The sequence below is a fragment of the Chiloscyllium plagiosum genome, unplaced genomic scaffold (genome assembly GCF_037043375.1).
Source record: "Chiloscyllium plagiosum isolate Xiang-an unplaced genomic scaffold, Cpla_swu_hap1 HiC_scaffold_2, whole genome shotgun sequence".
Taxonomy (NCBI): Eukaryota; Metazoa; Chordata; class Chondrichthyes; order Orectolobiformes; family Hemiscylliidae; genus Chiloscyllium; species Chiloscyllium plagiosum.
Window position 1 is genome coordinate 89631303 of NW_028270140.1, and position 72089 is coordinate 89703391.

Below are 72089 nucleotides of genomic sequence, written 5' to 3' on the forward strand. Positions count from 1 at the left end.
TACAGAGGAGAAAGTGCTGGATATCTTGAAACGGGTAAAGGTGGATAAATCCCCAGGACCTGATCAGGTGTACCTGAGAACTCTGTGGGAAGCTAGACAAATGATTGCTGGGCCTCTTGCTGAGATATTTGTATCATCGATAGTCGCAGGTGAGGTGCTGGAAGACTGGAGGTTGGCAAACGTGGTGCCACTGTTTAAGAACGATGGTAAGGACAAGCCAGAGAAGTATAGACCGGTGAGACTGACCTCAGTGGTGGGCAAGTTGTGGGAGGGAATCCTGAGGGACAGGATGTACATGTATTTGGAAAGGCAAGGACTGATTTGGGATAGTCAACATGGCTTTGTGTGTGGGAAATCATGTCTCACAAACTTGATTTGAGTTTTTTGAAGAAGTAACAGAGAGGATTGATGAAGGCAGAGCAGTAGATGTGATCTATATGGACTTCAGTAAGGCATTTGACAAGGTTCCCCATGGGAGACTGATTAGCAAGGTTAGATCTCATGGAATACAGGGAGAACTAGCCATTTGGATACAGAACTGGCTCAAAGGTAGAAGACAGAGGGTGGTGGTGGAGGGTTGTTTTTCAGACTGGAAGCCTGTGACCAGTGGAGTGCTACAAGGATCGGTGCTGGGTCCTCTACTTTTTGACATTTAAATAAATGATTTGGATGTGAGCATAAGAGGTACAGTTAATAAGTTTGCAGATGACACCAAAATTGGAGGTGTAGTGGACAGCGAAGAGGGTTACCTCAGATTACAACAGGATCTTGACCAGGTGGGCCCATGGCTGAGAAGTGACAGATGGAGTTTAATTCAGATAAATGTGAGGTGCTGCATTTTGGGAAAGCAAATCTTAGCAGGACTTATACACTTAATGGTAATGTCCTAGGGAGTGTTGCTGAACAAAGAGACTTTGGAGTGCAGGTTCATAGCTCCTTGAAAGTGGAGTCGCAGGTAAATAGGATAGTGAAGAAGGCGTTTGATATGCTTTCCTTTATTGGTCAGAGTATTGAGTACAGGTGTTGGGAGGTCATGTTGCGGCTGTACAGGACATTGGTTAGGCCACTGTTGGAATTTTGCACACAATCCTGGTCTCCTTCCTATCTGAAAGATGTTGTGAAACTTGAAAGGGTTCAGAAAAGATTTACAAGGATGCTGCCAGGGTTGGAGGATTTGGGCTATAGGGAGAGGCTGAACATGCTGGGGCTGTTTTCCCAAGAGCGTCGGAGGCTGAGGAGTGACCTTATAGAGGTTTACAAAATTATGTGGGGCATGGATAGGGTAAATAGACAAAGTCTTTTCCCTGGGGTCAGGGAGTCCAGAACTAGAGGGCATAGGTTTAGGGTGAGAGGGGAAAGATATAAAAGAGACCTACGGGGCAACCTTTTCACGCAGAGGGTGGTACGTGCATGGAATGAGCTGCCAGAGGAAGTGGTGGAGGCCTGTATAATTGTAACATTGAAGAGCCATTTGGATGGGTATATGAATAGGAAAGGTTTGGAGGGATATGGGCTGGGTGCTGGCAGGTGAGACTAGATTGGGTTGGGATATCTGGTCTGCATGTACATGTTGGACCGAAGGGTCTGTACCCATGCTGTACATCTCTATGACTCTATGACAGCTTTCCTCCAGGACCAAGGTGATACTGCAAGGTGATGTGCAATTTTGGTTTCCGTATCTGAGGAAGGGTGCTCTACCAATGGATGGAGTGCTGCACAAGTAAACCAGACAGCTTCCTGGGATGACAGGACTGATACAGCAAGAGAGAAGTGAGCAAGGGGGTGGAGTAGTAGTTAAGGAGCGAGGGGTATAATGGTGCAGGTAGTTAAGGGTCAACATAACAAGGGAATGGCAGCAGGTACATGAGGGGTGTATAGTGGCACATGGGTGAGGAGTAGTGGTGTCGATCATGTACGTGGGTGTCAGAATTGTCATGAGGGATGTCTGAGGGATCAGCTAAGGTGGTGATTTCAGATTTAGAGTGAACAGGTTTTAATCCACTTACCTTTCCTGGATTACTGTCCAGGTAAATGAATCTGGTCAAACTCAAAGCTGGGTACTGTTTTATAAGCTCCAGATACTGGGTGATTGCCCATCAGAAGTTTAAACTTTCTGGCAATTCTCATCAGTTGGCGCATTGGGACTTTTGAGTGTATCTTTCAAGGTATGTTTCTGCATTGACCACTTTCCATTTGGAAGACCTGGCCTTTTATTCTCCACCTGTCCCTTTGGCCTTGACACACCATTTTTCATGTAATTGTTCCTGTTTTCCACTTGATCACAGAAGCTGCCTTCTGTTCTTTTCCCCATATCTCTCCTCTCATTTACTTAAATCCTATTATTTTTCTATAGGATTTTCATCAACAGCCAGATGAAAACTCACAGACGTAAAACTTTAACTCTCTCTCTTTCTCTCTCTCCACACACAGACACTAAAGTCTGTTGAGTAGTGAATAATACTGAAATGGTTCATTGAACTTAATCAATGAATACTGCAAGAAAAAGTCATCATGGCAAAGGCATCATAATTCAAAAGTGTTCTGGTGTTTTATGAGAGGATTAGTATTACGAGTATAAGCGGCACGGTGGCACAGTGGTTAGCACTGCTGCCTCATAGCGCCAGAGACCCGGGTTCAATTCCCGCCTCAGGCGACCCACTGTGTGGAGTTTGTACGTTCTCCCCGTGTCTGCGTGGGTTTCCTCCGGGTGCTCCGATTTCCTCCCACAGTCCAAAGATGTGCAGGTCAGGTGAATTGGCCATGCCAAATTGCCCGTAGTGTTAGGTAAGGGGTAAATGTAGGGGTATGGGTGGGTTGCACTTCGGTGGGGCGGTGTGGACTTTTTGGGCCGAAGGGCCTGTTTCCACACTGTAAGTAATCTAATCATTCTCAGTTAATAAGAAAAACCATTGTACTCCCCAGATAGGATGTCATGTGCTTTCCCAATATACATTGTCATTTGGAAATTCATGCCAAATGACTTACGATGGTTTTGCTACTTCAGTATTAGGCACAAACTGGAAATTGGGAGGGGTGATAGCTGTTTGAAGGTAAATCCACAAATGATATAGAGGAATCTTTTAAAGGCCAGTTGATCAGAGTTCAGGACCACTTATGGTATTTATGTAGCACAAATGGTTACTTGCCATTTGTCAGCCCAAGTCTGGATATTGTCCAGATCTTGTTACATTTGAATATGGATTGCTTCGGAATTTGAGGAGTTGTGAATGATGCTGATTATTGTGCAATCATTGGTGAACATCCCCACTTCTGACCTTATAATAGAGAAAGGTCTTTGATGAAGCAGCTGAAGATGGTTGGGCCAAGGACACTATCCTGAGGAACTCCTGCAGAGATGCCCTGGATCTGAGATGACTGACCTCCAACAACCATAACCATGTTCGTGTATGAAAGGTACGATACCAACCAATGGAGGTTTTGTCCCCAATATCAATTGATTCCAGGTTTTCTAGGACTCCTTGATACCGTACTCAGTTGAATATGGCAGCTGCAAAAAGCTTTACTGAGCAGTATTGTCTGCAGCTCTGGTTGCCAGACTATGTTGTGGTGTGTCGCCATAGTCTTACCAGACCATAGGGGCTGCTATCTCATTAGATAGAAGCAACCGGTGGTGATTTAGTCCGAGGGCCACCAGGCCTCAGGCAAGAGAGGAGTCCTTCATGGTAACATCAAACCAGTGATGGGAATTGAACCCACACTGTTAGCATTACAGCATTCTGTAAACCAACAATCCAGCCTTCTGAGCTAAACTGATTCCCTGCCACATTATAGGAAGTATGCAGAGGCTTTGGAGAAGGTGCAAAATAAATTTACCAGAATGTTGCTAGGATTGGGAAGTAGGGAGAAGTTGAACAAATTTAGATTGTTCACACTAGAGCATCAGAGACTAAGGGGCAACCTGATATAAGTATATAGAATTATGAGAGGCATGGACAGGGTGAATAGTTAGAGTCCTTTTCTTAGGGTGGAAATGTTAAATGACTCAAGGGCATATGTTTAAGTTGAGAGGGGAATAAGCTCAAAGAAGGTGTGCGAGCAAGCTTTTGCACAGAGGATGGAACACACCAAAAACAACAAATTTAGAATGTCTCAGAGTAAAAAGTGAAGTAAATGTCCTCTTCAGGAAACCTGCTTTTCAGAACTACCCAAATACACATGCAAATTCAATAACAGATTGGTTACTGTGTTAAATCAAAGGTCTGAAAATGATTCATTTTACTGATACACACAGTTACATTGTCACAATACTTTTCAATTTGATAAACAAATTCTAAACCAAAGGCAGACTTACTGCAAAAATTATGGGAATTCATGGAATGCTTACAGGATGGCTTTTTGGAACAGCTTGTGATGGAGCAAACAAGGGAGCAGGCTATTCTGGACTTAGTCTTATGTAATAAGCCAGACTTTATAAAAGATCTTAAAGTAAGGGAACACTTAGGAGGCAGTGATCATAATATGGTAGAGTTCAGTCTGCAATTTGAAAGAGAGAAGGCAAAATCAGAAGTAATGATGCGACAGTTAAATAAAGATAATTCCAGGGGCTTGAGAGAGGAACTGATGAAAATTGACTGGAAGCAGAGCCTAGTGGGGAAGACAGTAGAGCAACAATGGCAGGAGTCTCTGCGTGTAATTGAGGACACAATACAGAGGTTCATCCCAAAGAAAAAAAAGATTACCCGGTGGGCGGGGAGGGATTAGACAAATATGGCTAATGAAGGAAGTCAGGAAATGTATCTAAGCAAAAGAAAGAGCCTATAAAGTGGCCAACAGCACTGGGAAATCAGAAGATTGGGAAGACTACAAAAGCAAACAGAGAATAACAGAGAGAAATAAGGAAGGACAGGATCAAATATGAAGGTAGGCTAGCCAGTAATATTAGAAGTGATAGTAAAAGTTTCTTTCAATACTTAAGAAACAAACGAGAGGCAAAAGTAGACATTGGGCTGCACCAAATTGATGCTGAAAGGCTAGTGATGGGAGATAAGGAAATAGCTAAAGAATGTAATAAGTACTTTGTGTCAGTCTTTGCAGTAGAAGACATGAACAATATCCCAATAATGAAGTAAAGTCAGGGGCAGAGTTGATAATGGTAGCCATTATGAAAGAGCAAGTGCTAGAAAAGCTAAAAGATCTAAAAATTGATAAATCTCCCAGCCCCGATTCTGAGGGAGGTGGCTGAGGAAATAGTGGAGGCATTGGTTGAGATCTTTCAAAAGTCACTGGAGTCAGGGAAAGTCCCAGATGGTTGGAAAATCACTGTGTAGCCCCCTTGTTCAAGAAAGAATCAAGACAAAAGATGGAAAGTTATAGACTTGGTTGTAGGTAAAATTCTAGATTCCAATTTTAAGGATGAGATTTCTAAATTCTTGGAAGTGCAAGGTTGGAGTAGAATAAGTCAGCATGGATTTAGTAAGGGGAGGTCGTGCCTGACAAACTTGTTAGAATTCTTTGAAGAGGTAACAAGTAGGTTAGACCAGGGAAACCCAGTAGATGTCATCTATCTAGACTTCTAAAAGGCCTTTGATAATGTGTCTCACGGGAGGCTGCTGAGTAAGGTGAGGGCCCTTTGTGTTCAAGGTGAGCTACTGGCATGGATTGTGAACTAGCTGTCTGACAGAAGGCAGAGAATTGGGATAAATGGTTCTTCTTCAGAATGGCAGCTTGTGACAAGTGGGGTCCCGCAGGGTTCAGTGTTGGGGCAGCAGCTGTTCACTTTATATATTAATGATCTTGATGAAGGGACCGAGGGCATTCTAGTGAAGTTTGCCGATGATACGGAGTTAGGTGGACAGGCAGGTAGTTCTGAGGAGGTGGGGAGGCTGCAGAAAGATTTAGACTGTTTAGGAGAGTGGTCCAGGAAATGGCTGATGAAATTCAATGTGAGCAAATGCGAGTTCTTGCACTTTGGAAAAAAGAATACAGGCATGGACTATTTTCTAAATGGTGAGAAAATTCATAAAGCCAACATACAAAGAGATCTGGGAGTGCTAGTCCAGAATTCTCTAAAGGTTAACTTGCAGGTTGAGTCTGTGATTAAGAAAGTGAATGTAATGTTGTCATTTATCTCAAGAGGGTTGGAATATAAAATCAGTGATGCACTTCTGAGAGTTTATAAAGCTCTAGTTAGGCCCCATTTTGGGCCTCACACCTCAAGAAGGACATAATGACACTGGAGTGTGTCCAGTGGAGATTCATACGGATGATCCCTGGAATGGTAGGCCTAACCTATGATGATTGGCTGAGGACCCTGTGATTGTATTCATTAGAGATTAGAAGGTTGAGGGGAGATCTAATTGAAACTTACAAGATAATACATGGCTTAGAAAGGGTGGATGCTGGGAAGTTATTTCCATTGGGCGGGAAAACTAGGACCCGTGGGCACAGCCGTAGAATTAGAGGGGGTCAATTTAAAAAGGAAATGAGGAGATGTTTGTTCAGCCAGAGAGTGGTGGGCCACGGAGCGCATTGGAGGCCAGGATGTTAAATGCCTTCAAGGCAGAGATTGATGAATTCTTGATCTTGCAAGGAATTAAGGGCTGCGGGGAGAGTGCGAGTATGTGGAGTTAAAATGCCCATCAGCCATGATTGAATGGCGGAGTGGACTTGATGGCTCGAATGGCCTTACTTCCACTCCTATGTCTTATGGACTTACGGTCTTACTATTTAACACTGTGACCGTTTTGATCAAGCAAATCAGCATCCTCATAGTTCTGAGTGTGTAATGTTTATGCACTCATTCTTACCAAAGATGATAAGAGCTTTTTTTAATGAGTGTGATAATTATCCTTGCAGAAATACAATATCGCATTGTTCATAATCAGGAAAGGAGGAGAAGATATGGCAAAATGGATTTATGTTATTAGAGAGAGCTTTTGTCACAAGGTAAGGAAATTTAACAGGACTATTGTGACAACAATTTGTAAAATTAGTGGTAATAGCTTATGCATTTTTTTGTTCATTACTTTTGTTACTGAAGAGAATTCTATATAATGAAAATGAATAAAATAAATTTCTCTGGTTCAATTGAAGCAACAGGTCCAGAATTCCAGGATAATTGAGTTCAAAGGTCGAAATGTTGTCCTTCACTGGAGCCTGGATTGTACTCCACAGGGCGTTTGATGAGCTCAGTCTCTGTTTTTATTTCTTCTGTAATGTTGAGGCCAGACATTCATTTATCAGAAAATGCACTTGCGAAATGTAATTAGAATACAGTAATATAATCAAAATGTAATAATCAGAAACTGAAATATTGCAAAAACAACAATTAAACTCAGCTACAGGGATGATTGAGTTAAATGTTCTTCATGCATATCTGAAGAGTCTGAATGCTTGGCAGTTATAAGTTAGCTGAGGTATAGCACTTTTTGGTTGATCACTACCCCATTGCTTCTAACTTCTAGACGAGATGAATTAGTTTACTCACCAAAATTCAAGCATTCCAACACCTATGAGTAGGAGCATCCTTAGTTAAGAAAACAAAACCTACTGAAACCCTTTCTTAAAGGATAATATAAGATGAAACAATATTCTGAATGCACGAAATAGCTAAGACAGAAATGTGACAGGTTGTTTTCAGAGACACCAGTGGACATATTGCTTTCACAAGTGCTTCGAGGAAGGGAGTCCTGTTTTGGACAAAGCAGAAAAATCTTTTGAGGGGAAATGTACAGTCCAAAGGAGAAAGGTTGGTGGAATATTCAAAATCAACATAAAGACCTATGTGTGGCAACTTAGTGGCAAAATAAACTAATTTGTCTTAATCCATCCAGCCATATCACAGAGCCCCTACAATGTGAAAAGAGCCAATTGAGCCCATCAGGTCTGCACCAATCCTCCAAACAGCATCCCGTCTGGACCCAAGCACCCACCCTCTTCCTGTAACCTGCGTTTACCATGGCTAATTCATCTAGACTATTAATCCCTGTATACTAAGGGAACTTTAGCATGGCCAATCCACGTAACTTGCACATCCTTAGACTGAGATAGGAAACCAGAGTACCTAGCGAAACTCACGCAGACACAGAGAGAATGTGAAAACTCCATACAGTCACTTTTGAAGGCTGGAAGTGAACTCAGGTCCCTGGTGCTGTGAAGTATTAGTGCTAACCACTGAGCCACCGTGTCACCCTAAATAGCTTGTGCAGGACTGATAGAGCATCATTTTTCCTCTGAAACTGGTAATAATTTCTGAATTCTGGTCAACACGAGTTAATCATCGAAATCCAGAAGTTGCTATTTGTGATCCTACACTTAACCATGAACATCTCACTTTCTCAACCTCTCCCGTTGTCTAAGATGTAATGATCCATGAGTTAAACTCATCACCAGTTATCTCTCTCTGTCATGACAGAGCTGCCCAATGGTCCTCTCAGACTATGGTGACTTTACCTTACTTACCCATAGGGTGTGCTGTTGATGTTCCTGCAAATTGCAAACAAATAGAAATCCATGAACCAATAAAAACGTACAAGTTAGCCGAATCATTTGGTTGCAAAATCCCTTTTGAAAATTCCAACATACTGATTGGCATGTGTCTGAATTATTAGCATTGTGCTAAGTTCATCATCAAGTTCTGGATCTGACACATCAGGACCACAGGAGTAACCCCAGGAGAGATGGACCTGAACCTTTACTGCTTTTGTAGCTTGGGAACCGAGGCATCGACATCACTGCCTTGAGTGAGATATAATATTCAGAAAAGAATCTGCTCAAAGAACAAAGTGGAATAAACACATTCTTCTGAAAAGATAAATCTGAGGAAGAGTACTAAATCCATGGAGGCTGTTTCACTATAAAAACACTATAACGGTGGTTAGCACTGTTGCCTCACAGCAGCAGGAACCCAGGGTTTGATTCCCACCTCAGGCAACTGTCTATGTGGAGTTTGCACGTTCTCCCCGTGTCTGTGTGTGTTTCCTCTGGGTGCTCCAGTTTCCTCCAACAATCCAAAGATGTGCAGGTTAGGTGGATTGGTTGTGCTAAGTTGCCCATAGTGTTAGGTGTATTAGTCAGGGGTAAATATAGGGTGGGGGAATAGGTCTGGGCGGTTTACTCTTCAGAGGGTTGGTGTGGACATGTTGGGCCGAAAGGCCTGTTTCCATACTGTAGATAATCTAATCTAATCTAATCTAATCTAATCTAACTGTCTCAATGAGCCCATCATGGAACAAATGAATATCCATATGATACCTCACCTCACCCTAATCCAAAAGCAGTACACCACAGTCATCAGTGCAACCTGTGAAGCAATGAATAAATCCAAAGAGGAATCCCACTTCATCTTTGATCAGTCATTGTCTCGTTCTGAAGGGAATACTTGGATCATGTTGAACTGTAAAAAGGAATGGAAGAGGGAACAACTGAAAAATTGGATTTAAAACACTTTAAAACCCATTTGTAAAGATGAAAAAAGTACTTCCTGTTCAAGAATATTTTTAAATAAGGAGGTATTACTATGCAGTCAACTGAGCACAGAAACCCACACATGAGAGCATTCCAAACATAGATCCCTTATGGCCACCCTGATGGTTAAACTGAGTACACAGGTAAATCCAATCATGATAATTGATCTAAGTTTAGGATGTTCTAATATGTGGGTTTCTGTGCTCAGTAGGCTGCATAGTAATATCTTTGGGATGTGGGAACCCTTCATGCAAAGCAACAAAGCTGAATAGCACTCTTGCAATAATGCTGTGATTCCATAATATGGCTAGTGAACAAGCTTGATCATTATGATACAGTTTGACATACCATAATCTTTTAAAGAGTAGAATGAGTTGAAGAGCCAGTAATAAAGAAAGAGAGGTGAATGGCAACACCGAAACCGAGTTTGCTCATTCTCCTCGTGTCTCTGTGGGTTTGCTCTGCGTTCTCTGGTTTCCTCCCACAATTCAAAGATGTGCAGATTAGGTGAATTGGCCACGCTAAACAGCCCATAGTGTTCAGGGATGTGTAGATTAGGTGCATTAGTCAGGGGCAAATATAGGGCAGGGGATGGGTCTGGGTGGGTTACTCTTTGGCGGGTCGGTGTGGATTAGTTGGGCTGAAGGGCCTGTTTCCACACTGTGGGGATTCTAATTCAAATACTCGAAAAAATTCTAACTCTAATAACTCTAATAACACCGAAACTCTTATGCAACTTTAAAAAAAAACAAACGCTACACAGTCAGTTATGCTATAAAGTGGTAGTTCTGTTCTTGTGAAATCCTGTCTTCCACGAAAATCATGTAATAGCAGTACTATTTAAACAAATGAATTTGGGATTGCGTTATAACTAATACATGTTTTAAAACTTGGTATTTTAGAAACAGTGATCCCAATTCATCATCGTGTGATAGTAAATTTGTGTCAACGAAACGCACATTATATATAGCAGAATGACCTATATTACGAAATAGGTATGCTGAACAAGAGAATTACTCTAGATTGTAAACAGTAGATAAAAATATAAACTCTAATATTTAGGATTGAGGTAAATATGAGTTAACAGACAATCCAATGTTGAACACCACACAGACAGCATTTTAAATGGTCAATGCAGTCAAGGCCTATCCCAGCCTGAATCATCAAATCTCATTACCACCCGAGTATACGATTCACAAAAGCACTGGTCTTAGCATGGTTCAGCTGAAGCTGATCCCTCTCCCAATTTCCACAATGTTCATGCCACTGCCAAAGAATCAAAACCATTTCGTCCATACAAGCCTTTGAGACATATATTCATCATATGTACTCTTTGTCATTTTTTTTCATAGCTCACTTAATAGGGCAGCACGGTGGCTCAGTAGTTAGCACTGCTACCATGTACAATTCCAGCTTCAGTCAACTGTCTGTCTGGAGTTTGCACATTCTCCTCGTGTCTCTGTGGGTTTCCTCTGCGTTCTCTGGTTTCCTCCCACAATTCAAAGATGTGCAGATTAGGTGAATTGGCCACGCTAAATAGCCCATAGTGTTCAGGGATGTGTAGATTAGGTGCATTAGTCAGGGGCAAATATAGGGCAGGGGATGGGTCTGGGTGGGTTACTCTTTGGCGGGTCGGTGTGGATTAGTTGGGCTGAAGGGCCTGTTTCCACACTGTGGGGATTCTAATTCAAATACTCAAAAAAAATTCTAACTCTAATAATCTAGATCAGAGGTGGGGAACCTTTTCACGTTAAAAAGCCGCATTATGTTAGTTGTAATCTAATAAGGCCGCATCCAAGACTTACCAATAGCCCTTATGACTTAGCAATTTTTTAATTGTGGCGGTCAGTCTGTGAGGATTATTTCGTTGAATTTTCTTTTACTTTCTGGTATTTTAAGATTAAAATAAAAATAATAAAGGATGATAAAAACATATTAACAAAAAATAAAAGATTTGTTCTGCAAAATTGGGATTCATTCAAAAGGCCACATACAATGGCCTAGAAGGCCTTAAGGCCGCAGGTTCCCCACTCCTAATCTAGATATTATTACCTTTGAAGTTCAGCTTTTTATTTAGCCTATAGTTGCTCATCAGTGAACACATCAGCAGCAAGCACAGGATGGAACAAGCCTGTGATTGGAGGAACTCCCTCTCACCAATTCTATTATATTTATTCATAGTTTTTCTCTGATTAGCCACACCAGTAACTGATTATTTTTCCTGGGTGTTTTGGAATTATTTTGAGGTACATTTGCCAACTATCTCTATATATTTTGAGCCGGACCGTGAAGGCTAGCTGTTGAATTACCACATAAGTAGGATGGGTAAATTTTATCTCTCCTCTAAGTAAAATTCCTCTGTAAGTTTTGTTTAATTTAGAGTGACTACACCATTATTAAATATGCCCAGTGTTTTGGCTATGAGGGCTTTTCTACTGGTCTTATATTATTGCCTCGTAATGTTCTAACTTTTCATGTGCTTTGACCTTGAGTTATTTCAGTATTTCAACCGTGATTGGTAATCTGTGAGGAGTGGTAAACTGGCAGACGCATGGAGGGAATGCTGCATTCAGGGTTCCTTTTTGTCATCTTCCTGGATTATACCATATGGGGTATTTGTGTCAATGAAGAGTGTCTCAAAACAAAGTTCTAAAAGGCTAGGGAGGCTGAGATGGTGAAGAGAGTTCAGATAGAGTCATAGAGATGTACAGCATGGAAACAGACCCATCCATGGTCCAACCCATCCATGCCGACCAGATATCCCAACCCAATCTAGTCCCACCTGCCAGCACCTAGCCCATATCCCTTCAAACCCTTCCTATTCGTATACCCATCCAAATGCCTCTTAAATGTTGCAATTGTACCAGCCTCCACCACTTCCTCTGGCAGCTCATTCCATACCTGTACCACCCTCTGTGTGAAAAAGTTGCCCCTTAGATCTCTTTTATATCTTTCCCCTCTCACCTTAAACCCATACCTTATAGTTCTGGACTCCCCGACCCCAGGGAAAAGACTTTGCCTATTTATACTATCCATGCCCCTCATAATTTTGTAAACCTCTATAAGGTCACCCCTCAGCTTCCAAAGCTCCAGGGAAAACAGCCCCAGCCTGTTCAGCCTCTCCCTATAGCTCAAATCCTCCAACCCTGGCAACATTCTTGTAAATCTTTTCTGAACCCTTTCAGGTTTCACAACATCTTTCAGATAGGAAGGAGACCAGAATTGCACGCAATATTCCAACAGTGGCCTAACCAATGTCCTGTACAGCCGCAACATGACCTCCCAACTCCTGTACTCAATATTCTGACCAATAAAGGAAAGCATACCAAACACCTTCTTCATTATCCTCTCTACCTGTGACTCCACTTTCAAGGAGCTATGAACCTGCACTCCAAGGTCTCTTTGTTCAGCAATACTCCCTAGGACATTACCATTAAGTGTATAAGTCCTGCTAAGATTTGCTTTCACAAAATGCAGCACCTGGATTTTATCTGAATAAAACTCCATCTGCCAATTCTCAGCCCATTGGCCCGTCTGGTCAAGATCCTGTTGTAATCTGAGGTAACCCTCGTCGCTGTCCACTACACCTCCAATTTTGGTGTCATCTGCAAACTTACTAACTGTATCCAAATGGCTAGTTTTCCCTGTATTCTGTGAGATCTAAACTTGCTAATCAGTCTCCCATGGGGAACCTTGTCGAACGCCTTACTGAAGTCCATATAGATCACATCTACTCCTCTGCCCTCATCAATCCTCTTAGTTATTTCCTCAAAAAACTCAGTCAAGTTTGTGAGACATGATTTCCCACGCACAAAGCCATGTTGACTATCCCTAATCAGTCCTTGCCTTTCCAAATACATGTACATCCTGTCCCTTAGGATTCCCTCCAACAACTTGCCCACCATCGACATTAGGCTCACTGGTCTATAGTTCCTTGGCTTGTCCTTACAGCCCTTCTTAAACAGTGGCACCATATTAGCCAACCTCCAGTCTTCTGGCACCTCACCTGTAACTATCGATTATACAAATATCTCAGCAAGAGGCCCAGCAATCACTTCTCTAGCTTACCACAGAGTTCTCGGGTACACCTGATCAGGTCCTGGGGATTTATCCACCTTTACCTGTTTCAAGACATCCAACACTTCCTCCTCTGTAACATGGACATTTTTCAAGATGTCATCATCTATTTCCCTACAATCTATATCTATATCTTCCATATCCTTTTCCACAGTAAATACTGATGTAAAATACTCATTTAGTATCTCCCCCATTTTCAGCAGCTCCACACAAAGGCCGCCTTGCTGATCTTTGAGGGGCCCTATTCTCTCCCTAGTTACCCTTTTGTCCTTGATGTATTTGTAAAAACCCTTTGAATTCTCCTTAATTCTATTTGGCAAAGCTATCTCATGTCCCCTTTTTGCCATCCTGATTTCCCTCTTAAGTATACTCCTACTGCCTTTATACTCTTCTAAGGATTCACTTAATCTCTCCTGTCTATACTTTACATATGCTTCCTTCTTTTTCTTAACCAAACCCTCAATTCCTTTAGTCATCCAGCATTCCCTATACCTACCAGCCTTTCCTTTCACCCTAACAGGAATATACTTTCTCTGGATTCTCGTTATCTCATTTCTGAAGGCTTCCCATTTTCCAGCCATCCCTTTACCTGTGAACATCTTGCCTAATACCTTCAAAATTGGCCTTTCTCCAATTTAGAACTTCAACTTTTAGATCTGGTCTATCTTTTTCCAACATTATTTTAAATCTAATAGAATTATGATCGCTGGCCCCAAAGTGCTCCCCCACTGACACCTCAGTCACCTGCCCTGCCTTATTTCCCAAGAGTATGCTTAACATATATAAATTCTGGATCTATTTAGCATCTCAAATAGTATCTAACTGTAAATGGCAGAATGTTACATGTGATTCAGCTTTCATGCAGCTCTAACATATTAAAGAAAAATCTGCATCCATGATAATTCCAAGTGAAAACGGGAGTATAGCATACTACGATTGTGGACTAGTCAGGAATGCCTAGTGCTACATGTTTTTATTCACTCAAGGGATGTAAATACCACTGGTGAGGCCAGCATTTATTGCCTGTCCCAAGTTGCCCAGCTGCCCTCTTGAACCACTGCAGTTTATGTGCTATAGACACACAACATCATTGGGGAGGGAATTCTAGATTTTGATCCAATGACAGTGAAGGAATGGTGATATACTTGCAAATCAGGATGGTGAGTGGCTGGGAGGGGAACTTGCAGGTGATGGTGTTCCCTTGTATCTGCTAACATTGTCCTTTTAGATAAAAGTGATTGTGGGTTTGGGAGGTGCTATTGAGGAATCTTTGGTGAATTTCACAAAAGTTTCCTGAACAGCACTCTCCAAACCCACAATTGCTTTCATCTCAAAGGACAAGAGTAACAGATACAAAGGAACACCATCACCTGCAAGCTCCTCTCCCAGCCAATCACCATCCTGATTTGGAACTGTATCACCATTCCTTCATTGTAGAGTACACGTTGCGGCTATTGAGTCAGTAGTGGAGGGAATAGTTGCTTGTGGATGTGTTGCCAGTTGAGTGGGTTGCTTTGTCGTGGATGGCATCGAGCTTCTTGAGTGTAGATGAAGCTATTTTCATCCAGGCAAGTGGGGAGTATTCCATTTCTTCAAAAATTCTTCAGGGTAGTATAAACGTGCAACTATCTTTAGCTGCTTCATCAGTTATTTGAGTTCAGAATTGGGGATGTTTCCTAATGACTGACAATGTTCAGTATAATTTGTGACTGCTCAGTTACTGAAGCATTCCACGTCTAAATGCAACAAGACATGGACAATATCCAGGCTTGGGTTGGAAAGTGACAATTATCCTGGTCTCTAACCATCGGATCTGCACCGGTGGGAGTAATACTCTCCAAATATATCCTGCAATGCTTGAGTTGGAGAAGAAGTTCAAAATTGTGAGCTTGCAGTGGGGATGGTCATGCTGTTAGCAGAGTGCTGCAAGATAGGTTTGAGTATTGAAGATATAAGGATGGCTTTCCTTGATTAACCTTCAGCATTTTATGCGATATCAAGTAGACATGGTGAATTATATATGATTTGTGAAGCAAAGAAACTTTGTGAGTCAAATAGCATTCCAATATTACATGCTGTCTAATGTACTGGTTCAGATCTATGTGAAATGATTGGGCTCCAGCTGTTATATGCAATGTATTTCTATTACAATGTATCAATTATCAAATGTGAGAAATCCTCTTGCCAATTAAGTTCAGTTACTGAATTGTTTTCACCTTCAGATACCTCATCATGTCTAAATATTTTCTGACTACAATCAAATTGAAAACCTTCTGCATCTTTTATACATTTTATTCCATGTACCAACCAATTAGTTCTTTTCAACTAAATAATCTTCAGAGATACTTATGAATAGCTGGAATGATTTTATTTTGTAGTTTTCTTTAGAGAGTGACTTTGCAATTCAGTCTTCATTACTGTAATCTTCTTTTGATTTGGGATTTTGGCAGGATAAAATATTCTCTGTCAAAAGAGAACTTTATTACTTGAGATTTCTGCTTTTTATACTGAATATCAACCATCAAGCTCTCCAAGGTCAAGTTAAAGATCAGTTTAATTCAAACATAAAAACAGAAGACTAACAGGGTAGTCCACATGGCCCACAAACCTGCTTCATGATTCAATAGGATCATGACTGGTCATCGCTGATACTATTCTGATAAATACTCTACACCTTTTCTAAGGTTTTGGCAAGCTTCTCAAAATATATTGTCCAGAACTGAATAACACACTCTAACCAAACAATACTAGATGGTTTAAATAATGTAGTAATGATTTGTTTTTATTTTAAAAAAAGATTGTTTTGTGGGTTGAATATCATTGACATTTGTAGTTTATCCCCTGCCCTTGAAAAGTTTATTTTTTGTGTACTCCCTCATGGGAAAATAGGTGTAGCTGCCTGGCAAGCATTTATTGCCCATCCCTAATTGCCCATGAGAAGGTGGTGCTGAGCTGCATTCTTGAACTGCTGCAGTTCATGTGGTGTATGTAGACCCACAATGCCCTTAGGGAGGAATTCCAGGATTGTGACCTGGTGACAATGAAGGAACAGCGATATATTTCCAAGTCAGGATGGTGAATGTCTTGGAGAGGAACATGCAGGTGGTGGTATTCCCATTTATCTGCTGTCCTTGTCCTTCTAGCTAGAAATTGTCATAGGTTTGTAAGATACTGTCTAAGGAACTTGGGTGAATTTCTGCAGTGCATCTTGTAAATAGCGCACACTGCTGCAAATTAGCATCATTGATAGAGAAAATGGATGCAGTACCAATCAAATGGGCTGGCTGTCCTGAATGTTGTCACTCTTCTTGAGCATTGTTGGAGCTGCTCCCATTAGGCAGGTGGGGAGCATTTCATCACATTCCTGAATTGTGTCTTGCGGATGATTGTTAGGCTTTAGGAAGTCAGGGGGTGAGTTACTTGCTGCAATATTCCTTGCCTCTGACCTGGTCTTGTAGCCACTGGATTTACATGGTGAGTCCAGTCAATGGTAAATGGTAACCTCCAGGATCTTGATAGTGAGAGGATTCATTGAAGTGGTGATAGTTGGATTGTTTCTTACTGCAGATGGTCATAGCCTGGTGCTTGAGTGGAGCGAATGTTATTTGCCATTTATCAGTGCAAAGCCTGGATATTGTTCAGATCTTGCTGTGTTTGAACATGGACTACCTAAGTATCTGAGTAGTCATGAGTGGTGCTGAGGTTATGCAATTATTCTTGATGTCACACTCGGTCAAATGCAGCCTTGATGTCAAAGGCTGTCACTCTCACCTTACCCCTGCAATTCAGCTCTTTTGTCCATGTTTGCATCAAGGCTATAAGGAACTAAGTGGCCCTGGCAGAACCCAAACTGGGCATCACTAAGCAGGTTACTACTGAGCAAGTGTTGCTTGATAGCACTGTTGATGACACCCTTCACTGACGATCAAGAGTAGACTGATGGGGCAGTAATTGCTGAGTTGAATTTGTCCTGCTTTCTTGTGTTCATGACATACTTGGGCAATGTTCCACATTGTTAACTAGATGCCAGTGTTGTAACTGTACTGGAACAATTTGGCTATGGGATGGCAAGTTCGAGAGCACAAATCTTCAGTACTATTGCCCGAATGTTGTCAGGCCCTGTACCCTTTGCAATATCCAGTGCCTCCAACTGTTTCTTGGTATCATGTAGAGAGAACCCAATTGGCTGAAGACTGGCAGAAGTGGTGCAGGGGACCACTAGAGGAATCTGAGATGGATTATACACTCGGCACTTCTGGCTGAAGATCCCGTGAATACTTCAACCTTACCTTTTGCACGGATGCCCTGGACTCTTCCAGCATTGGTGATGGGGATATTTGTGGATCTTCCTCCTACAGTGAGTTGTTTAATTGCACACGACCAACACTACTGGATGTAGCAAGATTGCAGAGCTTAGATCTGATCCATTGGTTGTGGGATCGCTTGGCTCTGTCTATTATTGCTGGTTAATGTTGTTTAGCATTCAAGTAGTACCATTCACTGGGTTGACACCTCATCTTCACCTCATTCCTGGTGCTGCTCCTGGCAAGCCCTGCTGAAAACTCTATTGAGTTGGGCTTGAAGGTATTGAGTGGGTGATATACCAGATGATGAGGTTGCAGATTACGTTGGGGTAGGATTCTGCTGCTGTTGATGGCCTACCCCACCTCATGGATTCCAGCCTTCAGTTGCTGAGTTTGCTCAAAGCCTGTCCCATTTAGTTCATGGTAGGCTGCATTCCTGAACCTTTGTGGTCTATCTGATGTGAGGAGGGAATTCCAAGATATTGATCCAGTGAAGGAATGGCAATATAGTTCCAAGTCAGGATGACATGACACTTGGAAGGGAATTTGCAGGTGATAGTATTCCTCAGAATCTGCTGCCCTTGTCTACTTGATGGTTGAGGTCATGGGTTTGGAAAGTGTTGTGGAAGGATCCTTAGGAAGGTGCTGCGGCACTTCTTGTTGATAATACATGCTGCTGCTACTGGGCTTTGGTTGTCGAGAGAATGAAAGTGTAAGGTCATGGATGGGCTGCTGATCAAACAGGCTGATTGGTCCTAGAAGGCATTGAGCACCTTAAAGTGTTGTTGGAGGTGCACTCATCCAAGCAAGTGCAAAGTATTCCATCTGTCTTCTGACTTGTGCCTTGTGGACAGGATTTGGGAAGTCAGGAGATCAGCTACTTGCGACAGAATAACTAACCATTGACCAGCTATTGTCACCACAATATTTATATAGTTGGATCAGTCAAACATCTGGACAATCTGCCTGGATAGATGAAGCATCCTTCAGCACTGGTGTTCTGTCATTAACCGTAGCTGACCCTTGGGTATTGCATCCAATAGTATGGGTAGTGCCTTTGTTTCTTTGCAAATCCTTGCTGTGCTCTTCCAGTATTCTCTTGACCAGTTTGATGCCTCTGCTGGAATCTCCTTGTTGCTCCTTCCATTGTCAGTGTAATCTGTTCCCAATGGAATTCCTGAGTGACTGGTTTGTGCAGCAGAGGTTCCTTTGCCTGATGCTCCTGTCAAGATTCAGGCCTCTCATTAGTTAGAGCTACAATCTTCTCAGTATTGGTGAAGACAGCTCTGTTCCAATGGCTGAGCAGCTGAGGAGATTGTCCATCTTTACCATGGGTTGGTCAGTGCCTGTTCTGATGGCTCCTTACAGTGTGCACTCAAGGTTCAGCCTGACACCTCTCAGACTCTCAGTAAAGGCTTTTAAATGAGCTCCACAAGTAGCTTAACAGGCACTTTGTTGTTGACACCACACCTCTTAGATATCCTGCAGCCCTCCCTCCCATTAAAACTTGCATCAAATGCCAGCTTTTGGGAATATGATTTTCACTGGAGTGCCAGAAATTGAACAGTCAGCTCTATCAACTTAGTTTTAAAGCTATAGGGCCTTTATATTACTTTAGTAGTGTTATGAATTTGTCTGTATCTTAAAATGATTTGATGTGTATGCCTGCAGGTTTATATATGTTGCTTTATTCCTCATACTTGGTTTTATTTGGATGTTCAAGTGGCCAGAATTCCTGACACTCACTTACCAAAATGAATGTTGCTTGGTTGAGTTTAAAGGAGAAATGCTCTCTCATGGCAGTCAACATTTCTTTTTTATAAAATTACAAAATTACAACAACAATAAACCAACAACAGCACTACTCTCTCTCTCTTCTCTCTCTCTCTCTCTCTATATATATATATATATAAAAGGGAATATAAAAGAAATAAGAAACAATACAAACAAAACAAAACTGTACTCGTGTGCAAGATAAACAGTCCAGTAGACATAATAAATAAATAAATATATACATAAATAACACCACGCAGTGCAACGAAACAATAGCTCCCAACCTTTGAGAACATTGAATATAACACCGGTATTTATTCAAAATCCTTCATCTCGGGGCACCGAGTTCGCTAAATCAGATCATCATGGCTACACAAGAGCCCTAATTAAAATGGCTGACTAATCTGCATCTAGGTAATCCAAATAAGGCTGCCATGTCTGACAAACATTTTCATTTTTTTGGTGCACTGTATTTGTCAGAAAGTGCAGGGGGGTATGTTACATGATTAGCTTATGCCAAACTAGCTGGGGGTTTTTAGACACCAACACATCAAAATATTTTTCCTCGCACAGAAAGTGAGGATACTAAAAAGCTTTCTCCCATGAGTGTGTAAAGAAGATAAATTGGGTAGGCCCAGGAGAAGAGAAACCAGCTCCATCTTAACTTCAGTCCCAAGACGCTCCCTATTACTCCTGCTGCAGTACGCCAGTATACACGATGCCTGTGGCAGGACCACAGACAGCGAGTCAGAGTACCAGTACTTACTTTACACTTGAGGCACACAAAGGATACTTCCACCTTAAGTTTTGATAGACCCTACTAAAAATCTTCAGCTGCATGACATGCGTCCTATTACAGATCTAAATCTTTCTCGCGTTTTCACAGATATCCCCCCATGTCTCAAAGGAAATCTCAACTCCTAACTCACTCTCCCAGACCTCACATAGTCACTCAATATTATCTGAGGAACCACCCCCAACAGATGATAAAGAGAACTAACTGAAAGACTGCTCTTGGCATGAAGCACCCTCTTCTGTGTATCGCATTTGTCAGAGTAGGTCAAAACTGTGGTTTCTTTTTGAATAAAATCCCTAATCTGAAAAATATGGAAAAGGTCTCTGCTAGATAATCCATACTTGTGGCTTATTTGGTCAAAGCACATCAGTGTTTCACACTCGAAAATGTCACCCAAACAGGAAACACCCCTAGCTGCCCAGAGTTTGAACTGGGATCCATTATCCCTGGCCAGAAACTTGGCATACCAAGTATAGGAGTAAGAAAAGAAGTTTTAAATATATTACCCTCACTCTGCTGCACTGTCCTGCACGTTTTGAATGTATTAATAATTATTGAATTATGATGGTACTCCGCAACTGTCCTCATTTTATCTAAGAACAACAGGCTAATAAGGGGACACATTGACTGGGAGGCCTCAATATCCAACCATCTTGACGCCAAGTCCTCACAAGCCCAGTCGCTCACAAAAGATAAAAGGGAGCTTAATTGATATCTTCTAATATCTAGGAGTTTCTCCCCCCCTAGCCCTTGGGGCAGTTGCAAATTGGCGAGCTTAATAAGGGGCCAACTGTAGAATTCACTAGGGAGATCATCAGGGCTGGATGTCTTTCCACTTTGAAACTGCTTCTCACCTCCTGTACCTCTTGCACTGTTAAAGGGGCACTAAGGGGAGACGTTTGTTCAGAGGTCACTCATGGAAGATCCAGGTTCCTAAAAACGGCACATCTTAGCCCATCTGTCCTCACAGCCTTCCGACTGATATAATTTGGAGTATAATCTTCAAAATGCAGCATTGATCTTCTTAGAATCACAAGTAAGAGTTCCAGTCCCTTCCCTGATTGAGGTAATAAATTGAAGTGGGGAGTGGGGGTGGGGCATTCTTTTTCCTAGCCAGATATCTGCCTGGCCTATTGCCATGCTCAAACAAACTTTGTTTCACAAAGTAAAGTTCCTTCCTCACTTCCTCACTCATTTTGAACATGGAATTCCAGGCAGACCGAAGAGCTGTGACCCGCTGCAACTTAGCCACCAATGGCCTATCAAGATATGGCGTCTTGGCTGCCTTCAGTCATGCCTTGAGCAGGTGCTGTTACTCTCCCTTCTGTCACTTCCAACTGGCATAGTAAGAGATAATTATCCCTCTAGCATAAGCCTGAGCAGTCTCCCAGAGAATAGACGGGTTGCTAGCCGCATCTGAATTAATGGCCATGAATGCTTTCAACTCATTAGAAAAATACTCGATGAGCTTACTGTTCTTGAGAAGGAATGGGTCCATTCGCCAGTGCTGTGAACCTGTTACATTACCCTTAATCTTGACCACTAAATATACTGCTGCATGGTCGGAAATGGTGATATTCCCAATTGAGCGGGACATCACTGAAACCAAAACAAAAACACGGCAGCTAAGAAAAGATTAATCCGAGAATAACATTTGCGGATTAGAAAAAATGTAAAGTCCCACCCCTTTGGTAGAGACACCTCCAAACATGCAGCACTCCCAATTCCATACATATGCCCAGTCTCTGGAATCATTTAAGAAAGAGTTGGATAGAGCTCTCAAGGATAGTGGAATCAAGGGTTATGGAGATAAGGCAGGAACAGGATATTGATTAAGGATGATCAGCCATGATCATATTGAATGGTGGTGCAGGCTCAAGGGCAGAATGGCCTACTCCTGCACCTATTGTCTATTGTCATATATCAAATAGTGGCTTACATTGCAGAGAAAGTTCTGTGGGGCCTTTGGACATTCTATCCACCGTGGGATCCATAAGGCAGTTAAAATCTCCCTCATAATAATATGCTGTGACGCAAGGGCAATCAATTTGGAAAATGCATCCATCAGAAATCAGGGGGTGCACCGGGGGACAATAAACATTCAAAATGCCACACTCTTCACCATATACTGAGGCTTTAAGAATTATCAACCACCCATACTCATCTTTAATATGATCTAGTCACTTAAATGGGAGATTCTTCCAAACAAGTATGGCCAGACCCCTACTCTTAATATTGAAGGATAAAAAAAACACCCGACCAAACCCACCCTGCTGTAATTTCAGATGTTCCTTATCATCAAGGTGAGTTCCATGCAACAGGGCAATATCAGCCCTCTCCTCTTGACCTGTGAGTAACTCCCTTTAGTGTTCCAGGTACACCATTTGAGACCACACTTAGCCATGACTCTCTACAACAACCTTTGAACTCCCGAGAGGAAGAACCCGACTTACAAATTGCTGAGTATAAATGAAGATGGACTCATGGCACACTAAAACTACCACACCGAACAAATTAACAGAACTTTCAAAACCTACATCTGCAAAAAACCAACAAACGAAACAAATACAAAAGACAGAAGGCACTTAATGAGGGACTCTACCCCCCCCCCCCCCCCCGGCCACAGGGGGGGCTTACACATCTCCCATACACCTCCATAACTCTTTGCAGCTTGGGCCACACCCCGAACTCAAGCAAAACAAAGAAAAAAAAAAGGTAATATGAACAATGAAATTAAAAGTGAGCATTCTACCCATCCCCAACTATACATTAACCCCATTTAACATTAAAAAAGATCCAACAACACTTCCTTTAAGAAAAGGAGAGAAGTACAAAAGAGAAAGAGAAAACATTATTGTTTATATCCTTTAGACCATTCAGTCTATTATAAAGTGTCCAGAAAGTATTTCACTTTTTCCAAATAATCAAATGAGTGTACAGACCCATCATAAATAAAACAAAGCACTGCCAGGTACTTTACAGAGGGCCGAATACTGAAGTCCCTCAGTGTTCTCTTCACCTCATCAAAGGACTTTCTTTTACGCATCATGACTATAGAAAATTTCTGGAAGAACATTATCTTGGATTCTTTTTAAATCAAGGCCTGCGGATCCTTCCCCTGCATTCTGGAAGCTTCCATTACTCTCTGCTTGTCCCTGCAGCATTGGAATCACACGAGGACCAGGTGGGGGGGGGGCGCTGCTCTGAACCGGGCCTGTGCACCGCAACCTGGTGAGCTCTGTCAACTTTCACCCAGCCCGCCTCGGCCTCTCAACCAAGAAGTCACAGCAGTCAGTCTTCAAAAACACTTACTGGCTGCTCGCATTGCACTCCCTCCGGCAGCCCAAAGACCCCGATATTCCTCCTCTGACTTCTGTTTTCAAGATCATTGATCTGCTCTGTTAAAGCCCAGACCTGCTTCTCGACAGCCTGATCCCCTCTGTCGAGAACTCAATCACGGTCTCCAATGCTGTGGTCCATCACTCGACCTCTACCATTCGCTTTCCAGGCCTTCCAGCTCACGCTCATGTTTGTGCAGCATGGCTGAGATCGGTTCCAGCCTGTTGTGACTCTCCTCGATTGATGCCTCGATCATCTCCTGGAGCTTGACAATCTCTGCAGCCGAGGTGTGTTGGGTAAGTGATTCCAGTGGAATTGCAGGGGAGGCTGAAGCTGAAGTCGGAGTCAGAGTCGCAGTTGCAGGCGTGTCCAATGCTGCTGGGGAATGTCCTGTGTGTTGAGACTTAGCTGAACCTTTACTTTTAATCATTTTGACTGAAAATGTGTTGCTGGAAAAGCGCAGCAGGTCAGGCAGCATCCAAGGAGCAGGAGAATCGACATTTCGGGCATGAGCCCTTCTTCAGGAATGAGGAAAGTGTGCCAAGCAGGTTAAGATAAAAGATAGGGAGGAGGGACTTAGGGGAGGGGTGTTGGAAATGCGATAGGTACCGCCGTACCAACCAGTACCCTTCCACTGACACCCTCCTTCGACGGGCGGAAGGCTACTGGTTGGTACGGCGGTACCTATCGCATTTCCAATGCCCCTCCCCCAAGTCCCTCCTCCCTACCTTTTATCTTAGCCTGCTTGGCACACTTTCCTCATTCTTGAAGAAGGGCTTATGCCTGAAACGTCGGTTCTCCTGTTCCTTGGATGCTGCCTGACCTGCTGCGCTTTTCCAGCAACACATTTTCAACTCTGATCTCCAGCATCTGCAGTCCTCACTTTCTCCTTTTAATCATCTTCTCTTGCTTAAAAAAAGGTTTATATTGATTCCACCAACATCTAATTATCAAACTTTTCCTAAATAGCTTAGATGGGGAAGGTAAAAGCACCACTTCACCTGAGTTGTGGTGCAGAGTTCAGCAAGGCAGACCTTTCAGATAGCCGCCTTTTTGGATCCTCCGCCGAAAGGGGTTTTTGAGAGTGCCGTCAAGTTTGGGAGAAGCTCAGATTTGCTGCACTTGATGCCATGAATTAAAAAGTAGTGGAAGCTGTTTATACACGTGCACATTAGAGACTGAATTAGAAAGTCTGTGAAATTGCACACGGTGCCAGATTTGTACAGGATTGTATGGAAGTACATGAGGGGTACCTTTCCTGTATCAACTGCATAATGTGAAATTTACCACAGTTTGAAATATCCTTCACCCGTTACTTAATCTTTGTGTTACTTTACATTTAGTTTGTTATAATAAAAGCTTTAAAAAGTGAATCTTGTCCATGAATTCTCCTCACATTGGGATTGGGGGTGGGTGGGAATTCCTTCCTTCTAAATGTGATTCAGCTCATTGTGGATCACAACAAAGTGGGGGAGGGGAACTCATCTGGGTTTTTCAACAGCTGAGATGTGAAAATGGGTTCTCCGAAATTTCCAGAATTTAAATCAAAAAGATTTCATCCTTACTTTGCTGGCACATGTATTCAAAGAAAATCAACATGCCTGTAAGATTCAGATATTTTTGGAGAGAAAATGTTTAGTTCTTGATGTCAGAGAAGGTAAGAGACAGAGTATGGTGGAGGACGGTTGCTTTTCAGACTGGAGGCCTGTGATCAGTGGTCTGCCACAAGGATTGGTGCTGGGTCCACTGCTTTTCGTCATTTATATAAAATATTTGGATGTGAACATAGGAGGTATGGTTAGTATGTTCGCAGATGACACCAAAATTGGAGGTGTAGTGGACAGCAAAGAAAGTTACCTCATGAGTACAACAGGATCTTGATCAGCTGGGCCAAAGGGCTGAGGAGTGGCAGATGGAGTTTAATTTAGATAAATGTGAGGTACTGCTTTTTGGTAAAGCAAATCAGGGCAGGACTTATACACTTAATGGTAAGGTCCTAAGGAGTGTTGCAGAACAAAGAGACCTTGGAGTGCAGGTTCATCGTTCCTCAAAAGTGGAGTCACAGGCAGATAAGATAGTGAAGAAGATGTTTAGTAACTTTGCCTTTATAGGTCAGTGCATGAAGTATAGGAGTTGGGAAGTCAAGTTGTGGCTGTACAGAACATTGGTTAGACCAGTTTTGGAACACTGTGTCCAAATCTGGAACTCAGAAGAATGTTGTGAAACTTGTAAGGATTCAGAAAAGATTTACGAGAATGTTGCCAGGGTTGGAGGGTTTGATTATTGGGAGAGGCTGGACAGGCTGGGGCTGTTTTCCCTGGAGCACTGGAGGCTGAGGGGTGGTCTTATAGAGGTTTATAAAATCATGAGGGTCATGGATAGGTTGAATAGCCAAGGTCTTTTCTCTGGGATGGGGGAGTCCAAAGCTAGAGGACACAGGCATAAGACAATAGACAATAGACAATAGGTGCAGGAGTAGGCCATTCAGCCCTTCGAGCCTGCACCGCCATTCAATATAATCATGGCTGATCATTCCTAATCAGTATCCTGTTCCTGCCTTATCTCCATAACCCTTGATTCCACTATCTTTGAGAGCTCTATCCAACTCTTTCTTAAATGAATCCAGAGAGTGGGCCTCCACTGCCCTCTGGGGCAGAGCATTCCACAGAGCCACCACTCTCTGGGTGAAGAAGTTTCTCCTCATCTCTGTCCTAAATGGTCTACCCCGTATTTTTAAGCTGTGTCCTCTGGTTCAGCACTCACCCATCAATGGAAATATGTTTCCTACTGCCAGAGTGTCCAATCCTTTCATAATCTTATACGTCTCAATCAGATCCCCTCTCAATCTTTGAAATTCAAGGGTATACAAGCCCAGTCGCTTCAGTCTTTCAGTGTAAGGTAGATTAGATTAGATTACTTACAGTGTGGAAACAGGCCCTTCGACCCAACAAGTCCACACCGCCCCGCCGAAGCGCAACCCACCCATACCCCTACATTTACTCCTTACCTAACACTACGGGCAATTTAGCATGGCCAATTCACCTGACCTGCACATTTTTGGACTGTGGGAGGAAACCGGAGCACCCGGAGGAAACCCACGCAGACACGGGGAGAACATGCAAACTCCACACAGTCAGTCGCCTGAGGCGGGAATTGAACCCAGGTTTCTGGCGCTGTGAGGCAGCAGTGCTAACCACTGGGCCACCGTGCCGCCCACAAATGCCATTCCAGGAATTGACCTCGTGAACCTACGCTGCACTCCCTCAATAGCCAGAATGTCTTTTCTCAAATTTGGAGACCAGAACTGCACACAGTACTCCAGGTGTGGTCTCACCAGGGCCCTGTACAGCTGCAGAAGCACCTCTTTGCTTCTATACTCAATTCCTCTTGTTATGAAGGCCAGTTTGCTATTAGCCTTCTTCACTACCTGCTGTACCTGCATGCTTGAGAGGAGAAAGATTTGAAAGGGACCTAAGGGGTAAGTTTTTCAGGTAAAGTGTGGTGTGTGTATGGAATGAGTTGCCAGAGGAAGTAGTGGAGGTTGGTACAATTGCAACATTTAAAAGGCATCTGGATCGGTATATGAATAAGAAGGGTTTAGAGGGATATGGACCAAATTCTGGCAAATGGGACTAGATTAATTTAGGATATCTGGTTGGCATGGATGAGTCGGACTGAAGGGTCTGTTTCCGTGCTGTACATCTCTATGAGTCTTTGACTAAATCCACTGGAAAGTAGCCAGTGCAACCTCCTTTTTGGCCCACCCCCTGGATTGGGCACATCCTATTGGTCCTATATTGTTGCTTATGGGTAAATATAAAGAAAATTATGTTTTTCTTAACTGATAAGGTATTAGTCAACTCTTAAGCACAGAGAATCTACTGCAGACTGACTGAGGAAACTGATATCCCTAGTGGCACTCTGGAAGATGATTAAGGCAAAGAAGTGACTGTGAAGCTGTAGTGACTTGAAACAGCAACTTCAACAGTCAGTGCTGTGCTAATTGGTGCAATCTATCAGAAAACGGTTTTGGTGTCACTTGACCTTATCTAGTCAAGAGGATCTCGTCAATTTCAAACAAGATTTAACTCCCCCAGAAAATTCAATCAGTTGTAAAAACCAGTGCCAGCAGACAGAAGAAACTAATATTTAATGTTTCTTTTGTAACCCCATATTTAATGGCAACTGAGTTGATAAAGAAACAATCTTCATCCTCGGAGAGTTTAGATATTTGAGGAGATCAGCACTTTCTATATTTTCAACGTAAATTCCAGCATGTAATTTAAAACTAGAGTCATAGCGTCATAGAGATTAACAGCACAAAAGCAGACCCTTCGGTCCAACTCGTCTATGCCGACCAGATATCCCAACCTAATCTCATCCCATTTGCGAGCACTTGGCCCATATCCCTCTAAACCTTTCCTATTCATATACCCATCCAGATGCCTTTTAAATGTTGTAATTGTACCAGCCTCCATCACTTCCTCTGGCAGCTCATTCCATACACATACCACCCTGTGTGTGAAAAAGTTGCCCCTTAGCTCTCTTTTATATCTTTCCCCTCTCATCCTAAACCTATGCCCTTTAGTTCTGGACTTCCCCAACCCAGGGAAAAGACTTTGTCTATTTACCCTATCCATGCCCCTCATGATTTTATAAACCTCCGTAAGGTCACCCCTCAGCCTCCAACACTCCAGACAAAACAGCCTCAGCCTATTCAGCCTCTCTCTATAGCAAGCCCTCCAACCCTGGCAACATCCTTGTAAATCTTTTCTGAACCCTTTCAAGTTTCACAACATTCTTTTGATAGATCAGAATTTCGCACAATATTCCAAAAGTGGTGTAATCAATGTCCTGTACAGCTGCAACATGACCTCCCAACTCAATACTCTGACCAATAAAGGAAAGCATACCAAACGCCTTCTTCACTATCCTATCTACCTGCGACTCCACTTTCAAAGAACTATGAACTGACACTCCAAGGTCTCTTTGTTCTGCAACACTCCCTAGGACCTTACCATTAAGTGTATAAGGCCTGCTAAGATTTGCTTTCCCAAAATGCAGTACCTCACATTTATCTAAATTAAACTCCATCTGCCACTCCTCAGCCCATTGGTCCATCTGATCAAGATCCTGTTGTAATCTGAGGTAACCTTCTTTGCTGTCCACTACACCTCCAATTTTGGTGTCATCTGCAAACTTACTAACTATACCTCCTACGTTCACATTCAAATAATTTATATAAATGACGAAAAGCAGTGGACCCAGCACCGATCCTTGTGGCACACAATGGTCACAGGTCTCCAGTCTGAAAAACAACCATCCACCACCACTCTTTGTCTTCTACCTTCAAGCCAGTTCTGTATCCAAATGCCTCCTTCTCCCTGTATTCTATGAGATCTAATCTTGCTAACCAGTCTCCCATGATAAACTTCATTGAACGCCTTACTGAAGTCCATATAGATTATGTCTTCTGCTCTGCCCCCATCAATTCTCTTTGTTACTTCTTCAAAAAACTCAATCAAGTTCATGAGACATGATTTCGCGCATACAAAGCCATGTTGACTATCCCTAATCAGTCTTTGCCTTTCCAAATGCATGTAAATCCTATCCCTGAGGATTTACAATGAACTATTTTGTTAATTGTCAGCCTTAGGTCAAACTGCAGATTTTATAGAACACAAACGTCAGTGTTTGTGGAGATGAGGTCTATTCATTAAAATATCAATCATTTATAATTGATGAATTACAGAATTTTTACAATGCAGAAGGAGGCCACTTGGCCCATTGTGGCTGCACTGGCTCCATTATCTAGTCTGCCTCTATTATCTAGTGCCATATCTTGCCCTTTCCCATATCCCTGCAGAAAATTATTATCCAAAAGACTATCCAATGCTGTGTTGAATGCCTCAATTGAACCTGCCTCCACTACATTTCCAAACAGTGTATTGCATACCCTAATAACTTGCTGTGCAAGAATGTTTTTTTCATCAGATTACCCTTGCTTCATTTGCATATCATTTTCAATCCCTGACCTCTCATTCTTGAATGAATTATTACATGGCCTCATTCTAACTGAGAACAGGACCACATATTTATTTTTTATTGAATTCAGTTTTGTAAGCCTATTTCTAAAGCACCATAATACATTAATAGACATAAACCAGACTACAAATCAATCAATTTCTTATACAGGTTTTAAAGCTGATGAAGTTTCAGCTATAATATGGTACGGATTTCAGATCACATAGGTCTGTAACTTTTAAGACAGTTACATGACATTGTGATGTGTTTTATTCCATACTAAAGGTACTTGCCTCATCATTAGCCATTCTCTGTGTAATGGAGCTAATGTAGTATGTTCATTCAGTCCATTATCGTGTGTATAATGTACAGTAATATCACAGAATCCAGATTATGGGCTGAATCTAATACTTCTTTACCCAAGTCTGAGTTCATCAAGCTTTTTTGAGGGGTTGGTTTGCCTTATTTTATCAAACCAACTGGATTAATTACTTGCAATACCCCTGCAGTGTCTCTCATGTCCATTATCTCTTTTTACCACACTCCATTTCCAGAATAACTTAGCACTCAGCAGATATCTGGAATTCACCAGCTCCCTTATGCCTACACCATCTTTTGAAGTGTGTACACGGAGCAGCCCTGTCAGACATTTGTCAGATGTAGCAGACGGGGAAATCAGTGTCTTGCTGGACAAGGTGGTACCCAGGTAGGGCTTACTTTTCCCCAGGTGAAGGCCATGGAGGCACTGACACCAGACCATGCCAGTTAGGCCTGAGATTGTCATCTGGTTCAGTGCAATCTCGGCCATCTGGAGGAATGCAGAATGGCCATGAGGATCAATGACATTCTCAAATCCACCAGCAGAAGTGGCACCATCTTCTTTCCAGTACCTCACATCCACACTGCCACTGTACCCATCTACTACTCAGACACATCTTCTACCACTCTCATTAATGTCTGCAACGTCTTCCCTCACTCACTGTCACTAACCTGAAAACCACTCACCCTGAATGCCCTCTGCTTTGCCTAATCACTCGGCGAGGCCCTCATCCTAACCTGCGCAAAATGTTATAGCTGTATCACCCACTTTTATCTCTCCAAATAGCTGCCTGTCTCATTCCAGGATGAGAGCAACATATAAAAGAGCACAAAGATGGGTTGTGTGCTGCTTGATATTTTCACCCCTAATGCAGGGACCATCCTGACTCTGACTGCCCCAAATCGCTAATGAACTGTTTCCAAGCGCCAGGATTGATATTGGAGGTAACGACCTTAAGAAAAAGAAACAGAAATAGCCATTCATCCCTTTCAGCCTGCTTCGCCATTCAATAAGATCACGGCTGATCTGACATTCCTTCCCTCCATTTTCCTGCCCTTTCCCTCTAACCCTTGATTCGCCTACCGATCACAAATCTATATATCTCAGCCTTAACTATACAGAAGAACTCCGCCGTCACAGCTCTCTGTGGTAAGGAGCTCCGAAGACGCACAACCCTCTGAGAGAAGAAATTCCGTCTCATCTCAGTCTTAATTTGGCAACCCTTTATTCTGTGACTGTGTCCTCTGCTTCTAGACACTCCCATGAGAGGAAACATCCTCTCAGCACTTCCTCTGTCGATCCCTTTAAGAATCCTGTATATTTCAGTGAGATTACTTCTCATTATTCTAAACTTCACTGAATAGACTCCCAACCTGTTTAACCTATGTCCATAAAATAATCCCTCCCTACCAATCTCTGGGTAAAGAAGCTAATATTGAAATCACTGGTAGATTAATCAATTATTGTTTTCTATCTATGCCCCAGAAGTTTGAGTATCTCCACAAGTGAAAACATACTCTCTTTGTACTCACCATCAATTTCTTCATCATTTTAAAGAATTTCACTCCATCACTCTTTAGCCCACTCTAGAGAACTGTGCCCAGTCTTTTAGTCTGTCTCGACTATACACTCTCAGTTCGCGTAACACCGTGAAAATAACCAGTAATAATAGTCAGCTACATATATTTTAGAGGCTTGCTATTATATTTTCTCTTATATTTATCAATCAGTTCAATGTTATCACCAGTCAGTAAGTGTGGGAGAAGCGGGAGGAAGGTGCCTCAGAGTCTCCTTGCTCCAACCTCGAAAAACTAGGAAGCTATCCCTGGTAAACTCCTATTACTACACAGGAAAAAGCCTCTGAAATCATTTGCTGGTAAATCCACGGCTCATATAGCAAGAAAGAAGTTTATTCTGATTAAAGACACCAATGAGATTACTCATTGTACTAATGCACCCATTAAAATATGTTTATGCATGCAAAATCCTTCGTTCTTCATTTGATTCCAAAAGATTTTGCTCTTGTTCATGGCTTATGAGGTGTGACTGCTGCACATTAAAGAAGGACATAAAGAGCTGAATTGCCTGTTTGATTTGGGCCAACTGAACAGAAGGCTGATTGTAGATTTATATTCCTAACCTTGGACAGTTTGATCATGACATTGCAATCAGAAAACCACAAAACTGAACAGACAGTTATTAAATTCTAAAATGCTCGATACTGAGTGTCACCTTCAAGGCTCCAATTAACCTTACCCACCCCACACAAAAGTGGCAGCTGAATGGTTAAAATAGTGCCACTATTTTTAAATGCCACCTGTTAATAGCCATTTTAGATTAGATTACCTACAGTGTATAAACAGGTCCTTTGGCCCAACCAGTCCACACTGACCCTCCGAAAAGTAATCTACCCAGACCCATTTCCCTCTGACTAATGCACCTAATACTATGGACAATTTAGCATGGCCAATTCACAGACCTTTGGACTGTGGGAGGAAACCCAGTCCAACATGGGGAGAATGCGCCACACAGACAGTCATCCAAGGCTGGAATGGAATCTGGGACCCTGGTGCTGTGAGGCAGCAGTGCTAACCACTGAGCCACCATGCCACCCTAAACTCACCTAGATTGGCTGAACATTTGTGATCAGCAAAATGTCTGTTTGCATGACTAATCCATCCACTTTATTGTGAATGCTCTATGCATGAAGACACATTTTTTAAGGCTTTTAACATTCATAGTCCTGATCTCAATATTTTGTAATGTGGACTTGTTGGATTCTTACCTTTGAATTCTCTGCCTGTTACTTTTCCATGCTGGCTTTTGGTTTCTTCTTTGTTTCTCTATCTTCTGTCTCCCTGTATAAGTTCTCAACCCCCTGCCACTTTAGATTAAGCCCTCCTCGCACTAGTAAATATACCTTCTCGGATTTCAGTGCCAGTCCTGTCCAGATGCAACCTGTACAGTGTGAACAGGTCCTATCTCCTCCAGAACTCATTACCTTCACTGTGATGCTGACTGTGGTACACTCTGCCCCAATTAAAACTCTGATATCTCTTGAACTACAAATCCAAAAAGTTCTACAAGCACCCAAAGCACAAATAAATCTGGTAGAGTTGATTTCTGTGATTTACTGTGATTTATTTAAAGGCACACTCACCCATAGATTAGTGAATGAGTCTTTGTTATGCCTTATTCTCTATAATAAGCTTTATTGCTTGTAACATGTTATATCAGTTTCACTTGAATATGGGAACAAATGGAGGATGACAAATATCAGCAGTTGCCCCATAAACCAACAATAACAGCAGCTTGCCTAATTAAATGACAGAAGCTGAGTGGGGCCTGTTCATCAGAGGCCATGCCATCCAACCGAATGTCCAATCATTTCCATGGAGTTATCAAGGATCAGTGCATCAGGAGAGTGCACTTCATCACTTGAAACTTTTAAAAGCTCTGCAACCTCCTGCAACTAAACCGACTGACCACTTCTCTGAGCGTATGCATGCTAAGGGCTGCCAAACTCACCACATCCTCCTTTTTGTATTCTTTCATGGCACTGGCAAGGCCAACATTTGTTGACCATCCCTAATTACCCTTGAGCTGAGAGACTTGCTAAACTATTACAGAAGGTAGTTACGAGGCAATCACAAAACAGTGGACCTGGAGTCACATGTAGGCCAGACCAGATTAAGATGGCAGATTTGTTTCCCCAGAGGACATGGATGAACCAGACAGGTTTTTACAACAATCAGATTCCTAGTCACTATTATTGAGAATAGCTTTATATGTCTGATGGTTTTTAATCGAATTAAACATTCCACCAGTTGTCATGATGGGATTTCACTGACTTTAATCTCCACTACTAGTTCAGTATCAATATCAATTTGCCAGCATCTGCCCCTTGGTGTTATTGGTACCACCACTGGTCAGTCTACAACAGTGAACAATAGTTGCATCTCATAGTCTTGCATTAAGCTGGCTATCCAGTCTCTATTCATTATGACTGAGCAGTATGTCACCTACTTCACTGGCCACAACAGTTAACTGAAGAGCACTTGGTAATTTGCAGCAGTGATTATTTTACTCTTCACAACAAGATTGACAGTGCACTAGTTGTCTTCCCTGCAGCATAACACCGAGCAGTAATTTTCATGAATTAGAAAATCTACCATTCCATTAATGTCTAGTTAGGTCCAATTGTAGGGTTATAGAAGGAGAGGAATAATAACTTGGGATGAGAGAAGGATGATGGAGTTAATTTGTGGGTAACAATGAGAGTGCAGAAAGTGCTTGAGGCTTCCATGAAAATTACACACACCATTGCTAATCTTGGAAATTTGTTGCACAGTTCAAAGAATCTGGCCAGAAATCAAAATGGGGTAAAGGAGTTAATGTTTCCCATTTTGTCCAAGTGAAGGGATATTGAATAAATCGTGAGTCAACTGGATGGAGATGCAAGATCAATTAGTTCTCCTTTTGATGATCTGATGCCCAAGAAACCAACATTAGCCCATGGCTCAGAGGTTACATTCCAACAAGATCCCATCTACAAACCAGAGCTTCAGTACACTGAGTGCTGAAAAGCATTTTGTTTTGTGTATGGCAGGGATGAAGGGAAGGAGCTAGTATCTCCAAGGAATGCACATGTAGAGGCAGCAGTGTTGTCAGACTTAAAAACTCCAATTTCCCAGGTAGATTCTCGTGGCTAACAAGGGAGTCAATGGTACATCAATGTAAACAAGGCAAGACTCTTTCAACTCTGTTCCGAGGGTGACAGAGGGAAGCTCACTAGTGCCGGAGGACGTTGCTTTCATCACCTCACAAATCTATAGACCTCCAGACTGACCTTCACAATAGTGGGTTGGGGTAAGGCCAGAGTTAGTCCACCAGTTGTCATGGTGGGATTTCACTGACTTTAATCGGCTTAGCATTCGGTTAGAGATTTACGGACAGAGGGGAATCTTCAAAGAATAAGCTGACCAGAAGGATCCCTGATTTTACTAGCGTATCTCCTCAAGTCTGTGTCACAAATGCACAAAACAACCTTGCCTTTAGTCTGGGGGTTGTGGTCCAGATGTGGAGGAATTAGTGCAGAATGGTCTTGGATAGGAGCAGCAATGACCAGATCCACCTGAGGTAGCTGTCCTTCTCTGTCCTGACACAGAGACTCCAGACGTGCAGGATGTCAGGAGCCAGTGCAATGAGAGACAGTGACATGAAATCGGAAATATTGCAAATGCTACAGATAGAGCAGCTGAGAGGGAATGCCAGGGGCACTGTGGGCTGTCTCACCAGTTACTCATTCAAGGCTTGCATCCACAAAGACTAGGAGGCAATCCCATGCAGATGGCATTAAAAGTGCTCCAAATGTCTTTGCCAATAGCTCCTTCCAGGGTTCAACTGGGCATCTGTGTGAAATTTCCTAGTAGGCTACGCACAAGTATATCCGAAATGTGACAGGATGCTCTTTTCAGAAGATACTATAATTTTGTGAGACTCTATGTGAATCCCACCAGTCAGCCAGAACATTGAGTTTTGTTGAAATCACAGAATTCCCACTGGTGGATAGGGTTTTATTGATTGCACCTATGAGGCCCTTAGAGCACACTGGCAACAGTTAGCTGCAGTCATTAGCTGGAAGGGTTTCCATTCTGCGAATGAACAACTGGTGTGAGATCAAAAGAACCAGATGAGGAGGAACTTCTTCAGCCAGAGGTTGGTGAATCTGTTTAAGACAGGTAGATAGGTTCTTGATTAGTAAGGGGATCAAAGGTTACAGGGAGACAGCTAGAGAATGGGGTTAGGAAAAATGTCAGTCATGATCAAATAGAGGAGCAGTATTGATGGGCCGAATGGCCAAATTCTGCTCCTAGGTCTTATGGTCTAATATCAGATTTCTGCTCCCTACCCAGGGAGATTTCACTCACATATCTGAGCCAGCTTGATAAATGGAGGTTTGCTCATTGGAGACAGGGGAGACTCTTGTTAGGAATTGGCTACATGTCACAGAGGAGATGGCTACATGTCACAGAGGAGAGGTATAATGCAGCATTGCCACAACAAGGGCAACAATGGAACAGACGATATGCCTGCTGAAAATGAGGCTTCCAATACTAGGGCTGCTCTGGTTGAGCACTTCAGTTTTCACCACAAAGAGTGCCCAAAATCACTGGGGTTTGCTGCAACTTGTTTATGAAAGGAGAGGTGTGTTTTCAGAGAGAGAGATGGAGAAATCAAATGTATCCTCATGAAAGGAAGAATAGGAGAAACCATGGTGATACTGATGAAGGTCTGAGTGTTGTAGAAGAAGAGAAAGAAGTTGATGCAATAGTACAATGAGGCAGATAGCCCTTGACCCCAATTCACTGTTGGGTACAGGGTTAGTTCCTGAACACAGCAGACCATCTCACTGATAGTACCATAATCACATGATAGACATGATGCAGAGATTACTCCGGTGAAGGAGCACGACCTTAGACCTCATCTGGAGTGTAATGTAAGGTGGCTGGGAGCTCGACATCTCGGGAATTCATATTTTTGTTTGTTTCCAAAATTTCTGTTGACCACATTTAAAACTGTTAGTTTACATTGAATCTGTGAGTATTGTTATCCTTTGCTTCTGTCAATTTCTGATGAAATGCAATCAAGTTGCATAGAATATAATGGTCATACAGCATTGTATCCTCAGAGCTAGCGGCAGAGTTGCAGTTCTGGCTACCACTGCATGCTCCATGACCTTGAGTATTTGGATGGAGAAATAATGAGTCTTACGCTGGAGCTGTGATATATGCATGCTATATTGAAAGGTAGATGCAGTCTAAGAACATCACAGATGTAATCATGTCTGCCTGACATCTTTCGTTGAAACTTTATTGCTAGAACAGCACAGCAGGTCAGGCAGCATCCAGGGAACAGGAGATTCGACGTTTCGGGCACAGGCCCTTCTTCAGGAATGAGCAGAGAGTGTTCAGCAGGAGAAGATAAAAGGTAGGGAGGAGGGACTTGGAGGAGGGGCGTTGGAAATGTGATAGGTGGAAAGAGGTCAAGATGAGGGTGATAGGTCGGAGTAGGATGGAGGCGGAGAGGTCAAGAAGAAGACTGCAGGTCAGGAAGGCGGTGCCGGGCTGGAGGGATTCGGCTGAGACAAGGTGGGGGGAGGGGGGATGAAGAAACTGGTGAAGTCCAAGTTCATCCCCTGTGGTTGGAGGGTTCCCAGTCGGAAGATAAGGCGCTCCTCCTCCGACCGTCGCGTTGTTGTGGTTTGGCGGTGGATGAGTCCAATGACCTGCATATCCTCGGTGGAGTGGGAGGGGGAGTTGAAATGCTGTGCTACAGGGTGGTTGGGTTGGTTCGTCCGGGTGGCCCAGAGGTGCTCTCTGAATCGCTCCGCAAGTAGGCGGCCTGTCTCCCCAATATAGAGGAGGCCACACCGGCTGCAGCGGATGCAGTAGATGATGTGGGTGGAGGTGCAGGTGAATCTGTGGCGGATATGGAAGTTTCCTTTGGGGCCTTGGAGAGAAGTGAGGGGGGAGGTGTGGGTGCAAGTGTTGCACCTCCTGCGGTTGCAAGGGAAGGTGCCGGGAGTGGAGGTTGGGTCGGTGGGGGGTGTGGATCTGACAAGGGAGTCGCGGAGGGAGTGGTCTCTACGGAAAGCTGAAAGGGGAGGGGAGGGAAATATATCCTTGGTGCTGGGGTCTGTTTGGATGTGGCGGAAGTGACGGCGGATGATGCGCTGTACGTGGAGATTGGTGGGGTGGTAGGTGAGGACCAGTGGGGTTCTGTCCTGGTGGCGGGTGGATACTCCCTTGTCAGATCCACACCCCCCACCGACCCAACCTCCACTCCCGGTACCTTCCTTTGCAACCGCAGGAGGTGCAACACTTGCGCCCACACCTCCCCCCTCACTTCTCTCCAAGGCCCCAAAGGAAACTTCCATATCCGCCACAGATTCACCTGCACCTCCACCCACATCATCTACTGCATCCGCTGCAGCCGGTGTGGCCTCCTCTATATTGGGGAGACAAGCCGTCTACTTGCGGAGCGATTCAGAGAGCACCTCTGGGCCACCCGGACGAACCAACCCAACCACCCTGTAGCACAGCATTTCAACTCCCCCTCCCACTCCACCGAGGATATGCAGGTCATTGGACTCATCCACCGCCAAACCACAACAACGCGACGGTCGGAGGAGGAGCGTCTTATCTTCCGACTGGGAACCCTCCAACCACAGGGGATGAACTTGGACTTCACCAGTTTCTTCATCCCCCCTCCCCCCACCTTGTCTCAGCCGAATCCCTCCAGCCCGGCACCGCCTTCCTGACCTGCAGTCTTCTTCTTGACCTCTCCGCCTCCATCCTACTCCGACCTATCACCCTCATCTTGACCTCTTTCCACCTATCACATTTCCAACGCCCCTCCTCCAAGTCCCTCCTCCCTACCTTTTATCTTCTCCTGCTGAACACTCTCTGCTCATTCCTGAAGAAGGGCCTGTGCCCGAAACGTCGAATCTCCTGTTCCCTGGATGCTGCCTGACCTGCTGTGCTGTTCCAGCAATAAAGTTTCAACTTTGATCTCCAGCATCTGCAGACCTCACTTTCTCCTGCCTGACATCTTTCGTCAAGGTAAATGCCTTGAAATGAATTCTATCATGCATTAATCTTTTTTAAAAAAATAAAATATCAACAAGATTAGACTTTTCAGTTCCTGGAGCCTGGTCCACCATTCAAATAGATCGTGACTGATCTATTACCATAGTAATGTTTTCCCCACACTATCCTCATATCCCTTGATACCTTTAAAATGCTGACATCTAACTAACTCTGCCTTGATTATATTCAATCATTGATCCCCCACAGTCCTTTGGGTTGGAGATTTATAATGATTCATCACACATCCAACAAATATATTGAACCTCATCCCAGTCTACGCGACTACTTCTTATCCTGAAACTTGTTCAAGATTTCCCCCACCCCAACCTCCCTCCACCCATAGAACCAACCAAGCATCCTTGTTTACCCAGTCTATTGAGCCCTGCAGAGTTTTTTTTATGGTCAACTGATGCAAATTCCTAATTCTTTCAGCTCTGGGGATTACATTAACACATTCTGCCATCTTGCAATTAGTGTAGGTAACATTAGCTGCAGTTCCTCAATGGCAAACGTATCCTTTCTCAGGTTAGGAGGCGATGACTGAACACAATGCTGTAAGGGTACAACCAACCCAAGATACTATTTGCAGCAATACAGTTTTATTCAGCAACCCAATTCATCTTAGAATTAAGGTCACCAAATCTTAATTAAGGTTTACTAGTTGGTTACTGCAGATTAAATATTTCAATGACTCAATGACAAGTACATTAGGGACACTTTGGGACATCAACACTTACTGCTCTCACATCGTTTGAAAAATACTTTGTGGGCAGAATCTTACCAGGCTCTGAATGGCATGGGCTATGCCAAGATTTGTGGTTGAATCAAATGAGATGTTCATTGTGATGTCAAGAGCATTTTTGGAGCATTTCTTCAGTCCACCTTATAACTAGTCCACACTGCTGCTGCTGAGTGTGGTGGTGGAGGGAATGGATTTTTTTTTATTCATTAATGGGATGTAGACATTGCTGGCCAAGCCACTATTTATTGCCCATCCCTAACTGCCGAGTTGAGAGTCAACCATATTGTTGTGGGTCTGGAGTCAAATGTAAGCCAGACCAGGTAAGAATGGCTTTGAAAGTTGGTGCAGCCCCAATGGAACTTCTGTGAGTTCGCCCATAAACAGTGCTTTATAAAATGGGCCAAAGAGAGGGTGTCATTCTCATTTTGAGGCTTCAAACAGGAAGTAAAGTGATGAGTTTGGTCAAAGGTGATGAGAGAATATGTTTGGTCTCATCACGAGAATCACTCCACCAAAACCCAATGTGATTTGCACTTAGGCAAAAAAAAAGAAAGATTTCGCCCTGCATTTTGTTTATCCCACTTAAGTGGATAAATTCACATTTTTAAACATATTAAGTTACTTGTTTAGATTCTCTGCTGTTTCCTTATTCCCATCATAAATTGTCCTGTCTCTGCCTGTAATTTAGCCATATTTGTTTCGCTAATCGTTTCCTTTTTTTCACCTATGTAGAAGTGTTTACAGCCTGTTTTATTGTTTCTTGTTAGTTTACTTTCTGTATCAGTTTTTCTGACCTCCTTTGCTGAAGACTAAAATGTTCACAATCCTCAGACTTAATCCGTTTTTAACAATGGTATAAGCTTCTTTCTTTTATCTAATGCTACTTTTAACTGCTTTTTTTAGGCACGGTTGGAATGCTTTTCCTGATGAGTTTTATACTTTAATGATTACATTTTATTGAAAACAGTGTCCTAATACTTTAAATTCTGGCCATTTCCTGGCTATCATAACATATTATATTGTAGTTTCCCGATCCAGCATTGTTGTTTTGCCCTTCACACCTTTGTAGTTCCCTGTGTATAGATTTAATAGTCTACATTATTTTCAAACTTAATGTAAAATTTCATCATATCAATCACTTCTCCCTAAAGACTGCCTTGCAGTGACGATTAATTTGCCGTTTCTCATTGTACAATACTAAGATCTAAGATAACATTTTCACTAGTTGCTTCCTTAGCGCTCTGTTTTAGAAAACTATCTTTATACAATCCAGGTATACATCCCCAAATTCATTAGGGGTAATTAGATTTATACATAGATAAAATCCATTATGATTATTTTATTAACCCTTGATAATTGCACCTCTAATTTCTTCATTTATACCACGTCCTAAATTATCACCACTTTTTAGTAGCCTCGAAAGAACTACTGCCAATATTTTCTGTCCTTTGTTGTTTATAGGCTCAACCCAAACTGCTTCCATAGCTTAATTTCCTGTTCCAAGGTTTTCTCTTACAATTGTACAGATGTTATCCTTGGATAACAGTGCTGCCTTTTCCTTTTTGTCTATTCTTCCTAAATGTTGAATATCCTTGAGGATTCAGTTCCCAGCTTTGGTCACCAGGTAATCAAATCTCCTTAATGGAAGTTGGATCATACCCATTTTTTTCCATTTATGCCATGAATTCATTTATCTTGTTGTGAATGTTACATGCATTAAGATAGAGTGCCTTTACTTTTTGCCTTGTTAACATTTTTCTGTATTTTGTTCCACTGTTTTATTTCTGCCACCTTTAAATTTTGCTTATTTTGTTTTGCCGCCATTACCAGCTTTATTGTATTACAATCTGCATCTCTCAGGTTCCCATTCCCTTACCGAGCTAGCTTAAACTCTCCTGGTATTTGTCTGATGCTCCTCAATCTGGCTGGCAGTTACCCATTCCCCGAATACCTGAAGTTTTTTAACCTGTAGTACAACCACATTCCTAAACATGCCATCCACATAATTCTCAGCCTTGGAGATGCACTTTCACAGGAGTCCTGAAACCCAGAGCTCAGGTTTCTGCGATTAATGACATTTCCTACACATGTGATCATGTAGGCCAAAAGAACAAGTCACAATCTCCCACATGTCACAGGATGCACATTCCATATGAATGCCATGCCTTAAAGTCACATGTTTTTTACAGACTGTTTATTATAAACTGCACATTGGAATACAGAAGGTAGAATTGTTTACTAGCCACTCACCAATGAGCTTCCTCCTCTGTGTCAATGTCACTTTTAATTCCTGAAGTCCATCTTTCAATCTGACTGTGCTCTATTCTAGCTGACCATTTTGTAAGCTCCTGCTCCTTTGCACCACTCTCCAATTAACCATTTATAGCTAATTATTTTCTTCATGATTTTTTAAAATTAATGCTTCTCCTCATCACTACTCAACGTACAACTATAAACCTTATCACTTGGATATAACACAAAATGGAGAAAAGCTTGTTCATCCTTTTCCGATTAATATGACCTCACGGCTCCATGATCAACATTATAAATTGCTTCTGTATTCTCTCTGGTGTTTCTAATCACATTCTTATAATATGATTTAATCATATTATGATACCATACTCTTAGACATGTTTGCAAAGCTTTCACATTAAGGGGATAATTATATCACAGGCTTCTCGTGAGCTATCTTAAAATTGATACTGACACAAACAACAGCTGTCTCGATGCTTCAGCCATTGTATAAGCTCCCACTAAATTTCTAGCATACAATCGAATCACTAATTCAGGTAATCAACGTTGAGTTTTTAAAGGCTAGAAATCACGATTGGCAATGGTAATGAATAAGTAGTTAAGGCATCTGTCTTATTTTTTTCAATAAAAGTGGCTTAATGCCTATATCGAAATAATAAACAAGGACAGTCTTTTGAACTGATTTATTTGTATGCTAATATCAAAACTTTCTGACTTAATGTGACCTTTTATTTCGGTTCATGGTAGAAAACTATGTATAAAATAGATAATACTAAATGCGTTCAGCTGAAGTGGAAAAGCTACTTTCAAAATCCATTTTGTTCAGGCTTTTTTTTATTAGACCCATTACACGGAATGAAATCATTTCCATAGAGACAGCACTGGATTCTTTCTTTACCTGCACACTGGGAAATTGTTGTGTTGACAGGCTAGACTCTGCTAGGTGATGGTAAGTCTAGAATTTTGGTCACGGCTATCACTTGTTGATACAATCCCATTAAATCATTAAACAAGGTTAATTAATTAATGCAACCTAAGTTGAATCCAATGCACCAATAAAAATGTTTTACTTTGTTTCAAATTTTTTATCAAAAATATAGTTACTCTTTCGGGTTTAGGTGGAATAACCTCAAATCATTTTTTTTATTTTGATATTTAACATTTATTACGTGTTTAAAGGGTTCACACTGCAATCACAGGATTTATTCTATCGTATTTAACATCAGCTGTCAATTAGAGAGTCATAGAGTCATAAAGATGTACAGCATGGAAACAGACCCTTCGGTCCAACCCGTCCATGCCAACCAGATATCCCAATCCAATCAAGTCCCACCTGCCAGTACCTGGCCCATATCCCTCCAAACCCTTCCTATTCATATATCCATCCAGATGCCTTTTAAATGTTGCAATTGTACCAGCCTCCACCACTCCCTTGGCAGCTCATTCCATACACGTAACACCGTCTGCATGAAAAACATTGCCCCTTAGGTCTCTTTTATATCTTTCCCCTCTCACCCTAAACCTATTGTCACAATTGTCACAAGAATTTTCATTTGAATTTAGTCTGCCTATGAGGAGCTTCTCCTTGTCCATAGTTCATATTGATTTACAGTCATTATGGTGTATCTGAAATACAAAGCAATTTGTTTTGTTTTGAAAGAAAGTGAAGAGAGTTATTTCAGGCTTTTTAAAAAAATTCATTAATGGGATGAGGGCATTGCTGGCGAGATCAGCGTTTATTGACCATCTCTAAGTGCTGTGGTCCAGAGTCATGTATAGGCTAGACCAGGTAAGGATGGTAAGTTTCCTTCCATAAAGGACATTACTGAACCAGATTTTGTTTTCCTGATAATGGATTATGTTCATCATTAGACTTATAAATCCATTTTTAAAAATTATTGAATTCGAATTCCACCATTTGTCATCGTGGTCTTTGAACCTGGGTACCTGGAACATTACTTGGGCCTCTACATTAATAGTCTGGTGATAACCACTAAGCCTTTGCCTACCCTCAATTGGTCATTGAGGAAGAGGTCTTGTGGAGTAATGGTGATGTTTCTGCCTCTGAGTCAAAAGGGCAGGTTCAAGTCCCAATCTACGACCTGATGGCCAAACAAATGCATTTCAAGTTGTCATAAGGTTGTATTTTAACTGCTGAATGGTTTCAACAGATATGAATAGCAGGCAGTAAGAGTGGCAGAGCAATGTCATGGAAAGAGATTGGACCACAACCATCTCAGTCCATAGCTCAAGTCTACTACATACATAGAAAAATGTCTGTCACTGCAACAATTTGTACTTCATACAGCAGAGAGCTGTCTGGCTAAAGTGACCGGATAGCTAGTGTGGATCTGATTGGTCACAACAACAATGCACACCAAATTAAGTACTTACCTTCTAGTCCCTCCCATGGTAGACATTTTCATGGACATTGTGATGTAATCAGTGGAGCTTGCCTTTGGCTGGAGAGTTGAAGTTGGTGAATAGTCATTATTACAAACAGGCGAGGATGGCTGATTCAGCTCCACTTTTTTAAATAACCTCTTAGTCACTCGAAACAAAGATATTTGAAAATTTCTTTTTAATGTGCAGTTTAATTGCATGGCAATTGAAGATATAATTATCTATATCAAAATGAAGGAGCAAATTATAATACTAGCTTTAGAGAAAGAAATAGGAATCTTATTGCCTTCTAACACTGAGGAAAAGTAATTAAAATGTGACATCAAAACACATATAAGAACATAATCAGTGTAAAATGGAGACAGCATTGTGCAGAGAAGAAATGAAAGGTTATGCATTTTAAAAATACTTGGGAGTCCTTGAGGATTTGATGTTTTTTTAAATCTGAGCTCACAGTTATTTAACCATTGACTTGTATCCTAAGCAATGATGAAATCTGTAAATATAATTGAGTTCTGGGTCAATGGCTTTTTTCCCAATTTGTTGTGTCACTGGCAATTGTATTCTGAGGTGATGAGAGAAACAGGCAGGGAGAGAGAAAATTTTCCAGTACTTGCTTAGAAATACCTTTTCGTTCTTTCTGTTCTGATGTTGAAAAGCAGCTGTTGAAGTATAGTTTGATACATATTCCTAAATCTGGTTTCAATGTCTTTTAAAGCTGCATAATTGGCAGGCAAACCATTAATCTTCCAATATGCAAATTAGATTGCTATTTCTTTCTTTGTAAAAATGTAAAAGTTTGCAGTTACAACAATCAAATGACACCAGGTTATAGTAAATTTGTACACCCCAGTCCAACACCGGCATCTCCAAATCATAACAATCAAATGACAGAAGATAAAATTTGATAGTCCATAGTGGGCGGCACGGTGGCACAGTGGTTAGCGCTGCTGCTTCACAGCGCCAGAGACCCGGGTTCAATTCCTGCCTTAGGCGACTGACTGTGTGGAGTTTGCATGTTCTCCCTGTGTCTGCGTGGGTTTGCTCCGGTTTCCTCCCACAGTCCAAAGATGTGCAGGTCAGATGAATTGGCCATGCTAAATTGCCCGTAGTGTTAGGTAAGCGGTGGTAACTTAGGTATGGGTGGTTGCGCTTCGGCGGGGCGGTGTGGACTTGTTGGGCCGAAGGGCCTGTTTCCACACTGTAAGTAATCTAATATAATTTACCATTATCATAGTATCATTGACATATCGACTGAAATCTATCCTAACTCATAAACCTCACTTCCTTGACAGACATGTCTGAAATGATTTGTGTCTAGATGACAGTGTGTACATTATACTTTCAATATCTTTAGCAGCAATGTTTGCACCATCATTTCATGACTGACAATGATGTAAAGAGTAATTTTTAAAAATTTATTTCTGGTAAGAACCCCTATCTGCTGTTTTTGCATATTCAAAACATAGAAACAAAAGAAACTTGAAACAAGAATATATTCTCATCAAAGATCCTCTATCAATAAATACTTTGTATTTGCATTATTTTGGATTTTCTATAAGATAGTCATTCCTTAAACTGTAATCAGTACTTGGGAAATTGTTGTCACTATGAAATGACTAATTTTTTGTACTTGCCACTTCTACTATGATGTTTATTTAAAGACCAAATGGCAAGGTCTTGTTAGAGTAGGGTATCTCACCACCTAACCATAAATTAAACTGCTATCTGAACTAGTAAACTTCAAATGTTTTGTAGTGTAATTTGGTAGTTTGCTAGAAAGTGTAAACTGACCCAGGCTGTTAGTGGGCAATGGACTATTGAACCTTGATAGATGGTGCATTTCCTGAACAAATAAGATTTAAAGGGTTTTTTTTAAAAGGAGAGAAATGACTGGCATAGAATAAAGGTAAATTACAGTCAAATCAGGCACAGTAAGTGAAATAAAGAGAGAAAGAGTGGGATTAAATTAGGAGAAAGTGAAAGTTGGAATAATAAACAGTAAATCTCTTGTATCCACAAGATCACAACTAGGAAATTTGCCTTTCCGCACCAAAAAGTAAGTCGCAACAAAATTCAGCATCTGCAGGCAAAATCGTGTATCCGCAATTTTTAGCCTGTATTTTTGATAGTCTCCACACTCACAAATTTCATCATTTCCAGAAGTTCTCAAATGGAACCCTTGCACATGTGGAGGAATGACTGTATAGAGCTAAATCGTAACTGTATTTTTGAAAGTCTCAGTCGTGTCAAGACTTTTGGAGAGTTTTCAGACATGAGGCCCAGTGAGTTGGCTTACTGGGTCTTACCATATGTGCCACATTAACTACCTACCTTCCCCTATGAGTCTTTCACATCTGATTTGCACCCCATCTTACTATGTGTCATTTCCCGACGTACCAACTCAAGGATCAGCGATATCAGCCAAAAGACCACCATCACTCACAGGTGCACCATCTGTAAAAGGTCACCGGGTACTTGACCTTGCTTCTCACTGTGACAGCATGGCACATCAGCCGCAAAACCATGCTGCCTACCAGACGTGGCTGACACTCCCTCACACAAACAACCTCATTCTCCCAACTGAGTCACAAGAATTGGGTGGGGCAGCTTTCTGCAGGTTGGAGTCACACCTGGCATATAGGAAGATGATTGTGGTGGTTGAAGGTCAGTCATCTCAGCTCCAGAACATCTCTGCAGCAATTCTTCAGGGTAGCGTTCTAAGCCCAACCACGTTTACCTGTTTCATCAATGACCTCCTCTCCATCATTAGGTCAGAAGTGGCATGCTCACTGATGCTCAGCACGATGTTTAGTACCATTCGCAACTCCTCAGATACTGAAGCAGTCCATGCTCAACTGCAGCAACACCAAGGCAAAATCTAAGGCTGGGCTGACAAGATGCAAGTAACATCTCCAACAAGAGAGAAGCTCACTATTGCCCTTGACATGTAATGGCATCACCATCACTGAATCCCGATTATCAATACCCTGAAGTTAACATTGATGAGAAACTGAACTGGACTAGTCTGATAAGTACTGTGGCTATAAAAACATAATGTGGAGGTGCTGGTGTTGGATTGGGTTAGACCAGGTCAGAGTCACACAACATCCCAGTATAGTCCAACAGGTTTATTTGAAATCACAAACTTTCGGAGCGCTGTTCCTTCATCAGGTGAAGTGCCAGAGGCTAGGCCAGAGACCAGGAATCTTGAAGCAGTAACTCACCTCCTGAATCCCCAAAGTCAGTCCACGCTGTACAAGGTACAAGGCAGGAGTGTGGTGGAATATTCTCTACATACCTGTACGGGTGAAACTCAATAAACACTCAAGAATTTTGTCATCGCTCAGGAGCAAGCAGCACACTTGTTTGGCACCATATCCACAATCATCTATTCCCTCCATCATCAGTGCTCAGTAGAAGCATTGTGTACCATCTTACAAGATTCACCAAGAAATTTACCAAGGCTCCTTAAATATCACCTTCCAAACCCATAACCAGTGATATCTAAAAGGACAGGGACAGTGGATACATCCTTATATCCAGGTTCCCCTCTAAGCCACTCACCATCCCGACTTGGAAATATACCGCTGTTTCTTCAGGGTCACTGGGTCAAAATCCTGGAACTCCCTCCCCAGCAGCATGGTCGGTGTATACCAAATGAACTGCAGCGGTTCAAAATGGAAGCTTGCTACCACTTTCTCAAGGGTAACTAGGGATGGGTAATAAATGTTGCCAGTTGGCTGTTAGTGGCTCCCATGTGTGAAGGAAGCAAATAAGTCACACAGTTTACCTATCCATAGTGACATCCTGTCTGAAAAGCCTCTCAGTCAGCATGACCCTGTCTCCAATGCTTGCTGTAGACTCACAGCTTGTCCAGTCGAGGAACATCACATAAAGGTATGCAATCTGACAAATATAATGTGAGAGTCTATTTACAGAAAGTAATAGCGAACACAAACAAAATCAATAAACACTGAAATTCACCACAGCAGTGAAACATGGCCAATGAATATTTATAGTCCTTGATGGTCTACTTTACCGGAAATCTCTTCCTGTTGAAAAGGGGTGTCAATGAGATCCAGCCTGGCTTGTAGTGCTCAACACAATGGGGCTCTGTCTTAGACAAGAGCTTGCTCCTCACAGATTCCTGATCCTCCTCATCAGAAATATGCTCCCCACTTCTCCAGCATGCCAGGATAATGTGGCACACTGTCTCCAGAGTATCCTGGAAACCACTATCCCCCTACACTCTTCAACCAGTCCAAACAATGAGCCACATCTGCACCAGCTCTGTACTCAACTCCACCACAGCCCTGGTTGAGGGATGGGTGGTCTTACATCTGGGCTCCACAACAGTTAGGAGATTGCTCAATGGTTTCATTGTCACAGTGGGTAGTCCAGGTCCCCAGTCACCAGCTTTGTAAGGCATCTGGACCTTCTATAATGCTAGGCAAATGAGAGTACTTTAGAATGTAGGAGTCATGCCAACCACCACGGTAGTGGGCAAACATCTTCAGAAAGTGGTAACGATGATCAAAGATCATTTGCATGTTAATGGAATGGACCTCCTTCCTGTTGATCGATTCTGCAGTATTGCAATACTGCCTTCTCAGTGTTTGCACCTTCCCCCAGGGGAGCCCAGCTATGTTCTTGAATCGCACTACCCAGGCTACAGCACTGGCCTTGTCATGGGGAAATGAAGTGACCTGATATGACCTTGTACAGTCAGTGTCCTGAGGTATTTGTGGGCTCATGACTGAAAGATCCCACACAGGTGCCTGGATCAAGTTGCATTCAGCGAGGCAGTGACCTCCATAGCCATCAGGAGAGGCTAGCCTCCGACTCATGCAGCTCTCAGGCCCTGTTCCATCTTTTGACACAGGTTTTTCACAAAGGTCCAGGGCATATGGATGTATGATCCAGGATGTCAACACAGTGACGCACCCGTGCCAGGAAATGGTTTCACAGATGAAAATCATTGGTCCTCATCAGATCCTTGGAGCTGTGACCTCTCTCTGAGCTAGGTCCTCCTTACCCTCCATGGAGATTTGCTGCTGCTCCAAGGCTTTCTAACAGCCCTGATTCTGGGTAACAAACATCACCTTTTTACATAGGCAGCCATAGTGACTCATCCACCAGTAGCAGACCTCAGATCGCTCAGTGGAAAGGGCCTAAACTAACAACTCATTCAATATCCACTGCTATTTATAGAAAAATGTTCCAAATCTCTACCACCCTTCCTAACATCTCTCCTTTAGACTATGCCTCCTGGTTCTAGAATCTCCAACCAGGGGAAATAGTTTACCTCTAGCTCGCCTGTCTTTTCCTGTTCATATTCTAAGACTTCTGTCAGACCACTTCCTAAATTCTACAGAAAACAGCCATTGTATAATGGCTCATCATAATTTAACCCCTGAAATCCAATTGTCATTCTTGCAAATCCACATTGTACTCCCAATATATCTTTCCTAAAGTCTGGTTCCCTGATCTGCTTACAATTGTAGTAGGTCAGCCAGGAACTGCACACTGATCAGTCAGGGATCTGGCCACTCCATCAGTAGGAGCTGCCAGTCCAAGTCAGTCAGTCTGGTGAGGTCTATTCATTGAAATTCGATAGGAATTTTATCCAATGCATTTATTAGGAAGTTGAAGAAGTCACTTGTGGGGATTGGAGGGATACTCAGATGCAGAGGGGATAATATTGAATTGAATTGAATTTACTGTCACGTGAACCGAGGCAGAGTGAAAAGCTTTGTCTTGTGAGTAATACAGGCGGATCACGTAGTTAAGTAGTATAGATAGTAAATAACAGGAAAACAGCAGCAAAAACAAAAACACGGGTACAGGCAAATGTTAAGAGTTTCTGAAACCATTCAGTTTTCTAACAAAAGTAGGGTAGAAACTGATGCGAAACTGGCTGGTGCGTATGTTCAGGCTTGTGTACCTTCCCCCTGATGGTAGAGGTTGTGGAAAAACATTGCCAGGGTGGGATGGATCTCTGAGAGTGCCGGCGGCTTTTCCTTGACAGTGGGCCTGGTAGATGGATTCTACAGATGGGAGGTTGGAATTTGTGATTGTGGGAGATGAGCGTGGGAGACAATAGTGCATTGTAGAACATGGATCAATGCAGGAGAGGTGCACATTATGGTCACCAACACCCTGCCTTCAACATGTGGGACATATGGCTGACATAGGGTTCATGGCTAATGTTGGGAGATGATATTTAACTGAAAAGGAGGGGTGAGAACATGTAGAAGGTTGAACTGATAGGATTGATGAGGAGTGAAAGGAAGAAAGGAACATTAAGGCTTGGGAGCACCAAGATTGACAGGCTGAGTCTATAACTCACATTGCAAAGCATTGCCTTCTCATCTCATCTGGATTACAAATGTAATGAAATGAAAAATAGCGGCTACCAGACCTGATGTGGGCAGATTAAGTACTTTTTTCCTGTCAGAAGACACAGACTCTACTTATAATCAATGTGATGTGCTTCCTGAAGAAGGGCTCATGCCCGAAACATTGATTCTCCTGCTTCTTAGATGCTGCCTGACCTGCTGCGCTTTTCCAGCAACACATTTTCAGCTCTGATGTGCTTCAATGGCAATTGCATTAAACAGGCACTTACATCATACTGGTTAAAGATCAGTAATCATGGACTCCTGCAGATACAATGCATGCAGTGCCCAAGAATGTGAAGTACAAATCCTGGCCACAAATAATCTGAACCACGTCATGGGCTATTGCAGATTGAAGATATGGTCATTTCTGTGAAGTAGAAGTAATCACAACCAACCTTAAAAGTTTCATCCATTGACCATGATTTATAAAGATAATCCAAGATCTCATTGGCTCCACAAAGGCGTAGAACTGATTTCCTCTCACCTTGAACTGTAAGTATTTGCCAACATGCTCTTATATAAAATGCTGCCTTTCTTGGTGATCTGGGGTAATGTGGTGTAAAATTCCAAGCAGTGGAATGTGGTGAAACGGTTAAAAATTATGTCCCAATACATGTGTGAATCTAACCGGAATGGAGGTGTTGCTTAGTCCCGTGTGAATCTTCTTATCTGTATGTAACCAGAATGGAATGTGTTTTTTAGCCTTGCTCTGCTGTTCACATGAATGTTTATATCTGGAAAAGAATAAAAAGCTGGAAAAGTCTCCAGTTCGGTGAGTCTGCTCCGGGGTTACGTTTAACCGCCGAGCGTGGGTTGTTGGCAACCGCTCTACAAGAACTGACGGCTCCCAGTTTTTGTAACATGTAGAGTGAGCATAAACCAGACCCGTTGTGCGACACTGCGGGGAATAAAATGCCCATATTCTAGCAGTCTCGCCTCTTGGTCGTTTGTTCTGTGTCAGACTACTCTCCTACGAACCTGACCTTGAGAATTTTTTAAAACATTTGGCGTAGTCGGCAGGATCAATCGCAATTGAGGAGAGATTTTGATACAGAACAATGTTTTGGAAAACGACTAAGAAACCAGAAGAACAAACTGTGGAGGTCCCGACCGTCCCGGGATGGCATGGATGTGGGCATGTACGTGGTAGTTTGTTTGAGAAAGGATCCCAGTCCTGCCGAAGAACCCCTTGCCTGGGGTACAGCGGAGGATGTGGGCATGTCCAAAAGGCTGAAGCGGAGTTAACAGAATTGAATGGGATTGAACTGAACTGAACTGAGTGGAACTGAAGTGAATCAAATTGAACGGAACAAAATGGAACTGAGCTAAATTGAATTGAAATGGACGGAACTGAATTGAACACAATTGAATTGAACTGAACAGACCTGAACTGAGCTGAATTGAACTACACTGAATTGACTGAACTGAAATTAACTGAAACGAATTGCATAATGTAACACATGTATTGGGCCAAGCAGTGGAATGTGGTGTAAAATTCCAAGCAGTGGAATGTGGTGAAACGGTTAAAAATTATGTCCCAATACATGTGTGAATCTAACCGGAATGGAGGTGTTGCTTAGTCCCGTGTGAATCTTCTTATCTGTATGTAACCAGAATGGAATGTGTTTTTTAGCCTTGCTCTGCTGTTCACATGAATGTTTATATCTGGAAAAGAATAAAAAGCTGGAAAAGTCTCCAGTTCGGTGAGTCTGCTCCGGGGTTACGTTTAACCGCCGAGCGTGGGTTGTTGGCAACCGCTCTACAAGAACTGACGGCTCCCAGTTTTTGTAACATGTAGAGTGAGCATAAACCAGACCCGTTGTGCGACACTGCGGGGAATAAAATGCCCATATTCTAGCAGTCTCGCCTCTTGGTCGTTTGTTCTGTGTCAGACTACTCTCCTACGAACCTGACCTTGAGAATTTTTTAAAACAGGTAATGGTAGGGATGGGGATACAATTTCATTAATCTTATTGCATTTACAATCCCCGAATTATATCTGCATTACATGATTTGTGCTGTATACATCGGAATAAGGTATATTATGTCAAAGGTTCATGTACAAGCATTCCATGACCCTCATTGTCAGATTCCTTCATGTCCCCACTGTAAAATGTATTTTTGTGAATGATGTGAATTCTGATGGCTCACATTACCAATGAGCTGTTCTGTTTCTGACATTTCCCACATGATTTCATTGGAACAGTAACCAATGGATCCAGTTACAACAGCTGCTGTCATTGCTGTGGTCACAGTACAATGAAGGTACAGAAGCACTTAAGAATAGCAAGTGTGCTAGCATACCCAGGACTAACAGTAACCCCCAGCATCTGCTCAACAGCCTCCACATGAAGACCTTGCAGCTGAAGGCCTGTTCCTGGATGTAGAAGAATTACAGGAAGCCCAGAGTCTGTCAGAGCCTTGATGTCAATTCCTTTCAGATGAGTGAGGCTCAGGTTGCCATAGACTGTGGATAATTATGGTAAAAATCCAACTGGTTCACTAATGCCCTTTTGGGAAGGATATCTACTACCCCGATCTGATCTGGCATGCACGTGACTTTTGATCCACAGCAATGTGGTGGACTCTTAACTATTCTCTCATTTGGATCTACCAAGCCACAGAGCTGAAGAGTGATTAGGAATGAGCAATAAATACTGGGCCAGTCAGAAAACCACATCCCATAATCGAATGCAAAAACTCTTGGTGGAGGTGACAATCTTAGCGGAAAGTTAACCAGATAAAATTGTATCTATTGTTTTCTGACCACCAAAGATTTTCAATAAAATCTAGGATATGAACTTAACATTTCAATCTGCTTACAATGGGATTTCAATGATTGACATTTTCCTGATGTCAGCAAGCCTGGAACCATACTATTCCCTCATGTATTTGATCAGCTATTTCTGTACTTAACATTATAACCTCTAATGGTTTCATGTGGTTACAGATGACTCATTGCCACCTATTCTTGTCTCATTACACAATCACATTTTAGATAGGACATCTAGATACACTGATCCAGTCATTTCCATACAATTGTTTATTCCTCTGTTGTTCTTGCTCAGTAACCAAAAGACACAGACGCCTGTAGTTATGATATAGATACAGGAGCCTCCTCTACTTTGCTAAGGAGGGTTACATTTGCACTGCATTGATTATAGTGAATCCAGAAAAGTAAATTCAAAATTGCCCATTTCTGTGCAGTATGTCCTATGTTATGAAATCTCATTCTATGTAATTCCATGTGAGCAGACAATTGACAAATCAGACTATTCTATAAAAATACTCAATATATCAGGAGGATAACACAGATCTTCAGAGTATAAAGGCAAGTGAATTATAGTTGATCACATTTTCCATGACTTTCCAAATATGAAGTTGACTATCTACATGTTTTAAATTCTACTAAACAACTTAATTAAAACACTTGTATATAAGTAAAATCAACACTGGAAAGATCTTTCTATTCTTGCCAAAATATTTAAGCAATTAAGAATATTCCTGAAATGTTCCTATGTTAACTCTGGATATCATGCAACTGACTATCAGTTTTCAAAAGGACCACAGTCAGAATAATTCATAGATGCCATCTGTTGAATAGTTTCTCTGGCATGAAGCAGATGGTTTTCCTGCTTGATATCGCCTTTGAATATGGATTGATCCATCAGCCAGCATTCCTTACTTAATAGCAATTAAATGTAGAAGGCATGTGGTTTCTTTTCTTTTTACTGTTTAAGGAATTAAATGGTGAGCATTAATTTTAAACATAATATTTCAAACTACAATATAAATTAATTCATATACTTAGAAATTTACTAAGCAATGTTCTGATTAAAAGGAGGTTCTAATATTTGAATGCTCTATTCCTCTGCTCATACGTTAGTGCTCCTTTTTAAAAACATGCAGCAAGTAGCCCAGACAGCTCAGCTTTAAAAGCATTATACTGTTTGGAATTGAGCCATTCAGGCCAGAAAGTTTGTTACTCAAGACTGGGCTGTGGCCAATACTATTCAACACTGGCAGGGGCACAAAATGGGTACAAGTAAATTCACTTCCACACATGATATTCTGTTTTATTGAAGTCAATAGTAAGGAAAATTAAGCAGGCTGTGTAACAGAGTGCAACGCTGACTTTAGATCCCGACTGAATTTGAGTGTTACACTGAAGCAGGCAAAATAGAACTTAATTCTTTAGGTTTATTTAGATATTTCCCTGATATCATGCTGTACCAGAAAGTTTTTTATTTATTCATTAGCAGGACATGGGTGTCGCTGGCTGGCCAGCAGTTATTGCCTGTTCCTAGTTGCTCTTGAGAAGCTAGTTTGTCAACAGCCTTTTAGAACTGTTGTAGTCCATCTGGGTTCATTTCTTTTTTGAGACTTCACAGCAATTGATAGCACTGAGTGGCTTGCTAGGCCATTTCAGATGACATTTGAGAGTCAAATACATTGCTGTGGGTCTGCAGTCACATGGAGGCCAGACCCGATGAGGATGGCAGATTTCCTTCCCTGAAGGCCATCTTCATTTTTAGTGTATGCCATGAAATGTTAAAATAAATGGAACACTTGCAACAGGGAGCTACACTGAACAAAGCACAAGCTGTAGATTAAGCTACAAAATTATTTCGCTGCTTCTCAAGTCTCCTCAGAGTGTGATTTCATGTAAAGGGTGCTGAACACATTCTATTAGATCTTCTGTTCATTAATGTGGGATAATACAATTTTATGCAGCTATTTAGTATCTGAACGGTGCAGAGATAACCATGTAGCTGACATAAAAGTAATAAAATACCTTTCAGAACTCAACTAATTATAACTGCAGTGGATCACGAGATAACTGTACAATGAAATCAGGATGACAACTGTTGTAGAACAGTTTCTATGAACACAGAGCAGTCTCCAGCACTTTGATACAGTACATGCATTGATTTGTTTCACTGTCTGTACAATTAATTCAATATGCTTTGCATTCATTAATCGAATCAACCAGTTTCACCTTATCACCTGCTGTAAGCTGCCCAAAGTAGTTAATGGTTCATCAACATGTTGAGCAGAAAACACTCCCTTTGAAACTTGTTTTATTGTAAGGATGAAAAGAAAAACTGAATTGGTATTAAGAACTGGGCATTACAACGGAATGAAATGGTTTGATTTGCTTCCTCAGAGAAAACTGATATTGATCTTGAGCCTGTGAAACATTTTTCTCTAAAATTACATTTGGTATCCTATGTTTACAACATTATAGCTATTCCAAAATTCTGCTGACTGTTATTGGGAAATGAGATTTTATCTTATCATTAGCTGACCTGATTGCTCCCTATTTGTCTTTCTGTTTTGGACATTTTATAAATTATAACTTGCAACTGGTGGAGGCTGGGTTTTTAATTACATTCAAATCTAAATTTGACATTTTTTTTTAATCCAAGAGGAAATCCAAGAGTTCTGGCAGGAAAATGGAGTTAAGAGCACAATCAGACCAGCCATGATTTTATTGAATGATGTTGTTGCTATTTGTTCTGATTTTGTGATCTACTTCCTCCAATTTCAGACCCCGATAGACTACATTGGAGAAAGCTTAGGCAAGTGGATAACAAAATTGATCACATTCTGAGAGACATTTTTGTGGTAACTTTGGGATACAGCAATAGTGTTGAGATGGCTGCCTTACAAAATGGAGCAAAGCATAACTAGCCACAGTATCGAACATGGATGTATATTCTTATACAAAAGGACCAGTAAGAAAAAACAATGTAAGATTTATTCATCCTGAAAGGATGCCACATGAAAAGCTCCTACACAAAATAAGAACCTATGATATAGTGGCTAAGATATCAGCATAGATAGAGGATTGGGTAGTTAACAGAAAACAGAGAGTAGACATATGCAGGTTGGCAAGATGTAACAAGTGGAATGCTACAGGCTGGGGCCTCAAATAGTTACAATCCACATTGGGCTGGATGAAGGGACTGTATGACATTTGCTAAAATTGCCAATGACACAAAAATAGGTCTGAAAGTAAGTTGTGAAGAGGACATAGCAAGTCAGCAATGGCATAAAATGAGTAAGTGGTCAAGAAGTTGGCAGATGGATTATGGTAGTAAAATTTGAACTTTGACTGGTAGCGTAGAAAATCAGCATATTTTTATATGGAGAGAGATTGGAGAAATCTGTATTACTCAGGAATCTGGACATCATGGTTTGTAAATCATAAAATGTTAGCAGTAGGTAAAGCAAGTGATAAGGCAAATGTAACATTGTTGTCTATTGCAAAAGGAATGAAATTAAAAAAGAAAGGATATTTTGCTACAGTTGTACAGGACATTGGTGAGACCACATCTGAAATACAGCACACAGTTTTGCATTCTCTATTTCAGAAAGGACATAATTGCATTAGAAACAGATTGGGGAAATTCATTAGACAAATTCCTGAGATAAGAAGTATATCTTATGAGAAAGTGATGAACAGGTTGGGTCTGTGAAGAGGGAGATAGCACAGGGCAGGGTGACACTAGGCACAAGATGGCCATTGAGCCATATGTTGGCCAACCTGACACATAAGATGGCTGCCGGACCACAATATGGAGAGAAACAGCAAAGCAGTTATAGACAGCCTAGGGCCACCAGAATGCGAGCACAATGCATTCACAACCAGTCAATTAGTTTAAGGTGGTTGGGGGAGAGAATACACATGTGTAACAAACACTGCCTGACGAAGTGTCTGGGTCCAGCCAACACCTCTTATAGAAACGCTAACAGTTTGATATGGACTCAATATGAAATGCTAACAGTGAGAGCTGCAGTAATCAACCTTCTCAAGAAGAACAATTAGTGCCCATTACTGCATCAATGGATTTCTGAACAGACATTGAAACTGACAATGTCTACACTGAAACTGACAATGACCACGCCGAAATTAACAAAGGTTGTGCTGGAACTGACAAAGACTGTATCAAACTTATCAACGATTCTGCAATGATTGCCATAAACAAACCATGTTACAGAGACAATAATCTCATCACTGACCTGCTCTATCACAAGATGTATATAAGTTTCTTGACATGTGCTCTGGGTCGAGAGAAGACCACTGTGCTGTTGGCGCCTTTCTCTCCCTGAGCTCCAGTATTTCCTTGTGCAATAAACTCTGTCATTGAGCCCTGACTCTGACTCCGAGACTGGTGTTTTTCCCTACAACAATCTGGATCCATTGACGTTTAGAAGAGTAAAAGTGAACATAGTAAAACAATTAAAATCCTGCAGTTCCTTGCCAGTGTGGATGGATGCCTCTCTGGAGGAGAATCTAGAAGTATGGGACACGGTTTAAAAAAGGGGTCTTCCATTTAAGACAGAAACATGGAGAATTATTTTCTCCCTGAGTGTCATGAATCTGTGGAACTGTCTTCTCCAGAGTATTAGAGACAGAGTCAGGGATCTACTTTCTTCTGGCCTTAAAAATGTTCAGATTTTTGAATAATGACAGTGTAACAGGTTATCAGCAGAGGACAGGAAAATGGATTTTTAAAAATTTCATTCACAGGGTGATAGTGTCGCTGGCTAGGACAGCATTTATTGCCCATCCCAGAGGGCAATAGTCAAAGACATTGCTGTGCATCTGGAGTCACATGTAGGCTGGACCAAGTAGGGATGACAGTTTCCTTCCCTAAAGGAGGTCAAAAGACTGCAATCAAATCCTGCATAATATTATCAAATAGGTGAGTAGGTTCAAGGTGCTGAACTTTTAAACATTTATTCATGGGATGTGGGTATCACTGGCAAAGGCAGTATTTATTGTCAATTCCTCATTTCCCAGTAGACAGTTACCCTGCTTTGAGTTACGTGTAGGCCAGACCAGGTAGGAAGGGAGATTGCACTCTCTAAAGGGCACTAGTAAGCCAGATGTCTTAATGGCCTACACGTGCTGGTCGGCTGTATGTCCCTATGTGCACATTTATGACCTCAAAGGAAAGAATTTAGGGAGAGTGGTGGTGTAGTAATTATGTAATTGGATTAGTAATACGCAGAAGTCATGAGTTCAAATTCTACCATGGAAGATGGTGAAATTAAACTCAGTAAAAATCTGTAACATAAAGAGCCTGCTGGTGACTATAAACCATTGTCGATTGTCATAAAATTCTATTTAGTTCACTAATGACCTAGAGAAGGAAATCTGCTATCCTTCCTGAGCCTGACCAACATGTAACTCCAAACCCAAGCTGTGTCTTTGATTTTTAACTGGGAGATGAGGAACGTGCAATCAATTCCCACCTAGCCAGGATTACTTACATCCCATGAACAACTTGCAAAAAAAAAATTAGCTTGGCTTTATCGGAGGCAGATAATATCTGACAGATCTATTCAACTTTTGGAATGATAGCACAGTGGTTGTTACTAGACTAATAATAATGCATAGGTCAAAGCTAACACACTGGACATGTGTTTAAACCATATGGAAGCTGGGCATATTAGATTTAGCTCTGTCAATCTAGATAAAATGCATCGGCTGAATCTTTTGCTCTAGGTTGTGATGATCTTGGAGAAAGAGAGCAAGAGAATTGATTAGGCAGGTTGAAGACATATCCAAATCTATCACTTCCCACCTTCACCAGAATTAAGTTCTGGGCAAGAAGGCTTATGGTTAGCTTTCTTGTCCATGGTCATCATGCACATTGGTAAGTTCTTTCCACTACGATTCCTTATCTCCCCTCAAATCAATTCTACATCTTGATTTCCTGAACCGAGATCATCCCTAATTATTGTATCAATGCCATCCTTGATTAACAATGCTACCCCTCCACCTTTACCCAGTTTCCTATTCCTCAAGAATGCCAAATCCCTTCAATATTTATCCAGCACCATGACTCAGAACTGTATTGTGTTTGTTTACAGTCATGTAAACAAAAACTATTCCTATCAATACTCTGGGTGCACCCACACTTCATGGGTTCATCACCACTTTCTCAAGGGCAGCTAGGGATGGAGAATAAATGCTGTCTTTGTCAAAAATGGTTTCCTACCATGGAAGGATTAAATAAAATCCCCAAGTTATTCAATTCACTCCCTTCACCATAGGTATAGTTCAGCATCTATATGATATAAAGTGCAGTTGGAAGGCTCTGTGACACAATGGTAGTGTCCCTTTATACTGAGCTAGGAGGCCTACATTCAAGCCCAAGGTGTATCATAATATCTCTGAACTGGTTGATTAGAAAGTATCTATTAAGATGCACTGGAACAACCCACCAAGCTCCCTCAATGACCCATTTCAAACCATGTCCTCTATGATCTAGAAACAAGTGCATGAAAATAGCACTACCTGCAAGATTTGCAACCACACAACCACATCCACCCCCAGTTATACATAATCACAAACTGGGAACACATTGCTGTTCCTTTACTGTTAATGGATCAAGCTACTAGAGCTGACGAGCTAATAGTACTGTAAGTGTACCTGTGCCACAAAGACTACAACGGCTCAAAAATGCTGCTTTTAAGGATGAACAGTAAATGTTGGCCTTGCCAGTGATGTTCACATCTCATTAAAGAATACAATAAAATAATGATGAAGCTAGTGCTAGAGACATGCATTTAATTTTCAGAAAGATATATGACAGAAAATTGACTCATGAGAGTAGGAGGTAAAGCTGCAGAAAAGACTGGATTCCAAATTGAGATGTGGTGTTACTCCTGGATTGTTTATTAAAACTGTCAGCATAAATGTGACCACAAAAGCAAACCAGATCTTATTGCATATTGCTAGATGTGATTGTACAAGCACTCATCTGGCCCGCCTGGGGCCCTGGATATATTTCTGTTCATTTTGTGATGGTGGAGCCATCTTGACTTTGCTGAAGGAACACAGAAAATCATCTAAGTTGATACAGAGGACTGAGAAATTAAACATAAAAGGAGAGAATCGACAAGCGACAAATTTCAGCAAAAACTGAATAGATGCACTAGCATTTCTGTTAGAAGTGCTTTACCATCTGGTGAAGCATCTGTACTGAGATTAACACAACTCCTTTTCCTTTCTGATGCTGATAGAATGTGGCTGAGACATACAGTTGGTCACATTCAGGGACAATAAGAGGAGAGAGAGACAGACCACTGCTAACCTCTTCTCCTGCAAGTGACTTAGGCAGCTGCCTGTGTTTATTTGGGAACAACCAGCATCCTTCTTCAGCTGTCTGTTGGGCCATCTCAGGCTCCACCTTCCCACAAGCCATTCTGAGTGGCAGCCAGCAAAACACAAAGCCTGCAGCCTTCTCAGCCAAGGAGTAGAAACTCAAGATTAAAGTGAGATTGTAATGAGATGTTGCCTTTCAATCTCCATTCATGTTTCACTGCCATCCCATCGGATTTAATGTGGAACAATGATAGGGAAATTCTGTCTCTGGTATCGCCATCAGACAAGAGACCAGTGTTTGCTGTTGCATGGGAACTGAATGTAAATACACGATTGAAGTGACACAAATTTCTCCAAGATGTATGATTAGTGACAGTAATACTACAAAGATTAGTTAATCATCCCAACACCATCAGCTAAAGCAGCTTGGTTCATGCATACTGAAAGAACCCCATTAAACTGGACTGGTGGTGGATGGTGGTGGGTTAGGGGTAAGGGTGAGAGCATGTTAACCTTGTTTTATTTTTCAATCTGGTGTACAATTCTGCTTGAACAGAACCTGTTCTACTTTGAATGGAGGCATGTTTTGATACTGACAAGAATGCTGCACACCAAAATTGGGATTTCGTCATTGCTGGCAGACAGGTCATTATTTGTATTTTAAATGACTAGAGAAGTGTTAATGATGGCATTGGAACTTGCTTTTGAATTTGCTTCAAATTTTAAATGCAGAAACATAGAAGCATAGAAGATAGGAGCAGAAAGAGGCCATTCAGTCTTTTGAGTCTGCACCAGTGTTCAACACGATCGTGGCTGATTGCCCAACTCAATAGTCTAATCCAGCTTTCTCCTCATAACCTTTGATCCCATTCACCCCAAGTGTTATATCTAGCTGCCTCTTGAATACATTCAATGTTTTGGCATCAACTGCTTCCTTTGGTAATGAATTCCACAGGCCCACCACTCTTTGGGTGAAGAAATGTCTCCTCATCTCCATCCTAAATGCTCCACCCAGAATCGTCAGACTGTGACCCCTGGTTCTGGATGCACCCACCATCAGTAACATCCTCCCTGAATCTAACCTGTATAGTCCTGTTTGAATTTTATAAGTCTCTATGAGATCCCTCCTCACTCGTCTGAACTCCAGCGAAAACACTCCCAGCCTAGTCAACCTCTCCTCATAGGTCAGTCCCACCATCGCCGGAATCAGCCTGGTAAACCTTCGCTGCACTCCCTCGAGAGCAAGAACATCCTTCCTCAGAAAAGGGGATCAAAACTACACACAATATTATTGTGTGCCCTCAGCACGGCCCTATATAACTGCGACAATCCATCCCTGTACCTGTACTTGAAACCTCTCACAATGAAGGCCAACATACTATTTGCCTTCTTTACCACCTGCTGCACCTACATGTGTACCTTCAGCGACCGGTGCACAAGGCCATGCAGGTCTCCCTGTACCCTCCCCTCTCCCAATTTACAGCCCAAAATCCATAAAATAATAAATAAATCCCTGTGCACATTAGACCACACAAGCTAATAAAGAATACACACAGTTAGAAGGTAGGGATCGAAGTGCGCACAACATGGTGATCAGCTTTGGATCTGAGGATTTAATCTGGCAACCCTGCTTCAGTGAGCAAATGTGCTGGTTAATGAGGAGACTTCTGTGTGCTAAGGACAGCAAATGCCTGAAATAAAAACTTGTGTTAAAACTTGACATTGAAGAATACTTCAAAGACTGACACAGAAAGCATTTCAGATCTGATAAGAGATGCACTGGAACAGAGAAAATCTCCCGCTCCAAGGCAGAGGTACCCGCTGTATCACAGCTTGGTGGTTTGCAGGAGCGGCCCCAAGTCTGAGTGCAGCCAATGGCTGAACAGGATCAGAGATAGTGCAAGTCAAAACTAAAAATCCTTGATACAAAGGAAAAACATTAACTGGTACAGTTATTCAAACTAAAAGCCTGAAACTCTAAAACAAATTTTAGCTCAGCTCAGGAGTCATCACCATAGCATCCAGATCTCTGTGTGCAATGGTGGTGATGCCCATTCTGAGGCATAAGTAGAAATAAAATGAAACAAACAGGGCCAAGAAAGAAACTTGCATAATCTGGGTGCAAGGAGCCAGGGGAATTGCAAGTCCAGTCATTTAAATTATGTAAGTGATAACAATTTAAAGAAATTAGAGTATCTGGACTAACATGGAAATTTTGTTGGGAGCTTTCAGTACAGCACAAGTTTCCTCCTGGTGCCCCGGTTTCCTCCCACAGTCCAAAGGTGTGCAGGTTAGATAGATTGCCATGCTAAATTGCCCATTGTGTCCAGGAATATGCAGGCTAGGTGGATTAGCCATGGGAAGTGTACAATTACAAGGATAGGGTAGAGGGGTGGCCTGCTTCCACACTGTAGGGATTCTATTAAAAGAGGTGGAAAATCTCTATTAGCTGCAAAAGCATAGGAACCCTCCAGTAAAGCATTAAGAAATCCTCCAGTACAGCAGCAAAGCATAGGAAAACTGCCACACTTTATACTAAAGTAGGAGTACAGCAGATGATATTATTGCTTCCCAATAGATAAGACAAGCACTAGACAAGTTGGTATTGAAAGAGAGGTACTGAAGCCTTTCACAATTCTTGCAACCTCAGACTGAATTAACTTCCTGTAAGAGCAAGGCTTAACAGAGGAATGGAGTATCCAGGAGAAGTCATAGATAATTTCATCAATGCCCTCTAGAGATTAGTGGAGAAATTTGACTATGGTGACTTAAAACCAGAATTCATAAGAGAATAAATTGTTGTAGGCATTGTTGATGAGTTTTGGCAGCTTTATTAATGTCCCAAAGACACTAGAAAATGTCATCCAGCTAATTGGTGAACCAGAAGCCTCAATGCAACACTGACCTTGGGGGAGAAAACTAAAATTAGCACTGGAGATGTTTGAAATCCATTCAACTTGAAGGTATGGAACCCTGATAGACACACATTATAAGTCGATGCAGTGCAGTCGGGCAGAGACCAGAGACTGAAATACCTTGTCAATGCAGTGAAGCAAAGAAATCTCACAAATGTGAGCAGTGCCTAACTATTAAAAACAAAAGTATTTACCTAAAGCAAAAGACACTTTCAGAAAACTGCCAAAGCTGTACACAGCCACAGAATATAAACAAAAGATCAAAAATACCAACAACTCAAAGAGATAAATGAGGAAGAAGAGGTAGAAAATGAACCCAAAGATTTCCCAAAGGAAATCAGTGCCTTAACAAACATTTGACAAGATGACATTTATGTTAATGGGCATCTCAATGAGCCATTCTCAGATTCTTGATTCAGCTGAATTGTATGCTGAACCTGACAACAGAGGAGAACCTCTGGCCCCAGACCATCAGGAAGACTGTCCAAGAAAAAATACCTATTATTCTTACAAGTTCAAAAAGAATGCGTTCTGTAAGAAAAGTGAAACCTCCAGACAGTCTGAATTTATAAAGTGACTTGGGGTGGGGGGAGAGGGGAATGAGATCTGAGCATCAGAAAGTGTATAAATGTAATTATATGAACAAATGTGTCACAATTATCAAACAAAGGCTTTAGAGAAAATGTTGTATATTAGTCTGAAAGGATTAATACTTGATTGATAATGTCATGAGGACTTAGTGGGAGAGTGATTTGGAATCTTGTGGGAGACAAACTGAACTGTAGTGTGGAACCTGCTTTTATGATGTGTAAATTGTTGCAGAAAAGGAATAAACTACATCTTGTTTATTTGACAAGACTCTTTTCATTAGACCAAAAGGTAGCCACCCTTACACACACTAGACAACACAAACCTTGAAAGAACCTAAACGCTTAAGGTACACGGAAGGCAGCATGCACAGCATATGCCAGCAACATCACTACCTGAAGGAATTAGCACTTGCAATGTAGCCCAATACTCAGAGGAGAGGGGCACAGGAGAGGCATGCAGCAACAGACAGGTAAAAAGCCAAGGTTGAAGGAGGCAATAACTTTGTTTGTTACAGGCGTAACAGACAGATTCTAAGTTTGGTCTGTCTGAAATACTGAGCCACTGCAGGCTGATGTCTTCAGGTCAGGGAGGTGACAGAGGAAATTCATACCCTGCTGAATTTGATGGCTATGGATTATCAGTGAAAATAAAGAAGAACATTACCATTGCCTGCAAGAGATTGGGGCTTATTAATGTACACCTGGTGGGCAACCACAAGGAGAGTTTCATGTAAATCTACCACAGATTTCTAATAATCTGGCCTGATGGCTTCATACTGAGACAGTCCAACATGCCAGATCTTCTTGTTCCAGCAAGCAGTTTAAGGCTGATTCAGGGGAGATGAGGGATTCCCACTTCAAACTTGGCCCAGATCCTAGATAAGTTTGAAGGTGTCCTTTAGTATCTCTGGCTACAGTATCCAGATTGATTAATGATCCTGTACATCATTGCACAGCAGAGAGGATTCCAGGTGGACGACCACAAAAGGGATCATCAATCATTTGCAGATCAGGTGAACACAAAGGAGAGGTTTCTGGTAAAAAAGGATAAAGATGGAGCATCCATCATCAACCAGGCATTGACATTGCTGCTTTGATACTGTAAAGTTCATTTCGTGGATGACATAAAAAATGAAATTCAGCAGTCTACTCAGGCAGTCCAGAGAAGGTTATTGAGGTTCTGGGCATGGACGGGTTTTCTTAAGAGGAGATATAGAGTAGATTGAGCTTGTACTCAGTGGACTTGAATGTGAGGAGACCTGACTGAAATGTAATATTTTTAGAGGGTTTGATAGGTTGGATGCAGGAAGTTGTGGGAAAGTCTAGGAGCAGAGGACATAATCTCAGAGTAAAGGGTGGCCCCTACAGAACAGAGATGATGAGGGTTCTTTTTACCCTTATAGGGTAGTCAATCTGTGAAATTCTTTCCTCTAGAGGGCTGGCAAGGCTGGTTCATTAAAGGGTGGGATAGGCAGATTTTTAATCAGTCAGGGAAAAAAGTGTTATGGAGAAAGGCAGGAAAGCGGAGATGAGGATTATCAGATCAGTTATTGGCCTTTTGTGATCCCACATTTTATAGTGGCCTTACACTGCCAGGACCACCTCACCTTTGTATTAAGTAGTCTTCTGCACTTTTCATGACCTGCCTAGATCTTTAATAGATTTTTTTACATAGTATCCAAAACGTGGTACAACACGTCTGTTGCTGATCACCACCATCTTGGTGAAGACCACAACTTTCTTTCTCCCACTGCTGGGAAAAAGTACATTCCTTCTGCTGCGCACTGCACCCAGCTGTCTTAAACTCTGGGGGATTCACTTCTTCTATGTCCTCCATTCATCTTGAACACTTCCACTTCCCAACTGGGCATTGACTTTTTCAATGCAACAATGATGGTATCACAGGGTGCATATCACACAGTTTGAAGTTGAAAAATATGAAAGTTAAAATTAACTGCTGTAATTAAGTTAGAATTATAGAAATTAACATGCTCAGGTGGCTTCTGGGCTTGTTCCCCCCTCCCCCCCCCACTCCCCCAATTCTCTACCCTGTCCTTAGCCAAAAGCTATCTTCTTCTTTATATGAAGGCCAATGTTTCTAACTGGTTCCTAACACATTGCCATGTCTTTGCTTTTAATTCTGGCCTACACCATTTAAAAGTTACAGTTTACAGATAACATATAACTTAGGCAAGCAGGGGGAAATAAAACCTAGACCTAGATCTAGTATGTAAGAGACTGTCTACAAACTTAAGCAATATATATTCACTTGGTTCATTTGAGATTGTTACTAAGTATATTCATGTATAGCACTAACAATACTTCTGCAAGAGACACTATATTCCATCATACTCTTCCCCCAGCTCAGCAATACAGCAGTGAAAGAATAATTTTCTAAAAACATCTTCTTATTATGTACCTCCCACAGCTATGAAGTGGTGATTGCTTTGCTCCCGTTTCCATCCAATATTCTTGCCTCTTATGTATCTGTTAAATTATGGAATTTGTAGTTCTGGTTTCAATTATTTTTGATGGCAAGAGGTTGTTGAACTGACCCTGAATACAAAGTTGCACTTGGTTTTCCAAACTGACACTCGACTGTAGTTCTAGTGCTTAGTTTTTGTTTTTTAATCTTTTTATTTTGTTTGACATATAGCATGGACTGGTGTAATTTTCTGGTTATTACATAGGCAATTGTGTGTTCAAAATGCATCATGCCCAAAGCAGATGCCAAACTGATTTGTACACCATTATACTGAGAGTGACAAAGTGTTATTGAAAAAAAAATGTTCACCTAGTAAGTATTTTGTCAGTTATTTAAAAGCTGAGAATGTTTTGCATGTTCAGTTTAGGCACAGCGTGGATATTTTGTTTTTTGGAAGTTGCTTTTAAAATATTTCATTAAGTATTTTCCACATTAAATTTGGAAATTATTATTTGCAAACTCCTTAAAATAAAACTAAGATTGGATCTATATTTATAGGATAAAATCTATGCTGTAGTAATTTACAGAAATGGTATATCAGTTGCTGTGCTGTATGGTGATTGAATGTGTGGATGTCATGAACTGTCAATGTGTCAATTCTCTCATCCAATCCAAATGCTAGATTACATGGGCAATGTGGGTACTATGACTGTGGGTTGCACTATTAATGTCCATCTTCACTGAGCCATGCATATTCAGTGCTTTTATTGCTGGTTTCCTCGCTCTTTGGATGGTTGGGATTCCTTGGGGTGGGGTATTGTTCAACTGTCCAGTGCCTGGACATGTGCCAATAATCTTGTGTAACTCCAGGCAGTGAATGTAAATAAGATACTAAACACATCAACATGCACGCACTGACATTAGAATTGTCCCTGATTTCCTTCTTTCCCTTACTTAAGGGGGTGTTGCAGCAAATTATAGAAACACTATAAAATATTTTGTTTTGAGATCAGTAGACTTAGTTCAGGTCAGGAATCAAATCAGGAACCTTTTAACTTCTATGACTCAGCTACTCACTATTTTGATCCAAGGGGAAGCCACATGTGTCATTGTATGTTGACAATTGAATATTTCTTGCCAGATGCATTACCGGAGGAATATTCCAAATCAAACGATTTCTGTACTCCACAAAACTGACACACTCACATTAAAACCTGTGCAATTTTCAGGAACTTTACCATATAGAACTGTGACTTTTTTCTCAATAATATATTTGAATACTTGATGGCTGAGCATATTTTTGAAAAGGATTTCGCAATTTTCATGAACAACTTGAACAGGCACACAAAGGCTGGTGTCACCAGACCTGAAAGGTTAACTTTGATTTCTCTTCACAGACGCTGCCAGACCTGATCAGCTTTTCCAGCTGTCTTTGTTTCTGATTTATATCATCTGCAGTTCTTTCAGCTTTTACACAAAAATTCATTTCAATGCGCAAACTTAGTAGCACTTTTATTTATTCATTCATTCATAGTGATGTGGGCATCACTGGCTAGTCCAGCATATATTGCCCATTCCTAATTACCCAGAGGGCAACTAAGTGTCAACCATCTTGATATGGGTCTGGGGTCACATGTAGGGATAACAGGTTCCTTCCCTCAGGAGCATTATTGAACCAGATGGGTATTTCCAACAATTGACAATGAATTTATGGTCATCATGAGACTCTTAATTCCAGATTTTTATTGATCTCAAATTCCACCATCTGCCATGGTGGAATTTGAATCTGGGTCCCCAGAACATTACCAGGATCTATGGATTAACAGTCCAGTGATAGAATCAGTAGGCCATCACCTCCCCATGTTGACAGCTTTCATTGTGCTTTATATCTTTAAACTGAACATTAAAAACATCATGGAAGCATTGTCAGTCTCCAACTATGCTCCAGTAACAACACGAATAGGATCAGTATTTTGACAGTAGCATTAGAGTATAACTTTATGATGATTTAATCCCTGAATACACAGATACTGAGCTGGACTTTCCCATTTTAGACTAAGTGATGTTTGGAGACAGGTTCAAAGTGCCAAGTCCACCATGATCCATGATGAGTTTTTACATATTATTCACCCGTCTTTAACTCATTAATTATGCCACTGGCCTCAGTGGTGCCTATCTCATGGAATGAGGTAGCAGAACTCCTTAAACCACAACTGCACAAAAGTAATGATACTGGAAGCTAGGTAGAGCCTTCCATACAGTGTTGTTCCATGTATTCCCCAAGGATATGGCCCAAAAGGCCAAGCTGGTTCTTTGGTTCGCAAGCAGGGACCTTGGGGTACTGACGGATGGATTCATGAAGCAGAGGGCAAAGATGTATGATCAATGTCGTCACTAGCCACTAGCTTCAGGCACTGTACACTGAGATAGCAGACTCTGCAAGTATCACAAATTTCCTTCCCTTAAGGGTATTAGTAAACTAAATGGGTAACTACAGGAATCAACAATGATTGCTGTTCAACAATGATCAACAATCAATAATGTTTCAGAAAGATAGCTCATGATCAACTTCTGGAGGGTAATTATGGATGTCCAAAAAGTGCTGAATAAGCAAATGAATAAAAATAAAATTAACAAAAGCAATAACAAGTCAAAAAAAAACAAGTTAATTAACTCCTGGGTGGTTATTGAAGATACAGAGTGGCCCTGTCCTCAAGGTGCTGCAGGGAGAAGCTTGCTCCATTTTAATGAACCAATCTCACTATGAGAGCTACATTGAGAGACCAGCCAAAACCCAGCCGTTTAAGTTGTCAAGGGGCATAAATATGGCATAATGACACTCCGATGGCAATCAAAATGTTCTTTGTTTTACCTGAAGGGGCACACTTGCTCTTACAGCAGGTTATTACAATGCCTTTAAAGCTGATGTGATTTGGAGAAGCCAGTTTTGGACTGGGATGGACAAAGTTAAAAATTGCACAAAACCAGGTTATAGTCCAGGTTTACTTGGAAGCACTTGCTTTCGGCGTGCTGCTCCTCTATCAGGTGGTTGTGAAGCAGGACCATAAGTCACAGAATTTATAGCAAAAGATCACAGTGATACAATGATACATTGAACCTAGATTGTTAAGTGTTTCATCTTTTAGAATGGATTTGCTGGCTTCAGTTCTTTAATATGTAAGTACCAGAACTTCTTTTAAGTCATATTCTCAAGACAATTTAAGGTTTTATAACAAAAGGTGACATCTCAGCTCAGACAATGCCGTAAAGGTGTGAATCAGACCAATCTTGAGTCAGACTGGTTCCATTTCCAATGTGGAATTTACAAATATATATGGATTCACTGCCTGCATTGACTGCTTGCAGGTTCTGTATTTTTTGAGCAAAATAGAATGTATCTGCAAATACAAATTCACCCCATAAACTTACATGTGTGCATGCATACAGGAGAGAGGGACAGAGTGGGTGTGTGCATGTGAGTGTGTACACCATCCTCTAAGGTGGACTTCGGGACAGACACAATGCAAAGTGGCCGAACAGAGGCTGATAGCCAAGTTCGGTATCCATGGGGATGGCCTCAATCAGGAGCTTGGATTCATACAACATGACAAATGACCCGCTACACAATACACTCTCTATCTCTCTCTCTCTCACTCTCTCTCTCTCTCTCTCACACACACAGAGTGAGTGTGTGCATGTGAGTATAAGTGCACATGAGTGAGTGTGTGTTTACGTGTGTGCAAGCTTGGTAAAGTGTGTGTGTGACTGTGACGAAGCACAAGCCAGTGGGAGGGTGTGTGTGTGTGTGTGTGTGTGTGTGTGTGTGTGTGTGTGTGTGTGTGTGTGTGTGTGTGTGTGTGTGTGTGTAACTCATCATCCTAACCTGGAAATCTATTGCCATTCCTTCACTACCGCTGGGGTCAAACTCCTGGGCATTCAGAAAGTGCTAAGAGAACACAAATTGGTCTTTGAACAAGGAAGAAAAATGATAAAATTAAGCTTCACATGGGTCAAAGTCAAAATAAAGGACAAAGTACAGCCTATGTTTTTCAAACATTGGACAGTACCTAATGCATAGTTTGAAGCAGTAAGTAAAATATGAGGAACAGTCATTAGGGCTGCACAGCATTGGTAGTTCAAAGAGCAGATGAACTAATTTGGATTTGTATAGATTATTAACAAACAGCAAATTTATAGTTATTTGGCTATTGAACTTGAGTACTGCTGAAGAAAGAAATATGTTGTTGACGTTTTTCATTTTGCACTCAAGAGGACAGATGCCAGGACATAAAATTACAAATTAAAAACTACAATTTATGCTGAACGAGAAAAGAATGATAAATGGCTGGCAAATGGACTTTATTGATCAAGACATTGCCAGGAGGAATGCACCAATGAATAATTACCCTAAAACTTTTGTTTAAATTTTTAAAAAGGCAAGTTGAATTTGATTGGCCAAAATGCATTGCAGGAAATTTACCAGGAAACTGTTGCACCAAAGCTTTGGCTAAATTGAAAAGGTGCAAAACCTCAATGATTAATTTTGCCTGGGTAAGATTAAGCCCTGCACATTCTACATTTCAATGTATGTAGCTGCTAGCAAGCACTTGTGAACCAATCTGCGAGTCTGACTGATAATCTGAAACTGGTTACTCATGTCATTCATGGTAAGTTTGGCATCATTCAGCAATTGCTGCTTAATTGTAAAATTACATCTAATGTTGGACATGTTAATGCAGCTGACTGAGTACAGTCAGTTCTTTGACTGTTGAGTACTTTAGACTTGCTGTTTGATCTAGTCCATTAATTACTGGGACACAGAAAATACATACTGACACTAGATTCTCAAATGTTACAGAAAAGTGAAGGACCAATTTGCAGGTAAAATTAATCATGATCAAAGACACAGAGCATCTAACTTGTGGCTGTAACTTAGGGATGTGTCATGGATATTCAGCAAGAAAAAGCTGATTAGAACATTAGAATTCAGAACAAATCTGCTCAAAATATTGTGTCTAGGAAACAGAACCATTTAAGAACTTCATTCATGTGCCAGCATTTGGTACTAACCTAGTGATGTATGTTAGATCATTGAAAAGTAAGACTTTGTCCTAATGTGCTTCAATTCCAATATTTGCTGCAACAATATAGTTTTGGCAATTCCCACATTGGGGCAATGTTATGGAAACCACAAAAGTGGGAAACATGGTGTGTAAGGTGACTTAATTAAGCAAGATGTGAAATTTCATTTTTCTGATGGAGGGTTGAGCTCAGAGATAAACTCATTCATAAGGCTGTGGCCTATCAAACCTCATGTGAGCCTGTAATGGGTTCATACATTACATTTGCGTGCCATGAAATATTCAATAGTATAAAATATTTCTGAATTATGTTCTGAGCTTCAAGATAAATTCAGCAATGTACAGGAAGTTTACAAAGCAAGTTTGACATTAATTTACTGAGAATGTGCACCAGTCAGCTTTGTGCCATTGAGTACGAGATCAGAGATGTGCAGGACTATAGAA

General features: G+C 41.6%; 1 long non-coding RNA gene across 1 annotated transcript; it reads right to left on the bottom strand.

Moving 5' to 3' along the window:
* Positions 1–4287: 4287 nt before the first annotated feature.
* LOC148151937 (uncharacterized) lies at positions 4288–41913 on the bottom strand. The gene is made up of 3 exons (XR_015759155.1): positions 41702–41913; positions 9219–9355; positions 4288–7170 (listed from the first exon to the last, which is right to left on the bottom strand). It is a non-coding gene; the product is annotated as an uncharacterized LOC148151937 (long non-coding RNA).
* Positions 41914–72089: the final 30176 nt, after the last annotated feature.